Raw genomic sequence first — 72089 nt, forward strand, 5'->3', positions numbered from 1 at the left:
TACCGGAGTGATGTGAGCTCCATATGGGGTGCCTATGGGGTGCCAGTAGCCAGCCTAGCCGCTAGGTTCTGTATCTGCTGTAACCGCTGAATCATGGCAATAGGCTGTGATAGATATAGCGAATTACAGCAGTCCAAGCGGTAGAGAACTAGTGCTGCAACCACCAGGGGGCACCGCTGTAACGGTATCATCGCGCCTTGAAACACTTGAAACTCTTGTGTATAGGCGCGTTACAAATGCCATATCATATCATATCATAGGTAGAACCTTCTTCAAAACCCTGATATGATAATGGCCTGCTTGACAAACAGCCGTGACTTGGAGTGACATAGAGAGAGAGTCAGAGAGAATAACACCTAAGTTTTTAACCTTACTAACTGGAGTGGGGAGGGGGCCCAAAGAAGCAGGCCAGAAGGCAGTGGCCCATAATAGGGGATCTGGTGGACAGCCCACCACCAACACCTCGGTCTTGTCACCGTTGAGCTTGAGCGAGTTCTGATCCATCCAGTCGCCCACAGCAATCAGACAGTTACGAAGGCGCAACAACATCTCAACACGATCCTGATCTAATCGGATCAGAATGTGGGTGTCGTTAGCACATGAGTAACAGTTGAGGCCGTGGGCATGGATAAGGCATACCAGAGCCCAGATATAGATATTAAACAGGATTGGGGACAGTGAGGAACCTTACGGGACACCACACGTGAGCAAACAGGGTGCAGAGAGAAAAGGGGGCATAGCTAGGGTCTGGGTGCGGTCTGATAGAAAAGAGGTGAACCAAGCAAGGACCTGGCCAGATAAACCTATCTGAGCCTGGCGTGATAGCAGGATGGGGTGGTCGACCGTATCAAACGCGGCCGAGAGTTCCAGCAGAATCAGCGCCCTGACCCCACCTGAGTCAACCAATCTAGACATGTCGTCCTGCACAGACACAAGCACACTCTCAGTGCCTCTGCCTGGTCTAAACCCAGCTTGTGCCGGGTTGAGAACATTAGAGGATTCCAAAAAGGAGGATAGCAGAGGGGTGATAAGTGATTCCAGCAATTTAGAGAGAAAGAGGAGTAAGGAGATTGGACGAAAATTAGCATAGACCATGGGGTCAAGCGAGGGCTTCTTCAGAAGAGGAACAACTCTAGCCGATTTCAACTCTGGGGGGACAAATCCTGATTGACAGGAGTTATTTATTGCCTATGTGAGTTATACCAGGAGATCAGGAGCGATCTTTTCATAAGTACAATAGGGATGGGATCCGTCGGGGAGGAACATTTAATTCTCTGAATGGCATCTAAGGCTTGCACCTCAGTAAAAAGAGGAAAGGTTGACCAGTTGTTGGGAGATTCAGTAGGAAGAGCAGGTAGCAAATTGGTGGCATTGGAGGTTGATATAGCCAGCGATTTGGAAATATTGGTGCGAAGGACTTCTATCTTGTTAATGAAGAAAAGAGTAAGATCATCGCACAATTCTTGTGATGGTTTGACCCTAGAAGTAAGGGTTTCAGAGGAAGCTAGTGAATTTACAATAGAGAAAAGGGTTTTTGGTTGGCACAATGCTATTTCAATCTTGCGGGAAAAGAAAGTGGCTTTGGCGGTTTTAATATCAGCCAGGTAGGTTGAGAGACAGAACTTATATAAGTCTCCAAGATCGGGGTCGTAATTTCTGTGCCATTTACGTTCTGTCTGCCTTAGCTTCAGATGGGCAGCTTTAAGTTGCTCCGAGAACCAAGGTTGGGGAGGTAATCTGTGAGGCAAAGAAGTGCAGATTGCCTACTAAACAGTCCATGATTTTGCCAGAATGAGCTGGGAGTGATCAGGTGTTCAATAGGAGCAGGGTAGGTACACAAATGAAGGGATTTTTTTGTGCCAATAGAGACATGTGCGATAGATGGTAGGCTGCTATTCCAGCCAACAGGCCAAATGGTGTCTACTGGGGCTAGGGAGAGCATGAATCTCCTACAGCAAAGCTCCCCCGTCCCATCCTGGCACGGACAGGCAGAGACGGGCACAGATGGGCTTGCCTTAAGCACGCCTTTGGCGCGTTGACGGCATGCCCGTTGCGCCCATCCGCTGCGCGGGCAGCCGGTAATCCACATTTAGTGCCGGTGCTGAAGTGCGAGAGGGGAAAGCCCTGCTTCCTCAAGAAGTAAAAAGAGGACTGACCCTCTGATAAGGCAGTAATAGAACTGCTAAACAGCCGCAATGCGGCGCGTAAAATGCACAGCTACAATTACAGTCACAATAAAATCAAGCTAACATTCTAGCATCAAATTGGCTTTAAATTGGCGTTCCCTTTCAGGGGCAGCCTCACCATCTCATAAAGATGATTATGTTCAAGACACAAAGACAAGAGCAAGAGCACACACCAGAAATCGTGCGATAAGATATGAACAACCTGGAGTGAAAGGGGTGGAATTAGATGGGAAGTAAACAAAAAGTCCAGGAAAATCTCCAGAAGAAATTTGAAGATGGAAGAACAGAGGCCAAATGGGGATCAGTACTTTCTCCAGACGGATGGGAGGAAGGAGTGGTCATTTGCAGAGTGCGGGTAGTAATTGTTTGCTATAAACCAACTATTCACATTGTGGAGAATGGATGCAAACCTTTATGGCCAAGTCTTGCTAAACTACTGACATGGGTCGAACACAAAGGAGGGCCAAAAGTTGGAGAGAATCAAAATTGTGGTTGATTCTTCGATGTACCAGGAATGAAGGACGGGACAGTAGTGATCATGGATCACTACTGGACCTGGGGATCCAGAGCTTGTATAAAACTGCCCAGAAATTGGGGAGGACAAAGTTCTATAGTAAACGTTCATGTTCCAGCATTGGTAATTCATAAAAGTGACTTAAACATTGGTGACTTAACAAAGGCAGATGCTTACCTGAGGAAAAAAGAAATCTGCTGAGCTTAAAAATTGGATGAAGAGAGAGAACTATTTCTAAGCCAAGTCAATAGAAGCTTTTGATTCCATTCCATATGAACAGAGATTATTCAACCAGATTTCATCGATGTTCACAATAATCTTCATGCCAAGGATCCAGACAGCAGCAAATACCAAGTGATTACAGACAACCAGATTGGAATTGTTACAAATGAATAACGCCACCATAAAGGGCTTCAATGCTATCAAGGAAGAGCTGAGAGCCATACGACTCATGACTCTTCAGAATAGATAGTTCCTGGATATGATTACAGCTATGGGTGGAAGTGTGTGTGCCAACATGTGAGAATCATGTTGCACGTTCATACCTTCTCATAATGACGAGAATGGTACAGATGCCATAATGTTGCTGACAAAGTTACACATCCAAATGATAGATGAAGTGGAAGATATTGCTGATGACAGTTGGTTTGGATCAGTCTTCTCATGGGTTCCACAATGAATGGCGGGCTTGTTCAACTTCCTTGGAGCCCTGACTGTGATGGTTTTGCTTGGATTTTGTATGATCAGGATAATAATCACACAATGCAAGAATGCTGCAAAGAAGGCAGTAGGAATGAAGATCATGATTGATGTCAAATCAGGATGGAAGACTAAGGAACTGACAGAGGAAGAAATTAGAGACTACGTGAAGGCCACATTCATTCACCTGAAGGAACGAAGTTCCTATACCCAAAGAACCACAAAACGCATGTGGGGAGATGGATCTACTGCACTCCAAATGGACAATGGATGCTTATGCCCTGAAGTAAAGATGAGCATGTGAAATCAGCAGGATGTCTGAAAGGATTCATAAAGATATGGGTCCCAAAGAAGCATTTCTTCAGACGAGGATGTCTAGATGTGAAGGATGATGAGAGAGTGGTCGATGAATCACCCAGAGGGGGGAGTCTAGGGGTGGAGCCAAGTACTCCCAAAAAAAGCTCCACCACCATGATGCTTATATGTTGGGAGCCAGAGTGTGAGACACGTGAAGTGCCAGTGAGACTATCTGTAACAAAGAGAATACTGGAAGTAAGATAGCCATTGAGAAAGCCATATATGGACTCACGACAATATGATGGCCATTTAAATGAAATCCCAGAAGAAGTGTGAAAAATGAGCAAAAGAGAAGATTGATGATATCATGCGAAGCAAAGGTGACGTGTCCAAAGAAGAGAAGGTGGAAGAATGTAAGCATTCTATAAAGATCTGAGGAGAAGGTGTTAAAGATGAGCAACATTTCAGGCTTGATATGAAGATGCTCATAAAGAGGACACACCGCCATCCGTGTAATGAGGCCCAGTGTCTACCGCTCTGCTTCTTCTTTTGCTGATAGTTCAACATGTGGGAGTACAGAGACATCAATTCAAAAACATGTCAAGGGTCGTGGAACTGACATCACGATGTGGCATCACATGCCTTTGACCTCAGGGACCTCTCAGGAAGTAATGTCACATATATGTGAACCGACTGGTATTACAAGACGTGACACCACTGATTTAAGAAAAGAACACTAAAGGCCTGATTCATGGAATATTTGCCCGGTTCAAAGTGAATTTGCACTGCTGAATAGTGACTTTGCACTGCCGACACAAGCCCTCATTCATGGAACGGTGCAAAGTGTATTTGTTGCAGTGGAAAGTCCGGGCAAAATCAGCGCATAGACATTCTTGCATTGCAAAGTGACTTTGCCCGGCAAAAATACACTTTGCACGGTTCCAAGAATCAGGGTTTGTGTCGGCAGAGCCAAGTCACTATTCAGCAGTGCAAAGTCACTTTGAACTGGGCACATATTCCATGAATCAGGCCCTAAGTTTCTACAAATAAAATTACAATGTCTAAAGCAGCGAACTGTTCTTTTAGTTAGCAACCATATTAGTATTTAATAGGGTGCTTTCTTCATATGTCTTGGTTGCAATCATGATATGCCACAAGAACTCCAAAAGAACGAACATCGGATGGGGCAACTGAAATGTATTTTGTATAACTAGTTAATATGGGCCTCATCACTAGTTGGGCGGTAACGCCGGCCCTATTAGCGCTGGCGCTAATAGCCCTACCGCCTAACCCCTCGGTGCTATTAGCGCCGGATCACAGGTTTGGTGGAACGGTTATTGCCCATTCCCCATTGGGCCCATTCGGGAATTCCTCATTCCCCATTGGGACCAATGGGGAAAATTTGCGCTATTACCGGCGGCAGATTTCCCGCCGACGGTAATCGCGCCAAAAATCGGCAATTTTCTGCCTCATCACGAGTTGGGCGATAACGCCGGAGGTATTACTGCCGTCGGTATTAGTCCTACCGCCAACCCCCCCGGCACTATTAGCACCAGATCACAGGTTTGGCGGTAATGGAATTCCCCATTCCCCACTGAGCCCATTCGGGAATGCCCCATTCCCCATTGGGCTCAATGGGTAATTTTCGCGCTCTTACTCAGAGCTGGGGAGAAATCCGCCGAAGCCCTGATTTGGCGGACCTTTAAATCCGGCGGTAATAGCGCGACCGCCAGATTTAAGGGTTACTACCAAACTCGTGATGAGGCCCTTTGCCGCGTATTTCCCCCAGCTCAGCTGGGGGAAATCCACCAAAGCCATGATCTGGCGGACCCTTAAATGCTGCGGTAATAGCGCTACCACGGCATTTAGTTACCGCCAGACTCGTGATGAGGCCCTATGTCTGGTATAGTCACGGACCGTAAGGTACATCCTCACATGTATGCTTGGTTGAATCTCTCGAACACCCATCCATGGCTCCCCATATTCAGGCATCTGCTGGAGCATAGTGGAGGCATAGGGCTCACATAATGATTCAGATGGGATTGTGCAATCCACCCAGGATTGTGCACGAAAGCAGGTTTGGATCTGTATATAACAAGCTTCAAATGTCCCATCTCCTTTGTGGGTTGCATTTGGCTACATAAAGGAGAGGCATTGATGATCCACACCACAGAGTGGGAGGAGCTTGAGTTTTTGGATAGTTTGGGACACCCATAAATTTTGAGAAGCCATTTTGTGATACATTTTGTTAGGAAACCCTTCTTTCAGTTTGTATTTAATTTATGAAGAAATCCGGGTGGAACTCAAAGATGCCCTGCTGCCCATCAATGAGCACGGAGATGTTGATGTTAGGGTGCAGACGGGCGTGGAACTGTTCAGGAGAGGGGAAAACACAGTTCTATATCATTTTGGTCTGAAGGGGCCCATGGGTAGACTGCAGTTGATGTTGCTACTGCTGGTGGCACTAATGTTGTTGATGGGACTGGGAGTGATGGTGGGTATGATGGTAATGAGGATGAAGGGCAGAAGAGGAGGAGGGAAAGGGGAAATTGCAGTATTGTGGGGAGGTGATAGAGCAGGAAAGTCAAGGGGGGCAAGCAGGAATGGTGGGTGAGGAAAGGGAAATGCAGCATGCAAGAGCGGTGGAGGGAAGAAAAGAGGGTTGAATCCAGTTGAGAAGATGTTGGAGCAGAGGGCAGCACAAACAGAAGCATACAGGTCAGGTGCAGCCATTTACCACACCCTCGAGGGTCTTCAATTATTTTATGGTGCCTCAGGCAGTTTTGCAGGCAGAAGCTGAAGGTTTTCAGTGCACCTTGTGACAGGCATTCGTCAGGAATGGTAAGGTCTCATCCAACAATTTACTGGTAACCGCAGCACGCCTGTACCATGTGTGGCACTGGCTCAGGGAAGTATCCAACCTATTTGTGCAAAAGCCGGAGGACTATAACCGCTCCTTTGGCACTACGATGTCACTGTCAAAAGCACATGTTTAACTCTACCTTGAGTAAGTCTGTGCCTGCTCTGACAGCATGGAACCTCTGCAGATGGTTCAGACCCACTCCAGGCAGCATTGCGGGGTGTGTGCTGTCTAGAGTTTGGGCCTGATCACGACTTTGGCGATAACGCCGGCGGTATTACTGCTGGCGGTAATAGCCCTACCGCCGAACTCCCCAGCACTAATAGCGCCGGATCACGAGTTCGGCGGTAATATAATTCCCCATTCCCCATTGAGCCCATTTGGGAATGCCCCAAGAGCTGGGGCGAAATCCGCCGAAGTCATGATTTGGCGGACCCTTAAATCCAGCGGTAATAGCACGACCACCGGATTTAAGGGTTACCGCCAAAGTCGTGATGAGGCCCTTTGTGTTCCAAAGGACAGGACTATGTACCACCTGTATACCACTAACAATACCTTTATCTAACAATGTTGAACTTGCCTACTTTGTCATTGATACTTGGCCACTATTAGCTAGCTGGAAACTTGCGTTTTACTAGCCCACTAGCAATTGTTGATATGGTCTATTCCGCATAGTTATCCACAACACTATTTCCTGCCTTCACTATGTACATGACTGGATTATACACAGTCCTACTAAGGACCATCCTAGACTTAATCTCCCTGACTCCTATGTCTAGCTTATACAGCCAACCTGTATACTACTCAACAATGATAGATTTACCACCAATATACATGGCTGCCCCATTGACGACACAACTATCTGGTATCTCATGCCATGCACAGCACTCATCCTACTGCGCACCTCCAGATCCCCAAAACAGATAGGCCCTGCAGTCCCATCTTTAGAAACCAGAGACTCTGTTCCAGGCTTCCCAAACTATACAAAACCCTCACCAGATCTTCCACCTCCATTAATACTAGAAAAGCACATCCACACTCCAAAGCCACCCCTCACCACCACCACCCACTAAAAAGCTGCCAGCAAACCAAACCCACCAATGATCAATGATCTCCCCATGAACGTTCCTATCAACTAACCTCTTCCCAATGCCCCCTTAGGAGATAAGACTACTCACCTCAAAGGGGCCTTAATAAATGCACGATCTCTAGTGGGATCCCCACTAAAAAGCTTCCAGCAAACCAAACCCACCAATGATCTCCCCACGAACGTTCCCATCAACCAACTCCTTCCCAATGCCCCCTTAGGAGATAAGACTACTCACCTCAAAGGGGCCTTAATAAACACCCGATCCCTAGTGGCACATACCATAGAGATAGGTGATCTCCTACAAGAAGAAAACATCGATTTCTTAGCCATCACTGAGTCTTGGCTCCATCCAACAACGGGACCTGTCCTTATGCTGTCTGTCCCTGAGGATTACACCATCCTCAGAGCAGAACCGCGGCCCGCGGAGGAGGCATAGCCATAATAGCCAAAACCAAATTAGACATGAGACTAGCCCCATCACCACCTGACATTAAGTCCTGTGAATCCCTGATTGATAAATTACCGATTTCCAGCTCCAAAACTCTAACCATCAATTTGCTGTACAGACACCCCGGCCCCATGGGGTCATTTGAGGAGGACCTTACCACCATCCTCTGTGAATATTTAAAAACCACATCACAAATCCTTCTGCTAGGTGACTTTAACCTGGCATTTAAAAACCCTAAAGACCACCAAGCAGAACTAATCGCGAACACTCTTGCAGAACTAGGTTTCCATCAAAAAGTAACCTGCCCCACCCAAAACAAAGAAAGAACCCTTAGCTGGGTGGCAGACTACAACTGCAATGCCTCCATCACATCCCTCAGTCGTGGACCGACCATCACCTCTTAGCATTTTCTCTTGAAGCTATAACACCCTTCACCAAACACAACCCCTCGGCCCATCCATACCCACCAGGAACAAAAAAAAACCTTACAGCCGACAAACATATACCCTTAATATTGCCAACACTAAATGCCCTACCAGAGTCCTCGGACCCTTTCACCTTAGTCGACACCATTGCCCCATTAAAACTAAGAAAGAGTAAACCTAAATTGCATCTGAACACCTGGTTCTCCCCTCATCTCAAGTCTCTACGCCATAAACAAAGAAAAGCAAAGCTTCTTGGAGACACCAACCATTGACCGAGAATAAAACCAACCTCAACCTCATATCCTCCCATTACAAGAGAGAAATACTCCTAGCCAAAAAAGAATCTTAAAGCACAAGAATAACGCAAGCCAACTCAAGCATAAAATAATTATTCACAATCCTCAAAGAAATCGAAGCCCCCAACTAAGTGCCAGACAACTGTGTCAAGGACAAAAATTGGTTTAATAGCATACAAAAAGCCCTCTCAAACAAAGGAGCCTCCCTAAAGCATAAGATCACCAAACAAAGAAAACCTTCACGTTTCCACCCCACAATCTAGCACAACCACACCTTCACACAAACCCACCGCCCGCTTCAATTTCACCAAAGTATCCACCTTAGAGCTCGGAAAAATCATCCTCACCCTCAAACCCTCGAACTGCCAAGGTGACCCATGCCCCCCCCAAATCATTAAAGATGTTGCGAGAGATATGTCCCCGTTCATCTCCTAACTTATAAATGCCTCCTTCTCTACTGGCACCATCCCTAGCAACCTCAAGGAGTCTTGGGTACTCCCTCTCCTAAAAAAACAAACATTACACCCATCCATACCCACTAATTACAGACCCATCACGACAGTCCCCTTCCTGCTCAAAATCCTAGAAGGGTCACCTACCTCCAAATACAACAGCACCTAGAACAAAACCTTCTTTTAGGAACTCGCCAGTCAGGTTTCAGACCCCAACATGGTACTGAAATAGTCCTCATAGACCTTAAGGCCCAAATCGACACACTTAGAGACAATGGTAAAACTGCCTTGCTACTACTACTTGACCTATCAGTGGTGTGTGAGTTGGTAGACCACAAAGTCCTTTGCAACCAACTAGACTCGGCTGTGCACTTCTCGTAAGAAGCAATGGGTTGGATCCAATCCTTCCTCAACAACAAGACCATGAGTGTCTTTTCACCCATTTCCTCCGCCGACTCCACCCCCATCACATGTGGGGTGCCCCAGGGCTCGTGTGTCTCCCCAACCTTGAACAATATTTTCACTAAGCCCCTTTTTGATGATCTCAATGGTCTCAGTACCACCTACACTAATTATGCAGATTACACACAGATCCTCTTACCGCTGACGGGAGATTATGATGAGGATTTGGCCTTGGTGAATAGAGTGTACCTCATCATCCAGGCCTGGATGGCCACCCACGGTCTATGCCTGAATGATGATAAAACCGAGCTTATAATCCTCGGCACCTCATCCAACGTTAACAAACTCGGCCACAAATACACCAGTTATGACATCAATGGCAACACAATCAAAGTCTCCAACGAAGTGAAAACATTAGGTTTTTACCTAGATACTTCCCTGTCCCTAACCAAACAGGTTAACTCCATGGAATCTGCCACAGCCTATACCTGCAAGATTATTAGAGCTGCTAAGCCCTTCCTCTCCACGCACAGATGCACCACCCTGGCTAGAGCATTTAGGGCCTCATTACACGGTAGGCGATAAGGGTTTACCGGTACCGGTAAGGGCACCGGTACTGTTAAACCCTTACCGCCTTACTACAAGGTCCCTTTGCGGGACCCGACCTTAACGGCTGGTGTACACCAGTCGTTAAAGTTGGGACCCGCAAAGGGACCTTGATGCTAATTACGGTACCGCAATTTGCGGTACCGTAATTAGCTCCTTCCCCATTCCCATTGAGCCCTATGGGGCAAAAATGGGAATGGGGAAGGGCCATGGAGAAAGGGGGAATTACCACCAAGCCAACCTTGGAATGGGGTGGTAATTCCCCTTTTCTCCGTGGTGGTACCGGTATGATACCGGCGGCAACCATGGTGCTAATAGCACCATGGTTTACCGCATAATATTTAATGAGGCCCTTATACTATCAAAAGTAGATTACTGCAACGCCCTCTACCTAGGAGCCAAAAAATACATCATAAATAAAATCCAGATCCTCCAAAATAACGCCCTCAGGGCCGCACTGGGCATAGCAAAAAATGTGCACATCTCAGAGATAAGAAGACAACACAATTGGCTTACCACTAATGGTAAAATCCTGCTTAAAACAGCCTCCCTTACTCACAAGTGCCTCAACAATGCCACCCCACACTATCTCATAGAATAATTCAAGAGACCCACACCGAACCGTCCCGCCAGAATGGCCAACTCCAACTCCTTCATCGTCCCGAGATTCAAACACTCTAAAACTGGTGGTCGTAGCTTCCCAGTTCAAGCCGCCCAGCTGTGGAACTCCCTACCGTACACCCTAAGGCCAGACCAAACATACCCCCCACTTCAGACGCAATATTATCAACTGGTTTAAAGAAAACAATCACTAATACCCTGAGCACACCATTTTACCACCTCACCTCCTCACACCTTCCTCCTCTGACTGCCTATGGCCTTCCTTGACTGTGCACTATCTATTACCTATTCCTGCCTGTATATAATCCCTGACTTATCTCTGCCTGTATATAATTTCGGACATATCCATGCCTGTATATTACTCTGATTTATCTGCCTGCATGTAATCTATGACCTATCTTTGCCTGTATATTATTCTGAGACATCCATGCCCGTATATGACTCTGATTTATCTTGCCTGTATATAATCTATGACTTATATTTTGCCTGTATACAATTCTGATATATCCATGCCTGTATTTGAATCTGATATAACTATGCCTGTACTGTCTTGACTTATCTATGCCTGTATTTAATCAACCAACTGTTCGCCCCTCTACCTACCATAATTCATAATTCTTAGACAGCACTGTAACCTAAATTGAAAATATACTTTTTGCCTTCTGCGCCCTGATACCCCTGGGTCTGGCACACATTATAAATAATAAAACAAACAAACAAACAAACAAACAAACAAACAAACAGGTGCACAGAAACTCTTATTGTCAGATGTTATCATGAGATGACAGCATGTTGGCTAGCGTGTGGTCGCAATATTTACAGACGAGAATGGGTGATGGTGGGGAGAATGGATTGTGGGCAGCAGCATTATTTGAAACATCTGGCACCCACATTTAAAAAATGTTCATGGAGGTTTTGTGGTGCCACTGGCAGAAGGGGGAACTGCTAATATGTTTAATTGTGTTTGTGTCGAGGCACTGTTTATGTTATTTTCATGTTCATCTTGTCTTCTAAAAAAATAATAAAATAAGAAAAGCCCGAGACTCACAGAATAAAAGTTTTACAAAAAGGCCTGTTGAACTTTATTCAATGGATTTCAATATAATTTAGAGTAATGCATTTAAATGTGTGTAAATATGTGAGGAGCATGTGCCCTATTCGAGTAATCAGGACTACTTTTATTTTGGATACAAGTGAGTCACTTGCTGAGGCATGTTATAGTCTTTCACTCCTCTTTTCCATTAGTGTCACACCCGTTGCATGTCTAGGGAGAGAACCTATGAGTCACACCCGTTGCATGTCTAGGGAGAGAACCTATGAGTCACACCCGTTGCATGTCTCAGGAGAGAACCTATGAGTCACACCCGTTGCATGTCTCAGGAGAGAACATATGAGTCACACCCGTTGCATGTCTCAGGAGAGAACCTTAGAGTCACACCCGTTGCATTTCTCAGGAGAGAAACTATGAGTCACACCCGTTGCATGTCTCAGGAGAGAACCTATGAGTCACACCCGTTGCAGGTCTAGGGAGAGAACCTTAGAGTCACACCCGTTGCATTTCTCAGGAGAGAACCTATGAGTCACACCCGTTGCAGGTCTAGGGAGAGAACCTATGAGTCACAGCCGTTGCATTTCTACGGAGAGAACCTATGAGTCACAGCCGTTGCATGTCTAGGGAGAGAACCTATGAGTCACACCCAATGCATGTCCAGGGAGAGAACCTATGAATTGGGACAGTTATGTTTTGAAGCACAACACAGACTAATACGTTGAAGTGGAGTGGAATGCAGACAATTGCAGAAGTCAGTGAAGAGGTGCCAACTATCTATCACTCATCTACTGGGAATCATCATCAAAGCCTCTAATATACACCTGTCTGTCTGGTGCGCAAGAGTCCTCTCCATCTCCCCATTTTGATGGGCCAAGCAATATATGAGGGTGCCTCGTGGGGTGCTGAGTCTGAAGCAGAGGTTTATCTGCATGGCGTGATGGGAAACTATGAGGGGAGATATCTGTCCTCTAGTCCTGAACCATTCATTAGGATAGGCATAGCTCTTAAGCCCAACCACCACTGACAGGGAAGATGAAGAGGATGATGTTAGAGGAACCTTAAAGGATAATGAGGAAACAGCATCACTATCATAAACTGGGTCCCACTGTATGCACTGGCTGAAGGCATTATGTAGCAGAGTTACTTCTCCTCCATCCCATTCCAGTCCCGGGGATGTTGATCACACTTTCAGGCCCAGAGAGAGAATAGACAGTGGCAGCCCTAACCATCACCAGCCTAGGAGAGATTGCCTAGTGGCAGTGTTGATAAACTACTGTTGCTATGACTGTCACTGTAGTCTATGGCAACATTGTAGTATACCTTGCTGACATAAAAATGATGTGTTGCAATGAGTCATACGCAGCTCACACTTGAGAGGGAGATTTTCAAGAAACCCATCGCTCCGTGCTGGCTCTTGTCTCCTGGGAAAGCCATACAAATTGAATGTGTGTGCACTGTGCATCCCTTTCCCTGTGAAGGTGCCTCCCAATGTAGGTGTATGTGTGTGTGTGGCCCTTTCTGTGTGGTACTTCCAAAAAAATTGATAGTGTGCATCATTCCCTCTGGGCGTGCTGGAAATATATGTTCCCCTTTCCTGAAGGAGTGCAGCACACATTAATTGTGTATGCCACCTTCCCTGCAGGATTGCGTCAAACATGAGGTAAGTGCACATATGCATAAGGTGAGCGTGTGCCCCTTGCATGTGGCAGTGCTTCAAACATTGTGTGCGTGCCCTCTTCCCTACGTGAGTGCATCAAAATCTTGTCGGGGTAATTTCCCGGGAGCCGGCAGAGCCATCCGCAGACCTCTGGGGCTGGGGAGGCACCAACTCCTCCCGCGTCCCAAAAGGAGTATGAGGCACACACAAGAGAAAGGTAGTTACTGCTGTTTATTATAGTAACGGCAGGGATAACTCTCAGCCCGTATGCATCCGGAGAGACTCTCAGCGTTAGTGGGGCTCGCAGGCCCTTTTTACTGTAGTATGACGTGGTACTTACGTCACCTGGGAAAACTGTCCCAAAACCTACCGCCACTTCGGGTTGGCTCCCTGAGTGGTAGGGTCAGTATGGTTACCTACAGAAGAAAGGGCTATTGGATCAGAACGGGTCAGGTGGTGCACTTGGGCTGTCCCTAACAGTTGCTACACTAAATTAGTTACAAGGGGACACTTGGTGATTGGCTAGCTAGAATGGTGTCAGTGATGAGCCCCTCGGATTCTGATTGGTTCACCTGCGAGCCCCCAAGCCTGGGACCATCGCTGTTTCCAGATCGCAGAGTACCTGGTGCTGGCAACAATGTGCAACTATGTGTTAATGGCGGAAAATGGACAGGTCTGACTAGTGGCTGTTGTGCATATCTTTCCCATCGCTGTAGGTGTCCAACTTGTCACTTCGTTGTTGCAGATCATGTCCCAAGATGTGGGACCCCGGAGACTTTCTGTCTCGTAAGCTTGGCATCTTGTCAGCTCGGCTTGGTCACGTGTGGAGAGACCGTGGCTGGAGCAGAATTATGAGCATTTGATTTGTATTTCAGCTCTGAAGAGCGTTCAGCATTGGCAGGTGGAACGTTGGCGTGGGGAGCGCGGCATGTAAATGGCAACATTGCGGCCTTGGCTGTGAGCTCTCGTTGGGGCTCGTTCTGAGTGATCAGAGCTTTGCATTTTCGTCTCGGAGGATTTTCATCTGAGAGGCTTCTGCCTGGGGGCTCTTGCTTTGCGGACTACCTTGGTCTAGTTTCTGGGTGGCGGTACATGATCCATAGTATGGGGGCATGAGGGGCGACACAGTATCACAAGCAGCAGTAGATATATAGGGTGGCGTCTTCATAGGGATATGTAGCGAGAAAGCATCTGTAAGCATATGTACACAAGCTCCTCATGCGTTTTGCGTTTCTGCGGTGCTGTAGGAGGCCTATGTGGAAAATAACAACGATGCATGTCTGTGGGTGTATCAGTCCTCTGTGTCATAGCACAGAGTATGTTCTTCGTGTGGGTTGGTGTGTGAGTGACCAGTGTTCATGGTGGCACGTGTGTTCTTTGTCTGTTGGCTATGTTGTCATGGCATCTCTAACGATGATGGTGTTTGTGGCTGTTGTCTAATCGAGTTGGTCCATTACGCTGACGTCGGCGGTTCCCGGACATCGTAGTGGGCAGGCTCCCCGGGCATGTGGGCAGCGGACACAGGGGACCTTTCCGTCTGGTGAGGAAGTGAATGGGTCAAACTCCTCTCACGGGGGGTGCTTGGGTCTTGATGTCGTGGGCCATGGTTTGGATGAGAATTGGGAAGGGTATTTCCCCATTTTCCCACTTCATTCTCCCCTCTGGTCGACTTGTCGACCACAAAATTATCCACTCTCTTGTCTCTGCGTACTCTCCATACTTTTGTTATTCCCGCCAGGTGTACATACTGGTTCACATGATCTTCAAATGACCAGTACATGTATACGCATCCACCGCCAGGCTTACAATAGACCCACTTTCCAGCATAATTCTTCGGGTTCCTTTGGTTTTCTACCTTCACTGATGGTGGATATAAGTCTGCTTCCAGTATCTGCTGGCGTAACCGCTCTCGTTCCTTTATTATGATGTCTCTGTGTTTGTCGTCTTCAGCTGGCATTAGGGCGTGCATGCTGATCATTTCCATCATTTCATCAGTAGTACGCGCTGACCTTGCTTTCCATAACTTCATTCCCAACAGGGCGGCCATTCCCAATACTATGCATCCTGCTATAATTTTGAGACCATCTGACAGCCACGATGGCATCCATGACCACAAGTAGGAAAACCAGCTACCATCTTTCTTCACTCCCTTTGCTTCTTCTTCCATCTTGGCGTGCATCTTGGCAAGTTGTGATACTGCCTCAGAAAGCGTGCTATTGTCTGTGTCGTTGGCAGGAGAATGTGCAACACGAGCTCCCAATTTTTGCACACAGTCCTCCTTCCATTGCTGTTAGGAGATCCAGTACATATCTGTTCTGGAGTACCACCATTCGTACTGCCCTCAGTTCTTCTTTTATTGTGTTGAATCCATTGACGGTGGAGTTAATTGTCATCATTAGTTCCCATCTGGTAATCTGGAGCCACTTCGCATTTGCCTATGCCTGCATCCCAGGATGTATTATGGAGGATAAAAACATTGCCGCTCTGCTGAACAGTCTGTGTTCTGGTGGGATGTCACTAAGAGCTGGTTCTGATCTCCCCCACAGGTAGTTTCCCATCAGTGGCTCTCCTTGTCTCTTTACTCTCGACAGGCTAGCCGTGTTGTTCTTTTCCCTTCCTCCTTCTAACTTCACTGACCTTTTCTTCCTTTTGTTCCCTTCGTCCATCTTAGGGAAGTTCCCCATGTTGACATGTTTCTGCGGTACTACCAGGGATTGTACATTGATGTGTACCATAGTGCATATTCCATTCCATGATGGTGGCAAGCTGTGGTATGCTTTTGCTCTGCAGGCCCAATAGGGGTCCATCAGAACTGCTGTCCCAGCACCCCCCCAGCGATCATTATTGTTCTTTTGCAGTTGCTGTTTCTTCCAACATCTACATTCCCATCGTGTTGATAACATAGTGTTGGTGAAGTTAGTGGAAGTATTCTTATTGGTTCCTCGTCCTTCTCTAGCCAAGTTACTAGGGCTGTGCTCCTTGTCCATCCATTGTAAAATGTATTGTTCTCTTCAGTTACTGTTACCACTGTTGCCTTTGCCAATGTCACCATGTTGCTTCCAACAACCCCATCCACCCATCCTTCTTTTGTGTATACCTTTCCATATATTAATATCAGTGGTGTTTCCCAGCACCCTTGTATCCCAGGAACATCGCTTGCGCGCCATTCGCATGGTAGGTAGTTTGAGGTTACTTCCTTTGTTTCTCCTTTGTCAGGTCCATCCGTCACATATTGGAGCCCTTGTGTATGCTGCCAGAAATTGTCATACATGGGTAGTGTTTTGATGAAGTTATTTTCATACAGGTATGTATCCCTCGATTTCCATTTCAGCGTTGCTAGTTTCCGTTGCTAGTTTCCCTTGAAATCGTTTGGAACAAGGCCAGGTATAGCAGGCACTCCACTGATGTTGCAGGTACCTCAGTTGCCACAAATGTTCTGGATGCGCTCATGGCGTATGGGATCAATGAGCACACATAGCAGTTGTCCTTAGTTGTCCCCTTACCAATTTTAGACATGTGCTGGTACCACACATTATTTGAGACATGTGCGGACTCTGTAAGATATGTGTCTACCCCGTGTTATAAATAGGAGCACTACGTTTATCCCTTGTCCTGTTCCCTCTTGGGGTACTTGTACCACTTGACACCGTACCTGTTGCAGCCGTAGTGGGGGGTGTGTCAGTAGAAGGTGATGCCATAACATAGGAAGCATTGTGTGCCAGCCAGACAGTGGCAGCAAGTAGACCAGTGATGAAAAATATGGCTATCATCTTTATTGCAATTGCTAATATCACTGGCATAGTTCTCTTACCTTTGCTGCGGTCCTGCAGCTTCTTTACTTTTGATGATATAGATGCCCGCCTGAAAATTGCTCAAAATATGCGTTACTTGGTTAGTGTTTTTTTTAAGCTCTCCCTATCATGGAATCGTTCAAAGCCCACGCGAAAAGCTGTTCCCACGCTTTCCTTAGCGTCCTATCTCTTAAGGCTGGTAAGTGCTCGTGGAGATGTGGGAAGGATTGCTCTATGATCAAAAGGAACCTCTTATAATACATGTGTATTCTTCTTTTCTTTCAGTGTTTTGGTCTTTTTATAACGTACACAAATTGGTGTAACAATGCTTCTGGGGTGTTGTCATCCGCTGGCAGCATTTACCTCTGGGCAATGACGTATGCGTTAGTAACTTAAATTCAACTCTTTCTATATATAACAGTACTGTGCGGTACCTGCATGTGCGGGACAAAAAGGAGAAGATGACATGCACGTGTCTACAAAGTGTGTTGTACATTTGCAAATTATTGGACAATGTTCTTTATTAGACATTGGCTGGGGTGGTGTTAGCTTTAGTCTGGGATCTCGTGACCATGGGGTGGAATATGGGTGATTGTTCACTTATGTCTTTAGGGGGGGTTTGGTATCTGGGCTGTGTTGCTGTTGTCGTTGGTTGTCGTTGCTGGTGCGTTGGCCCTTCTGTCGACGCAAGGGGGGTCTGTGCTTGGTAGGGCTTGATGTCATGCAGGTGGGACCAAACATTTTTGTCCCTCAGTTTTACAGCTCTAGGAGCTGTTTTTTCCACCTGGAGGGGCCCAGTGAACCGGGGGCTGTTCCACCGGCGGTTAAAGTTCCTTAAATGAATGTGGTTCCCCTCTTTTACTGTCAAATGTGCGGCTTGTTCCTGTTCTTTGTTTGCTTTTTCTTATTGTTGGGTGTTCTTCGACCCTCCCCATGTCTGTTTGATCTGTTGAGAGATAAAGGCGACACTAGTAACCAAGTAAGAGACATATTCGTACATTTCTTCACGAAAAACATTTTGCGAGGCATGGCAATCTGTTATAGCTCTTGATGGTGGTGTGAGTGGAAGGTGCATTTGACTTCCGGTCACCACCTCATGGGGTGTGAGGTGGTGGTCTGACCCTGACCTATTCCTTAATTCAAACAGAGCCAAGGGGAGGCAGTAAAGCCAACTCTTTTTGGTTCCTTGCTGAATCTTGGCTATCTCTTCTTTTAGAAGGCCGTTGAGGTGTTCACAGATTCCGTTTGCTTGTGGGTGGTACGCTTTCAAACCTATGCTGTATACCAAGGAGGGCAGTTACATGTTAGAACACTTCATTGGCAAAGTGTGGGCCATTGTCAGATCGCAACACTTCGCATACCACCCACCTCGGGAACACCTCCCTTAGCAGGAACTTAGCTGCTCTGAAGGTGCCTGCATGGGAGCATGGACAGCCCTCGAGCCACCTTGAAAATGGGCATACTACTACAATCATGTATTTGTATCCTTGACATACATTGATCATGTCAACGTAGTCAATATGTAGGTGCAGAAAGGGTCCTTCTGGACGGGGTATAGTACCTTTTAGCACTTGCAGTGTGTGACCGGCCATAAATTGTTGACAAGTGAGACAATTGCTAATAAAGTTTGCATCGTGTGAATTTAGCTCGGGACAGAACCACGCCTCTTTTATTCGTGCTGCAATCACTTATTTTCCTGTGTGTGTGGTGGTGTAGTTGTGCCAAAGCTGTTTTCAACAAGGCTAGGGTCATCACTATTTTGCCTGTATTATTCTGTCGTCATAATGCGTGTGTGGGAGACATGGTGCATTATCTTTTGACCCATAGTTCTTTTTCTGCCATAGGTACTGCTGCCTGTAATTACACTATTTGAGTTTCAGGGATGTGTGTGTACCCATCCTTCATCAACATTTGTCTTGCACCTGCCTCCCCCTTATCTTTTTGTCTTTCTGGGAGGGTCCAAATCTCGCCAAAAAATGCAGCATATTTAGCATGTCTGTCTGCTCTTTCGTTACCTTTTGAAATTGGATCATCACCGTTTGTATGGGCCTGACACTTTACCAGGGCTGTTTCTCTAGGGTCTTCAATTACTTCAATTAGTTCAGCAAGTAGTAGAGCATGCTATACCGGGATGCCGTCTGCTCTTCTGAACCCTCTTTGTTGCCACTTAATTAACCCTGAGTGCACTGTTGATGTGACGTATGCACTGTCAGAATATATTGCAACCCTCTTGTTATAGCTTTCCTTGAGGGCCAAAATCAGGGCCACTAGCTCTGCTGCTTGTGCTGAATAGTGTTGTGGTAACTGTATGCACTTTACTGGAATGTACGTCCAATCGTCCCTCAGTCGTACCACTGCTGCACCTGTTCTTCTTACCCCATCACTCTGATCAATTGAGTAAATTTCAATGGCCTGTGTGCAATCATGGGCGTAGTTGCCATCTTCTACTACCTCTGCTATAAATCTTGCCAGATTTACATTACTGCACCTCACAATTTTCAATTCTGGTCTGGATAAAATAATTTCATAGCCTGTTGCCCTCTGAGTGGTCAACGTGGATTTGGGTTTATTCAATATTGCAAAGAGTGCGTGTTCCACGTACAGTGTGGTGGGGCAGCCCATTGTTATTGATGATGATTTTTCTACCGCAAATGCTGCTGCTGCCAGGCTCTGTTCGCACGGTAAGTGACCCATCATTACAGGATCTAGATAGCCACTGTAATATGCTACTGGTTTGTGTCCCATGCTAGTATTTTGTGTCAGTACCACTTGCATTACTGCTGAGTCACACTGTGAAAATATGTAGAATGGTTCTTCATAGTTTGGGGTTGCTAGTACTGGTGCAGTGGAGATGGCATGTTTTAATTCACTGAAAGCCTCTGTCATTTCTCTTGTCCATCCCAACTTCTTCTCCCCCCTTTGTGCTTCTCTGCGGGCCTCAAGCAATGGTCCTATGGATGAGCCTTAGTCGAAAACCCATGCCCTGCAGTAGTTGCATAGACTCAGAAACTGCTGCAATTCTCTCACTGTCTGTGGCTGTGGTGTGTTTATGGCCTGCGCTCTTTGTGGTGCAATGTTTCTCCCTTTTTGTGAAATTAGTTGGCCTATGTACAGTACTTGTTCTTGGCAGTACTGCAATTTCTCCTTGTCTACCTTGTACCCTTTCTCGGCTAGCACTGTGAGCATCTTTACAGAGTCTTTCCTGCACTCTTCCTCTTTGGTGCTGTAGATGATGATGTCATCTACATATTGCAACACCGTGCTTTCCAGATCAATGTTACTCAAATCAATTTGTATCACTGTTAAAGATGGATGGTGATTCGCAGTACCCCTGTGGTAGCCTTCTGTGTTTCCATTTTGTGTTGCAGTATGTGAAGCTTGTCAGATCTTGTGAGTCAGGGTGTAAGGGTATGGAAAAAAATGCATTTTTGAGGTCAATCATGGTGAAGCGTGATGCCTCTGCTGCCATTCCACATAGTATAGTGGCTGGGTTAGCCACTATGTGGTATTCTGCTTCTACAATGTGGTTGAGGGGTCTTAGATCTTGGATGAAATGCCAGGACCCTCCCTTTGCCTTTGCGCACAGGGTACACAGCAGTGTTGCATTGGGACTCTAATGGTACTAGTATAGCCCTATTTATTAGTGCTTTTATGGTTTCATATATCCCCTCGTCTGCTTCCTTTGATAATGGGTATTGCTTTAGTCTTGGCAGCATTGCTCCTTTTTTCAATCTTATTTTTACTCCTCCAATGCTTTTTATGCAGCCCATGTCATATGGACTGGTTGTCCATAGAGATGTTGGTACTGCTGCCAGGTCATCCTCATAAAATGGCACTGCTGTAGTGGCAGGTGCCTCTAGTGCCATTGCCATCTTTTGGGCTACTTCTTTGTATGTCATTCTCAACCTAATCTTAACGCTCATCTCAAACACCATCTCCCCCTCTCCATTATCGTCAGAGAACAGCTCCTCATCTGATACCTGTGTTAGTCGGCATCCTTCAGCTCATGCTATTACTGCTCTCCATGCTCTCCCTTCCCTGTTCTGGGCATGCACTGCAATGTAGTCTGTTGTTGCCATAATCCTCTCTATGCTCACTGACATCATGGCCCCTACCATTTCACTGGCTGGTGTTTTGGGTCTGAAAAGGTAAGCTGCTGGTCTTCTCCATATTTTCCCTTCAATTCCTGGTAGCCATGCTATTGCCATGTCTGTTCCATATGGGAAGATGTCGCCATCTACTGGTTCTGCCCTGGCCACTGTTTTTCCACAATAAGCCTGCAGTATTTGTTGTGCTGTGAGCATGTTAATGCCTGGTGTGGAGCAAATGTTCCTCTTTTAAGTAAAGGAGATGGTCATATTCAATCTGCTCATGATGTCTCTCCCTAGTATGTTTACCTGTGACTGCATTGAATACAGCAGCGGAAGGGACATGTCGTGATCTCCTATAGATAAGGAGATGTTATCAGTGAAGATAAGGAGATGTTATCAGTGAAGGGAACCAACCCTCTAGCCCCAGTGAATCCTTGAGTGTTCATAGCTTCACCTGACAAATTAAACATTCCCTCCCTTATGCATGACCTAGTGGCCTCTGTGTCAACTAGGAAGGAACATTTTTGTCACCTATTGCCACCTGTATGCATGGTTCCTCCACAGGGTTAGGTGTTACTGATAGGATTGGACACATCAAGGACACCTGTGGGCTGTCCTATTGTGGGTATAGTAACTGTCCACTCCCTGTGTAAGGGTTGTGACCCAATATTGTCACCCTCCCCAACTGTATGTGTTTTACAGGTGTGTCAATCGATGTTATTGCATTGTCCTGTATTTGTGTGAGCTGCTGCACTTTTTGGATCTGTTGTTGTTGTGTTGCAATCGCCTGCTGTTGTGGTTGGTGTTGTGTCTGTTGCTGTGGTGGTGTGTATGTTTGTATTTGTAGCTGTGGTTGCTGTTGTATTTGCTGTGCCTGTTGTTGTGGTTGTTGTTGTATTCGTTGTTGTTGTATGTACCCTTGAAGTTGTAGCTGGGGTTGTTGCAGTGGTTTCTGTGGTTCTTGCTGTTGTTGGTAAAATTGCTGTTCCCCAATAGGTCCCTGCTTTCCTTGTTCTCCCCAAATTGCTTTTCCCGGTCTCATTCAGCAAGTGCGTGACATGTGTCCCACCATTCCACATATCCAGCATATTGGAGGTTCCCATGCTTGCCATGGATATCTTCCTGTGTTATCTGATTAATCCTGCTGTCCAGGTCGGTTGAAACCCCGGAAAACTCCCCCTTGTCTTTGTGCATTTGTGCCAAATCCTCTCCCTCTCATTTGTCCTCCCCTCCCTCTGTAGTTGTTTGAGTATCCATTCTCCATTTGCATATAACGCCCTCCCGCGTGTGCTGTGTATGGTGGGTTTGGTGGCATCTGTTGTGTCATAATTTGTGTGTGCTGTAACGGCGCTATCTGTTGTTGTGTTGTGTTTTGTTTTACAGTGGCTTGTGTGGGCGTGGGTGCTGTTATCAGTGCCCCTTCCATAGCATATTTCGATAGTTTCTTTTGGACCAGTTTCGCTTCCTCTGTCTTTCTATCTTCCTCCTTTTGTTTCATCTTTTCTTGCCACCTCCTGCAGTAGTGTACTATTGTCAGTTGTATTTCTGGACATGCCTTTGCATCCATTCCGACTAATTTCTTCAACTGCCTATGTACTTCTTCCGGGAGCCCTTGTATTAGTATGTGCTAAAATATTGCTAGTGTCTTGCCCCATGGTTCCTGTGTTTCCAGGCTCTCCTGGATGTAATCAACAGGGTCCTCATTCTCACGCATCTTGCGGGACATTACTGCTCCTATGTCTGAGGTGTCTGGGTATTGGACCCTCAAGACCTGCCATAGAGCGTGCCTACAGTTAGCAAATGGCGCTCCATCATGTGACGTGTCATTTATTGTTACCCCTGGGAATCCCGCCCTCCTCCAGATGTCGTCTGCAGCATCCCCCAGTATTGAAATTAGTAACCCCTTTACATCACCCACCGCTAACTTTTGACCCGCTGTGTGTTTTTCCATTTCATATATCCATTTCCCTGCTCCTCCACTCAGAGATGGAAGTCTGCATTTAATATTTTCTTTATCTGCATGTTTCCATGGGACATATTGTGACCTTGTAACCCCCTCTCCAGTAGTGGCATTAAATTGTACTCCCTTACTTCCCATAGCATTCTCCCGTGTGGGGATATGATGGGGTATTCATCATCTTCTATGCTAATCAACTCTTCTATACTGTCAATGTTACAGTATTTCATGCTATCACTTTCCATGCTCTTCCCCTCCTGTTACCCTCCTGTCCCATCATGAGTGTGTCTGCTCGCTCTTCCTGCCTGCGACCTGGGAGGTCCCTAAGTCTGTTGACATATGGGGTGTGTACAGGTGTTGGTGTTAATGGTCGTGGTGTTTTTCTGTTAATTTCTCTCCTTCTCATCATTTCCTCTGTGTGTTGTTCTCCCCGTGTCTCGCATGCCCATGGTGACTCGCAGTTAGTGCGCGTTATGTATAGTTTATGTAAACTTTCTCTATTTCCATATCTTCTATTTTTGCACGACTCTTCCTCGCTGCAAAATCCATCTTGAAATGTCGATCCCCACTCTGCGCATTTTCCTCCCACTGTCACTGTCCTTAAATCTATTAGGTCTACGTCTGTGTACTCACCTCCTTTGACCGCAGCCCCCTGTGTTGATGTTGTCACAACCTCCTTATCCTGGCGTGTATACTTTCTCGCTCCATGCTCCACTCTCCTCTCTCCCCATTCCTCATTCTTCTTCTGTACTACCTCGCCACCTATTTCCGCTCATTTCCTGCAAAGTTCTTCCATTATTTCTTCGCTCACCTTTACCAGTATCCTCTCCTCTTCTTCCTTTCTTCCCCATATTCCCCCTTCGCTTTTTAATATGCTCTCTATTACCTTTCCTTCTTCATATTTCCGTGCACTTTCTGATATAATCTTCTTTTTCCACAGTCCCATTTCCCTGTCATTTTCTTCCCGCTCCTCCTCTTTCCTTCTCATCTCCCGTTGCACCACGCGTGCCACTCTTTCAGCTATTGCCCGTATGCACACTTCTTCCTTCTTCCTTTATTCTGTTTGTTCCTTCATCCTCGCCTTCTCTTCCTTATTTGCTTTCTTCTCATCCTTTCTTTCCCGTGTTTCCTGCTCGAACTGTCTAATCAGTGCGCTTTGTACTTCCCTCAATTCTGCCAACCTTTCCTCCAGCATCTCTTCCTCTTCTTGTGAAAGTCGCCCTTTTCGCTCTGTACTTACCTCGTGCCTTGTCTGTATGTGGTCATCTCTTCCTTTCTTGCCTTCCTCACTGTGTCCTCCTCTTCCCCTGTTAATGTCCCCGGAGTGTCAGAAGCACCTGTGCTGCTATCCATTCATCTGGCCCTATGTTTTCGAAGTCCCCCATGACCCTCTTCCCGGCCCCCATGCCTGCCTGCGTTTTGCTTATATCTGCCGTGCCCATCGTTACCACCCCCTTTTGGCAGCTATCTGTTGGTGCGTATGGTGGAGGGCTTTATGCAGGGTATGAGTACCCCTCAGCGGCCATTAGTTGCTGTTGGGCAGCTTCTCTTAGTTCTGTTATTGGATACAATCCCCCCCCTCCTTTTTTACTACCTTAGCCATTGACACGTCCCTTGCCCCTTCCCTTTTCACCCTTGCCTCTGCTACCGCAAATGATCCTTCTGCCTCCTCCTCACTTTCTTCAGGGCTGGGTGAGTTTTTGTGTGTCGTACCCCCACCCCCTCCTGTCACCTTCCCCTCTTTTACCTCCTTCTCCCCCCTTATCCCCTTCTCCTCCTTTACCCCCTGTACTGCAAACATTCCCGGGGCTCCTGGTGTACCTCCCTGGAACATCTTCCAGAGATCAAAAACCTCTAAATGGTTTGCTAACTTTTTCCCTTTGTAGGTATTATGTAGATATGTCAGTATTCTCCGTGCACGGCCTCCTCTCCCCCTTCGCCCCTACTCTTTCGTACTTCCTGTCTTCGACCACCCCTGGATGAACACGTGATGGTCGTTGTATCCTATGTAAGCACTATGGGTGACGTCACCAACCTCTACAACCTATTACCAGTACGTACAATTTCAGAAGCAATGAACGCGCGCTATCCTTGACACTTTTACTCCCCGTTAACTCCAAAGCTGTCTTCCCACTACTTCTGGAGTGGAGTAATCAACAATCAATTACTTATTATAATCGGACTGCGCACGCTGCGTCACCTCGCATGTGATACGCCCCCTCTCTGGGGGAGCTTAACCAGCCAATTATCTTCTGCACTCGATAAACAATCTAGCTACCTCCTGCAGGAAAACATCATCTACCCAACGAGCTAAAATGCTCAACTAGTAGGGATCCTCACCTACTCATTGATCTACAACATCAATTCATAAGAAAGCCACACCTCCCTCGTACAGGTGTCCGCAATCTAGTCCAATCCATGCGATCTGCCGGTCCTACGTGGGTGCTTGAAGCCTCACCCAATCCACTTCATGACGCTGGAGCGGATGGCCCTAATGCCTCTCCCGCTACACCTCACACATGTATCGCCGTTTATTAGCCAAAATTAGTTTCCACACACTGTAACGACCACCCGCCACCCTCCTTACAATTCCTCCGCCTCCCGCATAACATTACATTGCTGGTGGGGTGCCATACTCACATCAAGTCCTCTTGAGCCGGGGCCGCTCGACCGCGGGCACCCCTTCAAAGCGGCTCGCCACCTCCCCACGTCTGGACCACATCTGAACACTCGCCAACCGCAGGCAGGATACTTCTCAAGTCGGCTTCCGATGGCCAATGTCCAGATTGCGCTGTCCGTTCGTCTCACAGTTCTGAGATGGTCCTGTAGTCCTCAAAAGGGGGCGATGGCAAAGGGGGCCGCGCTGCCGGGTTACCTCGCCGCAAGAGTCTTCGTAGTGGTTGCCCTTAGGTTAGGTAGACCTTAAACAGATCTCAGCAGTGCCTCCAACTTGTTGGGCTGATTTCCCGGGGACTGGCAGAGCCGTCCGCAGACCTCCGGGACTGTGGAGGCCCCAACTCCTCCCACGTCCCAAAAGGAGTATGAGGCACACACAAGAGCAAGGTTGTTACTGCAGTTTATTATAATAACGGCAGGGATAACTCTCAGCCCGTATGCATCTGGAGAGACTCTCAGCGTTAGTGGGGCTCGCAGGCCCTTTTTACTGTAGTATGACGCGCTACTTGCGTCACCTGGGAAAACTGTCCCAAAACCTACCACCACTTCGGGTTGGCTCCCCGAGTGGTAGGGTCAGTATGGTTACCTATAGAAGAAAGGGGTATTGGATAAGAACGGGTCAGGTGGTACACTTGAACTGTCCCTAACAGTTGCTACACCAAATTGGTTACAAGGGGACACTTGGTGATTGGCTAACTAGAATGGCATCGTTGATGAGCCCCTCGTATTGTGATTGGTTCACCTGCGAGCCCCCAAGTCTGGGACCATCGCTGTTCCCAGCTCGCGGTGTACCTGGTGCTGGCAACAATGTGCAACTATGTGTTAATGGCGGACAATGGACAGGTCTGACTAATGACTGTTGTACATGTCTTTCCCATCGCTGTAGGTGTCCAACTTGTCACTTTGTTGTTGCTGATTGTGTCCCAAGATGTGGGACCCTGGCAACTTTCTGTCTCGTAAGCTTGGCATCCTGTCAGCTCGGCTTGCTCACGTGTGGAGAGACCATGGCTGGAGCAGAATTATGAGCATTTGATTTGTATGTCGGCTCTGAGGAGCGTTCGGCATTGGCAGGTGTAACCTTGGCGCAGGGAGCGCGGCATGTAAATGGCAACATTGCGGACTTGGCTGTGAGCTCTCTTTGGGGCTCGTTCTGCGTGATCAGCTCTTTGCATTTTCGTCTGGGAGGATTTTCGTCTGAGAGGCTTCTGCCTGGGGACTCTTGCTTTCCGGCCTACCTTGGCCTAGTTTTTGGGTGGCGATACATGATCCATAGTATGGGGGTCGTGAGGGGTGACAGAGTGTCACAAGCAGCAGTAGGTGTATAGGGTGGCGTCTTCATAGGGATAGGTAGCGAGAAAGCATCGGCAAGCATATGTACACAAGTTCTTCAGGCGTCTTGCATTTCTGCGGTGCTGTCGGAGGCCTATGTGGAAAATAACAATGATACATGTCTTTGGGTGTATCAGTCCTCTGCGTCATAGCACTAAGTATTTGCTTCGTGTGGGTTGGTGTGTGAGTGACCAGTGTGCATGGTGGCACGTGTGTTCTTTGTCTGTTGGCTATGTCGTCATGGCATCTCTAACGATGATGGTGTTTGTGGCTGTTGTCTAATCGAGTTGGTCCAATACGCTGACGTCGGCGGTTCCTGGAATTGATAGTTGGCAGGCTCCTCAGGCGTGTTGCCCGTGGACACAGGGGACCTTTCCATCTGGTGAGGAAGTGAATGGGTCAAAATCCTCTCACGGGGGGTGATTTGGTCTTGATTTCCAGGGCCATGGTTTGGATGAGAATGGGGAAAGGGTATTTTCCCTTTTTTCCATTTCAATCTGTGCACCTGTTCCTCTGCGATAGTGTCGTAGAAAGTCTGCGTGTACACCCTTTGCTATGAAAATCTTCATCAGAGATTAGATGTGCATGCCCCCTACCCAACATGAGTTCAATAACCATTGTGTGTGTTGCTTTGCCTGCAGAAGTGTGGCAAACATAAGATATGTGTGCCCATGTCCTGTGAGAGTGCAGCAAAAATGATGTATGCGTGTATTGTATGCTCTGGAAGTACAACACAAATTCGGTGCATTCCCTTTGCATGTGGGTGTGCAGCAAAAATTAAGTGTGTGTGTTCCAACTTTCCCCCAGGGATTGAGGCCAAAAAAACAAAAACATACATGTGTCTTGGCCCTTTCCCAGAAGGAGTTCAGCAAATAACTGTGTGTGTGGAAACACTGCCCTCTCGGAGTGCAACAAATATTAGGCATGTGTGCCCGCTTCCCTGCCGAATTGTGGCAAAATGTGGTGAATGTGTGAGTGAGCTGCCTTCTCTACAGGAGAACAGCAAGAATTAGATGTGTGACCCCCTTTCCTTCTAAATATGTTTGAAAAATAAAATTGTATTATGCAAAGCACTGCCTAATTCCCTCTAAACACATTGGCCCTCATTACGACCCTGGCGGAAAGTAACTGACATGACCGCCATAGCGTAAATAGCGTTTCCGCCATTGCACGATGGAGCAAAGTGCGGCTAATTCTGACCCATCGGGCACGAGCATTACGCCATGGCGGAAGTGCAAAGTCCGCGATGGCGGAAATGACCCCAAAACGACCCTTACCGCCGTCGTACGCCGCCCTAGGTGCAATTCCGCCACCCATCTTAGCCGTCACCGTAATGAGCGGTCAGCGCAAATTACGGTCACCGTAAATATACGGAAATGGAAGTAAAAACATGGGGCCGGAACGGAAAACAGCACGCCGTACACCTATAAAATCAGAATCCCAACACAACCATTAAAAATCCGACCCTGAGACACATCCCAACCCGTTAGCCACCCCAGTTAAAAAAAACAATATGGGAAAAGTTGCTAAAAAAGCGTGCGATCGCAAGCGGCAGGTCCACTTCTCCCATGAGGAACTCACCGTGCTCACAGAGACCCTCCAGGAGAATGCTGCCGTCGTCTTCTCGACGCAAATGACCAGGATGGCACTTGCGAACAAGAAGGCCATATGGGCCCTGGTGGCACAGCGGGTAAGTGCGGTGGGGACCGCACCCCGCAACCCACAGCAATGCAGAAAGCGATGGGACGACTTGCGGATACGCGTCCGGAGCATACTTTCTGCCAACCGAAACATTGCCACAGCTACCGGGGGAGGATCGGAATCACCCATCAAGTTGACCCCCTGGGAAGAAATCTGTGCCTCCACCATTGGAATGGAGAGCATAGAGGGAGTCGGAGGGATGGAGAAAGGAGTGCAGACATCCGAAGAATCAGGTAGGTGGCCCAAATAAAACAATGCTAAATCCACAATGTCCAATCATGTGAAGTACCATGTGTCCCCATAGTGCAATAGAAACACATGTCCAGGAGAACGTCCACATACATTGCCATGATAGCGCCCTTTAAAAGTCAGATTAAATACATAAATAAGTAAAAATCCTAAAAACAACCTCTACATGTGCAGCATGCACACCCTAACTGCAGGCTGCAAAATAACTGCATCCTCAATCCACACAAAAATGAGACCACCTCCAAGGCCCTGACCCAAATCACCCTCAGGTACCACCCCAATGCATGTGATACATTGCCATTCCAATTTCCACAGACCCATAAATAACGCTCGCCCTCCTTTACTCCACCACAGGGTCCGATTCAAACGACGAGCTTCAGGACACCCCTACCAGCACACCTGCAAAGAGGGCCAAGACCAACGGCCAAAGACCCTCCACCTCAGCTGCACGGATCAAGACACGGCAGCAGCACAAATCAAGTGGCAGCACACTGGAGGGGACTTCAACAGGCACCCCAGCAGCCAGCATGTCCACAACAGCAGCACCACAGGTCCCCCCAATGGATGCCACAGAAGGCACTGCTTCTGGTGGCAGCAGCACCATAGGTGACACTGCTTTCATGCCAACATGCTCCGACACAGAAAACGGTGCTGTCGATGTAGGACCCATCCATGACCTGTCTCAATCCCCCTGTTTGTTTCATCCCGTACACCATGAGGAAACCACGCAGGGGCACCCACAAGACGACAACTGGCCAACCCCCACAAGGCCTGTGGCAAGGCAACATGAGGTGATCAGCCCCTCTGTGACACCACCGCAAATGGGCATGGCCCAGCAGAGGCAACAGTCCCTCGAGCAGATGATTGTGCAACAGCAGCAACTGGCCACGCTCCTCAAGGAGCATGCTGCTGAATGTGGGGGTTCTAAGGCAGCCATTGAAACATCTACTGAGACACTTAGGGCAGAAATGGAGCGAAGTAAAGAGACACTAAGGGCACAAATGGAGGGAAGCACCGAGAGCCTGAGGGGACAAATGGAGAGAAGCACCGAGAGCCTGAGGGGGGAACTGCATGCGACGTCCAAAGACGTATGTGGTGAACTTGCCACTGTGCGCCGTGTGCTCACCGAGCTCTCACAAACCCTTAGGGACATGCATGGACGTGAGCAGGCAGAGACATCATCCGTTGCAAGTTCCGTCCAGGGCAGCCCCCAACGTAGATCTGGGAGGAACCTGCGCTCCACAGGCAGGGGTGCCCCTGATACCCGGAGAGGGGGCTTGCAATAGCGTCTGCCCACTGACAATGAGCATCTTTGGACACTGGTGTTCGGGGGGGAGGTAGGAGGGTGGAGTGGGTGTGTTGGGCTTTTTTGGGTGGCGGGTCGATTGGGTGTGTAATATCATTTCACATTTGCTATACATTTCTTCATATTCATCCAATGAGATGTGTGGACATTGATCTTTGTGTACGAGGCCTTTCTTGGCGTACAGTCCACATTGTGCATGTTCCAGACACACACAGTGGCACAAGTCCCGTGTCCATGTAACAGCCACCAGGCGTGAGTGCTAGAAGCATGCATCTATGAGATTCTGACGAATTTCACGGGCCTCCTGTGCCTCGCGGACTCCTTGAGGTGCTGCCACATCCCCACCCTCATCATGACCATCTTCAGGTGCTTGCAGTTCTGCGTCAGGGGGCATGGCCACATTTCTACATACACACATGTTGTGTAGCATGACACATGCCATGACCATCTTTGCAACCTTCTCATGGCAGTACAGGAGTGCCCCGCCAGACCTGCTGAGGCAGCGGAAACGAGCCTTCAGTAGGCCGAATGCCTGTTCTATGACTACACGGGTACGTGAGTGGGCATGGTTGTAGGCCTCCTCATGCTGGTTCTGTGGGTTCCGGATTGGTGTAAGGAGCCATCTCTTCAGTGGCTACACGGCATCACCTGTATGTGGACAATGAAGGATGTTTGTGGAATGACATTGCTACGTACGCATCCCCCCCCTTCCTGCCAGGTCATTGACGCATCACCTACCCCACATTCTCATGCATTAAATGAGACTCACCGAGTAGCCAGGATCGGTGCCCTGCGTGTCGCTCCATGTAGCGTGGTATTGTAGAGTTCCTCAAGACCATAGAATCATGGGTTGATCCTGGAAATCGGGCACAACAATGTGTAAAGATCCTGTTGGAGTCACACACCATTTGTACATTGATAGAATGATATTGTTTCCGGTTGCGGTACTGGACCTCCATGGCATGTGGGACAACCAATTCCACATGGGTGCAGTCGATGGCACCAATGCAACCCGGTATGCCGCCAAGTGCATGGAATCCCACTTTTGTGTTTGTAAGCTCCTGCTCCGAGCGTGGTAAAGAGATGTAGTCGTCTGTGTGCTTCAGGAGGGCATCAAGCACTTGGAATAGTGTCCGTGACAATAGTGGCTGTGAAATGCCATGCAACTGTCCGACTGTGTGCTGGTAGGTGCCTGTGGCCAGGAAGTGGAGTACAGACACCACCTTCAGTAGGGGTGGGATGGCGGTTGGGCTATCTATCATGCTGACAAGGTCAGCGTGTGTCATGTTGACAATGGCGGTTATGGTGTCCCGGTCCAAACGGTAGAGGGTGTGGATCTGCTCAGCAGTGAGGTTGAACGGATTAGCTCGGAGGCGTGGGATTGCGGGCTGCCTGCGTGGTGGTAGTGGCTGTGCTGGTGGGCCTTGCTGTCCCAGCCTTGCCCTCCTCCTCCTCCTCCTGCGTCTCCTCTGTGCGGCCGGTTGTTGTAGTAGTTGGTGTTCGTCTTCTTCTTGAAGTTGGAGTACTTGCAGTGCTATCAGGTCCCCCAGGCCCAACATCGCTAGTCTTGTCGGTAGCATTTTGGAGTGGGTGTGGTTGTGGGAGGGGGTTGGGTGTGCAATTTATGTGTTTTCAGGCTGTGTAGCCTCCACCTGTGGTGATTCATTCCACCTGTGCCAGCTGCAATAACTTTTGGGCGAGCACGTCCCGCACACAACGCTGCAATTTGACGCATGACATCTTGCAATTACAATCATGTATTTAATCCCGATGGCAGTGAAATATTGGTTTATATGTTAATTCTGCTATGGTCCCATTGTTTCACATACTATATTTGCAGTCGCGAACAAACTTGTGAAGGGTCAGTGGAATGTAGTACTCGATCAACGGTGGACCCTCATGCAGCACTGTACCGACGTTCACCGACGGGCGGGGAGTCCCATTAGTGATTGAAGCCAGTTACCATTTTCACACACAGCCGCACTACATAGATGTATTTGTGAATTCAAGCGTTCACAGATGCCTTTTCGACGTGATGTTGCAAATGAGGAATTCGAAGGACAGCGCTTTTGGTTTTCAACTAGCGGCGAGGAGACGCCCACAGGTCTGACTGGAAATATAACGTTCTATTGTTGAATGTCCTTGGGACAGGGCCCATGATGAGAATGCAATGATTGACATGAATTGAATGGGATGCGCAATAGCGTAGTGGACGATAAGGCAGGACGTTCCCAAATACATGTTACTTCACTACACTAGAAATCCGGGCAGGAGCACAGTGGATTTTGCAGACTGCATTACGCACAGACTCAATGGAAATTTCAAATGTTATGTGAGTAAATATTCAGGCGTTTTTATACCGGGATGATGGAATGATGAATGGATGCATGGACAGATGATTTAATTGAGAGTTTGCCATGTACATGGCTTTTTGGAATCTATCCCCTTCCCCTGCGCTATGTGATGCAAAGCTGCCATAGTGGGACCATCGTCTATCTGCCCTTGTTGAACCCTCCCTGTCTCGACGCGCCTTCAAACACTTGTGTCTATGCACGTTACTAATCCCATCTAATGGATTCTGTTTTAACAGACGCATGCACACAAACACTCGTTTGTAATAGTGTATTCACCTCGACTTATATCGTTATGATTCGCAAGTGATTTTTGGGTGAAATTAATCCTTTTGAGTGGGCTAGCATGCATATGGTTGTAGATTTAGTGTGTTGAATGAAGTGAGTAATACATATGAAGTTCGGATGCCCATACTATTATTTATTTTTTCATTTGGGTGACAGGTATCTCCTCCCCTTTTGCCGCTGCCATCTGTACGCCACTCCTGCAGATGGCTTTTACAGTCGACACCTGCAGCTTCGAGTTAATCAGTGGAGCACCATTACGATCTTATGGGACGATCGCCAATGGGCCACATGCCCTTACGCAGTACTAGTGGCTAGGAGCAACATATCAACCTTTCAGCTGGACTAGTGCCTACTTCATGGGACGGCCCTGCGGTTCTAGGCGCTTCCATGTTGCCTTTTTGAACGTAAATGTAGCCCCTGTGTACCATGAAGGAACAGGGCGTCACACAAGAAGAAGCTGGTCATTTATTGCAGATGCAGCCCACAGTAATGAAAATTATTTGGGAGTTTATGAGCAAATAGCTGTATGGGCTTGGTGATTTTGATGTGCATTAAATTTATATTCAGATATTAACCGTGTAGCGTTATTCTTTGCTAGTAATGTAGCATATTCCGATTTGTGTCGCGATGTATTGTGAGATGATCTGCATTGGGTTCCGGCTTCTGAGTAGAGTTGTGTGGTACTGTACTGGCCGCGTTTGCCTACGAAGCCCAGTAAGGTCAGGCATAGGGGCTGCCATTATGACTGTTTTTATGATGTCATGCTCAGGGGCGGGGGATTAGCTTTTGTGCAACAGATGCCGGTCAGCCAGGTGGATTGGTGGAATGATGGGATTATCAGAAAATGGCTGGTCACAGGTGCCTGTGTTTGCGTGCGTTTCTTGGAGGGAGACTGAGGTCAGGTCCATTGGAATTGCTTCTGTATTCGTGCCATCTGTGCCCTACAGCTCCCATTGGCCCCTCTTGAGATGAGCCTGGCTGCTCAGTCACTCTGCCAACTTGTGTGGTACATGCTTATGCTGATGGTTGGTTTGTCTACTGGCAAGAGTACAGGGCTGGTGCAGTCTCCCTCAGGATACTGCTTTGAATGTTGATTTACACTGGTGGCAAGCGATGGGGGACTATTGTTGTTTTGTCTCATGGAATATTTCAGTTCATTTTGGTGTACATGAACCTTCACATGCCTGTGCTGCATCAGTACGGCAATGGTGACATGCCAAATATGGATGGCCACTCACAAGGCACTTGTAGCCCCTGCATGCATTTGTTCGTTGGCATGCATGGGTGACTTGTACATTTCACTGGTTGCATAGTGTGACTACATTGCGCCTACGAAGAGTTGTGCAATGTGGGCAGGGAGTGGAGTACAGGCACTCAGTAGGGCCATTTGCGGTTGGTTCGCGATGCCGTAATTCTCACCATGGCGGAATGGTACTTTCCGCCATGCTTGATGGCGTTAAGTAAATGTCCGCTAGGGTCAGAATTCGCGTACCGTTGCGCCATGGCGGAAATTACGGTTTTGCAAGGCGCGCGTGCGCGTACTTGGTGCAGTTAGCGTTGGCGTTCACTATGGTGTCGCTAATGGCATCGTACTTTACGGTGACGGGTCATAATCGCAACGAGCGGTATTCGATGGCGGTATTACATTTCCGCCATCGTTTTTCGAATTCCGCCAGGGTCGTAATGAGGGCCATTGGCTAAAACACTTACCTAGAGTCAAAAAGTTCCAGTTTTCTAAACAGCAACATACATCGCACTCCTCCATCTCTCAGAGCTTCCAGAGACTACTGAAGAACTACTGAAACTAGTTTGGTAAATAGACTGGCAAATCTTGCTGCCAGAAATGTATTACCCAAATGTGATAAGAACTCAGTAAATTCAGTTTTGGTCTGTCCTTTATTTCTAAAGAGTGCAGCACATGCAAGGGTGTCATTTGGAGCTATGGTGATTTCAGGAAGGAGGCAGAGGTAGGAACTGGGACTGATTATTGAGGGAAGCCAGTGCAGGGGGAAAAGACAAGGGTAATGACTGGCTTTAAAAATAATGAATGAAACTATGAAACATGTCACAAGGAGTGGGGCCACAAAGGGAAACAATGCAGGGATTCTAATTCAACCACAGTGTATCACAGGGACACGACTGTTAGGTAGCAATTGGTGCAGTCACACTGTGTGGGCCTACACAACACTTATCTGCTTGGTATTAGGTAACCCAACTTTTGGTATAGGTCTGTACTACACAAGTTGGTAGTGTGACTAAGCAGCCAGGACTATCTCAAGAGGGGTACATATAAGCTGTAGAGCTGTGAAAATGAAATCCGTAAATACAAGTAACCATGTAACACCTATAGTCAAGGTTTCAGTTATAAATAGTTATTTATTTAATTAGTATCAATGTTTGAATAAGCATTTTTTTAAAAGGCAAATCATTACAATGTAAATAGGCTTTACAATTACTTTTCAGAATCAAAACAAGTTAGTTGCTAATCTTTGGCTATGCTTCTTACACAATTACTACACCATGAGGTGACTTCAATCACAAGGACAGACATGGCATTTATATATCACACTAGTAAACTTTTCAGATTCTGAGGTTTGTAGGAAGGAAAGGATTAGGGAAGTGAAAATGTTAGAACAGTTCCTCAGTAAATGTGAGGAGCACTAAAATCCTCCAATGAAGTCTAGATAAGCCTTTCCCAGCAGTACCAGTACACAACAGACTAGCACCTATGATGGACAAAGAATATCAGAATCAATGGATGGAGTTAGAAGAGTCTTCAGGGAGCCAGGACAGCCAAAGTCATTTGGGACACAGTCTATGGATATGATACACTTGTTAGATCAAAGTATTGCACAAAGATAGAGTGGTTCAATAAAAATCACTGTAGGGTCACAAGCTGTAAACTTGTGAGGAGGGGGTTGTGATCAACTCGAAAAGAAGGTAAGTCAATGCAACTGCCAAGTGAGAAAAGCACAACTACAGGCAGTGAGATAAGTACCCCAAGCCTAAACATTACCTTGGGTTAGAAGAAGAGTGGTCCAGCTGGATTCTGTCTTGCTACAGCAGTGCAGACCATTGTCAGTCATGGGGACACGAGGATGGACATCTGGAGGGCTGCTGCGGCGGTACATGGGAGTTTGTCAGCAGGCACAGGCTCTTTTCGGTTCAGTGACACTTTACGGTTTCATCGCTTAGCAAACAGCACTGATGAGGATCACGGATACCAGTTGGACTTCATACACTCCTTCGGTCCTGTACTATGGTGAGGGGACTTTGGATCTGGAGGTCCTGCTCTGGAGGCTCCTAGGAGGCTCCTGGAGCTTATAGCTGGATTTCAGCGGGCAATTCAAAGGTCCATGAGGTTGCAACAAGCTTTGTTCATGGTTTCTTCGTAGGGTGTTTCTCCCAGTGTTCGACTCTGCCTGTAGTGCCAAATACACCACCATTTTTTTTTTAAACTTTTTTTTTATTCAGCATGGTAACACAGGTACAGGTGAGTTACAATCCGAGCATGTACAATCAAAGCAAAATATAGACAGTACATATAAGTAGAGCGAATGAAAAGATCAGTCATTACACATGGGGAACACGCACAGAGCGGTCACAGGGCTGAAGTGTAGGCAATTCAGGAGATAGTAGGGGAGTGGTAAGGGGAGAGGGCTGGGGACGTAGGGTTTTAGTCTGTGTCAGCAGGGGACATGAATGAGCAAGATTTTGACCAGATATCTCTAGGTCTGGAGTGGGCGGGCTGTTGTACGGCCCAGGATTCCTTGGTGTTTCAAGCCCACGTGACCGCCCTGAGCCACTGTGCATGAGTAGGTGTAGTAGGGCGGAGCCAGCAGAGTAGGATAAAGCATACTGCAAGCAGCATACAGAGGCCAGCCAGTCTCCTAGAGTTACGGGTTAGTTCTGGGAAGTCGTGAAAGAGACACCTCGTTGGGGAAGGGGTAATAGGGTGGGCGAGGATAGATGAAACGGTGTTGCATACTGCGTGCCAGAATTGAGTGAGTCGAGGTCAGGACCAGATCATATGAATATAGCCAGCGTCGTCACATCCGCACATGGGGAACCTCGGGGAGAGCACATTGGATGCAGTGGAGTCTGATCGGGGTGTAATGGTACCTGTGGAGCAATTTGAATTGGATCATTTTAAAGCGGGAATTAAAGGAGACCCCATGGGTGCGTGCGCACATATGGGCCCATCGTTCATCGGTCATTTCCAGTCCGAGGTCAATCGCCCAAGTGTCTTTTAATTAGGAAAATAGGGGGGGTGATCTGGTCTGCACCAATGTTTAGAGTCTGGAGATTTTTCCCCTCATAGGAGAGGGTGAGGACAGTTCTGTGATCGCGGGCTCATCTGGTGGTAACGCAGGGAAGTTTGGGTATTTGTGCTTAAGGATTTTCTGGAGGGCCGAGTATTGGAGCCAAACGGAAGGTTTCCGCCTCAGAGACGGCGGAAGGTCCGGCCACTCTATAAAAATGCCCTGTTAGAAAATGTCCTGGAGCAATTCGTAGCCAGCTTCTGCCCACTGGCGAACGACGGAGGGAGAAACTTGTGGGACCTCTGGTAGGAAATTCCAGAGTGGTAAGTTACCATGGAAGGGATGGGTGACACCCAGTAATTGCCACGTTTTTGATAAAGCCAGTGATGTACAGGTCGCTGGGTCAAGTGTGTTTAGCATCTTTGGCATGGGCGCGATCAGGGAACAGATGTCGCGGTCGCTCACTGATAACTTTTTGAACCTGACGTAGGGCGGAGGATCTGAGGTGTTAAACCAGTATGTGGTATGTTGAAGTTGAGTCACCAGCCAGTACACAAGGAAATCAGGAGCCCTGAAGCCACCAGCCTCCATCGGGGTAGTTAGGGTTTTAAGTTTTAGTCGGACCATGCCCGAATGCCAGAAGAAAGTGTTAAGGGTGCGTTTCAAGCCCTGAAAGAACTTGCTACCCGGCCACTGTGGGATGTTGGCAAATCTGTACAGGAGCTGGGGTAGTACTACCATCTTCAATATTCCTATTCTGTCGGCCAGTGGGAGCGGGAGTTTGCTCCAACCCTGTGCCCTTACTATAAGATTGGTGAGTTATTTTTGGTAATTCTCATTGAAGATCCATTCAGTTTGGCGTGAGACTGCAATACCTAAGTAGGTGAAAGCAGATGGGGCCCACATGAATCCCAGGGTGTCTGAAGGGTTGGAGTGTGCTGGCCGTGAGCGGAAACAGGGTAGATTTTGAACAAGTCACTTTGAGACCAGAGATACGGCCAAAAAGGACGACATCTTCCAGAATCGGGGCCAGATTAGTTTCAGGGGAATGGATGAAAAGAAGGGCGTCATCCTCATATAAGGAAACTATGTCCGAGGAACCTGAGGTACGCAGACCCCTATGCGCGTGACATTGGCGTAGCATGTCCGCAAATGGCTCAATTGCCAGAGCAAAGATTAGAGGGGAAAAGGGGCAGGCCTGTCTCGTGCCCCTGGCTACTTGAAAAAGGGGGGAGTAACGGTCTTCAGTGAGAACTCTGGCTACAGGGTTGGAGTAGAGTAACCTGATCCAGGAGAGAAAGGTGGGGCCGAATTTACATTTATCAAGCACACGCCAAAGATACTTCCACAAGACGGAGTCAAAAGCCTTTTGCATATCAAGTGTCGTGACTACCGCATGAACATCTGGGCTCACCCTGCTTATGATGTTGAAGAGGCGCTTCAGATTCAAGGTGGTTGAGCGTCCCGGGATAAATCGCGCTTGATCAGGGTGAACAATGTGTGTCATATAGGACGCTAGGCCTAAGGCCAGTAGTTTGGCAAAGATCTTGACATCACAATTGATAAGTGATTGTGGGCCGTAGGAGCCACATTGAGTGGGGGGTTTGCCAGGTTTTAGCAAGACTGTTATTATTGCTTTGCAGAGCGAGGTGGGAGCTGACCTATTTCCACTGACTCTTCCCAAAGGGCCATCAAGCGAGGAAGTAGGAACGATTTAAAGTGCTTGTAAAATTCGACGGGCATTCCATCTGATCCCGGGGATTTTCCTGAAGAGAGCGAGTCTATAGCTTCTGATAGCTCCTCAGGGGTGAAAGGATTCTCAAGGGAGCCAATGGTTTCGGGGGAAAGGAATGAGAGGGGGAGACTATCCAAATAGGCATCAATTTCCGATGTTGTGGCGCTGTCTGTTTGAGCATATAGAGATTCATAAAAGGAGACGAATTCGGAATTAATATCTTGGGGTGAGGTGGCTAGGGTACCATCAGGCCTCTCTATCCCAGGGATGGGCGGGGCTCCAAACTCACGGCATAGAAGCCTAGCTAGGAGGCGGCTTGGGCACTCGTCCTTGCCATATTTCCTCGCGAGGCCTGGGTTATCTAAAAACCTTAGTTCATGATCCGCCAGATAGCGGAAGGTGTCCAGTTCTGTACCGATTATCGCGAGGGTTTCGGGGGTTTGGTGAAGCGTGTATTGGGCCTCATGAGCAGACAGCGTCGCCTCGCTCTCGGCCATTCCCCTTCGGATGGTTTTAAGGATGCCGTTTTCCTTGGAAAGGGCAATACCCCTAATATAGGCCTTGAAGGACTCCCAAAGGGTGGCCTGTGAGGATACCATGTTAATGTTGATCTCGAAGAACTCCTCGATTGCCGACTCCAGCTCAGAGTTGAAAACCGGGTCGAGGAGGGACTGCGGCTTCATTCTCCAGTATCTCGTTCGACCGTGGTCGGGGCCCCAACCTAGGGTAATAGTGACTGGCGAATGGTCAGAGAGGGTTCTGGGTAGGATCGTTAGGGAAGATATATTCCTTATATGTATATCAGACACTAGCCACCTGTCGATTCAGGAATAGGAGTCATGAACTGAGGAGTAGAAGGAGTAAGAGTGTGAATCGGGATAGAGAGGTCTCCATGCGTCAACAAGGGCCATGCGGGGGAGAGACAAAAGTGTAGTATAAGCAGCCTTAGTGAGTTCATGGGGTCTAGAGCCAGATCTGTCAAGGTCTACATCGAATATAGTGTTGAAGTCTCCTCCCCAGAGGATTGGTTACAGTGGGAAGCTATTGAGGAGGGCAGTGAGGTCTGTATAGAATTCGGGATCGTCAATGTTGGGACCGTAAATGTTTAGCAGGACCACCTCTTTGTTCTGCAGGATACCATGGACTAGCACATATCTGCCCTGGGGGTCAATCGATGTAGTTATGGGGTTAAACTTAAGGCTTCTGTAAATCAGGGTCATGACCCCCCGGCTCTGGGTAGAGTAGGTAGTGTAATACCTCTGAGGATCACATGCTTTAGCAAACCTTTCACAGTACTCGGTGCAGACATGTGTTTCCTGCAGGAACAGGATCTTAACCCCATGATGTTCGGCCTGGAGCTGTAGTAGCCTCATATTCTTATGGTTTCCCAGACCCCAAACATTCCAGCTCATGAATGTCAGGGTGTCCTCACCCAACAGCCCAGGGATAGTCATCAGGGATTGAAGGTGAATGGTGTAGTGCCCCCATGATCTGTAAATAGTGCAGATGGATCTGCAGTACCATTGGCTCCACAGCGCCCTGCACTCTACCTCCTCTGTTGATACCAAGCCTTTTTCAACATAGAGCCCAATTCCCCCCGCCCCCTCCCACATTCCTCCCCCAAACAGAGGAATGATAACCCCATAACTAAACAACCAAATCCAAACCAATGGCATCAGCGCCTGGAGGGCCTGTGAACCGGCCTGGCGGTAACGCTCCAAATCGGGAGGCAATATTAGGATAAACTTGGTGCCCAGGACTCTTGTCAAGTGGCACCCGGGGAGAGTCCCCCCGGGGTAACCCAGGCACTGTCGCGCGATCAAGAAGCAGATCGCTCAAGACCAGGTTCATAGTTTCATAGACAGTCGGATCTTGACAGTATGTGAGTTCAGCTACACACATGGAGAAGGTGTCATAATAGTAGATGTAGAGAACGGTCTCCACCTACATCTTCACAGCCGGAAGTCTATACTGTATTAGCTCAGTGTCTCAACACAAGGACAACATAATCAAGGAGCTAAACATTAACTATATTTGTTACGAATGTGACGTTGCTGTGATAAGCCAACAACCCAATCATGAGCAACCAGTTAGGAACATAGTGAGAACATCATACATTGCAAAGAGGCTTCAGCCAGGGAAGCGTTCATCGAGGAATTTGGAGGCCTCCTCCGGGATCGTAAAGAAGTACACCCGTTAGAGTGTTCGATCCTCAGTTTAGCAGGGTATAGCATGGCATTTTTGACCTGTAGATCTCGAAGCCTCCTCTTCACCACCACAAAGGTTTTGCATTCTCGCTGGACTGTCACCGAGAAGTCCGGGTAGATGTGGACCCTTGCTGCGCCTAAAAGAAGTTCACCCATGATTTTAGCCGCCCTGAGAAGGGTGTCACGATCACGGAAATTTAGAACACGAGCTATGATGGGGCGTGGCGGTGCGCCTGGTCTAGGTTTTGCTGTGAGGGCTCGCTGTGCACACTGGATTGCAAACTGAGGAGAGAGCTTTGGGGAGTCCAGTAGTTGCAATAGCATGTGTTCGACGTAGTCCTCCATTGGCTCCTGTATGCCGTCCTCAGGTACTCCGATAATTCGGAGGTTGTTGCGCCACAAGCAGGATTTAAGGTCCTTATTTTTCTTCTCAACCTCGGTGACCCGGCCAGAGAGAGCCGAGACCTCAGCCCTGAGGGAGCTCGGGCCATCCTCGGCAGTTCTCACTTGTGTCTCAACCTCAGTGACCCGGCTGTCAGTCTTTTCTATATGGGCCTTAATGGAGGATATAGTGCCGTTCATGTCGTCCAGCTTGCTATGAAGTGTGGTGAAGCCATCCCGGATGTACTCCATTATCTTTTGGGACTCGGCCGGGTCTGATGCTGACGTGTTGGGTGATTCCTGGTCAGGTGCCTCCACCGCAAGGCCCAGCAAGGCCTTTGTAAACATGTTGATTGAAGATTGCTTTTTTCCGGCTCCCTTGGTCATGATGCCAGGAGGACAGTAGGATCTGTGACCCAGGGGGGAAATGGGGGTATTGGGAGAGGTAGATGACGCAGGAGAGACTGACAGGCATTCAGAGTGTTCTGAGCAATGAGGGGCCCTCAAAGATAGGATAGAATGCAACCGGGTGCGGGGGCTATGCGCGCCGTCACCCGCAGGGCCGAGGCTCCGGAGGGTTGCAGGGTGTTCGGCGGGACAGACCACCGGGCCGGATCACGCTGAGGACCCTGGGCAAGAGCCGAAAGTGGAGGAGCAACAGAATGTGACAGTAGATGTGAGGGCCGCAGCCGAGGGCTCCACTGGGGTAAAACCAGATCAGGTGGCCAGGCGGACACGGCCCCCTGCGTATTGAGTATGGGCCGCCAAGGGCCGGTAGGGCGACCGGGGCCCGATCACACCAAAGAGGGCAGTGCTGAGGATCACAATTTGTCAGAGCGCACAGTTAATGTTGGCAGGACAGTAGGCCTTCGACACAGGGGAGATCCATTACGGTACAGGAGCTCAGGTGGTCATGGTGGGCAATGGGGCCAGAGGTGCAGCACCTCGCAAGAGGACCCCAGGCTGATGTACAAGTTGCAGGTGGCAGCGACTGATGGGGCCCACACCGAGGGCCAAAGTTGGGCATTGTGTGTCAGTGTCGAGGATCGGAGGGGCCCAGTATCTGCCGTGGGTCTCCAGCAATCAGAGTGATCCCCCGTGCGTGCGACTCCACCTGACGCCACGGGTGCCGAAGATATGAGGGGCAGAATCTATTCACACCCCGAGGGCGGCACCGGAGCCTCCACCAGGAGGGGAGCAGGATGCCCCGTGGGTCTATGTGACTCACCAATGTCCAGTGTGAGGAGGTGCCCCGCGAGTCTGCCTCCTGCCGATGGGTCTCCAGAGAACAAGTAGAAAGCAGCACGCCACCCGAGGAGGGGCAGCGGAGCAGCTCGCTCTAGATGTGGAAGCGGTCCTCGGGTCCAAACAGGGTGCTGGTGCCCCAGGCCGGGCCATCACAGGGACATGGAAGGCAGGAGAGCGGTCGCATCGGAGCGCGATGCGCCCCTCCCCCACGGCAGGCCTCAAAAAAGCCACGGCCGTCTCACCGCTCCGGAGCTGGGAGGCGGAAAGGAGCAGCGCCGGCTCCTGGCCCGGACTGCGGGCGCCGTATCTCAGCTGTCAGGCTGTCCCAGAGGGCAGTGTTCAGGGAGCACACTCCCAAGGCTTGGGTGCAGTGGATCCGGCAACAGATTCTGGGTTGAGTTGAGCACCTCTGCGATATTTTGTATAAGGAGGGTGCCTTGCGACACGGAGCGCGCGATCAGGCGGCCATCTTGTTCGAGCTCAACAGCGCCCCCATCCATCACCTTTTAAGCAGGTTTCTTCCATTCATGCACAGCCTAGGCTGTCAATCACACAGCCAGTCAGGACTAGTTCCATTCCGGCATTCCTAGGGACAAAGGACAGGGGAGTTTTGGGAGCCTCCCTCAGATCCTATCCATCCAGACACACTGGATCCAGGGGTGGGCTTTAGGGCTGAAGCCTGCCAAAGTCAAGACAAACAAAGGGTTCAAACCTGCCTCACTGCACAGAGTAAAACCCAAGAAAGACCTCACTATCAGAAAATGGCAAATAAAGAAGAGACAGGCCATTTTGACAAAATGGCCACCCATGGGTGAGGTACTGCACTGAGGGTTAAGTCTGCGGTGGTAGGAAAGCACAATGGTAGGAAAGAGTAAACCATTGCCACCATCCATTTAATCTAGTGAGGGTAGCATACACATTTTACATGAAAATGTAGGATAAGGGGCTATTAGGTAACCCCCATCACTCCACATAATATGTTGTGTGCTGGACCTACAAAGAGAAAAGGTAAGTACAGTCAATTTCACTTTACCGAACCTGGTAACTGTAGTTCAACCAAGAAAAGGCAGATGCCTGTGGAGTTTGTCAGAGTCCAATAACAGTGAAAACACACAATCCAAATCAGGTAAAAACACATGAGAATGTGAGAAAAAGGTCTCACTTACTCCAGAGGTAAAATTACAAAGTCTGAAGTCCAGCAAAAGAGCTCGGGATCTCTAAGGTTGATGGGAATTAGCACAGACATGAGAATTCTCCCTAACAGAGACACAATCGGTTAGATGGATTGGGGAAGTTAGGTCCACTAAGAATGAACCTCAAAGCACATGAATTGGCAAATACACATAGAATTGGACAACTATATGATTCACTAATGGACTTAAGAATCAGCAAATCCAGGTCCTCAAATGACTCAAATTAAGCGTTTCTTCACAGTAACTCTATCACGCTTTGATAGAAGGTTTCCTCCATTACTGACTTGTGGTAATCTCCACTCAATGACTTGATGTTCACCCTGCATATATCACATTAGCGACTTACAACTGACATACAAAAATAAAAACCTGTCCATACGTACTTCTGTGGGATGTAGTTCAGCAGTAATGTATCTGCAGGGTTGGTCGGAGAACGGACCAGGAGCACTGGAGGCACTGGATAGTACATTTCCCTCATTTCCAATTCATGGAAACAGATCACCAAGCGACAGAACACTGGTGAGGACAGGCATTGCAGCAGAGGTCAGCATTTAGATTCAGTTGGATACGTTTTGACGGGTCATTTGGCCAAAACCCCTACTTCTTGCATTACCATATCAACACATGCAGAATGGTTGCGGCCTATGGGTATCAGACGGAAGGCACTGGAGGATGCACTGACATTTAGGGGGTAATTCATAGAATTCAGCGCAAAAGTGGCACACGCGGCTGGCGCACAGTGTGCGCGTGCGAATCCCTGCGCCAGTCGCGTGCGCCAAAACTTATTTCCGCGCACAGCGTATTCATGGATTCCAGCTATCAAAACCAACCGTGGCGCACAGTGGCGCAGCGACCCTGCAGCAGCGCCAGTTACACCCCCAAGAACGCCTCTCGCGCAGGGAAAAGCCATCAAAATCCCCAATCCAGCGCAAAGGGCTGCGCTAACCCTGTACCAGCACGGCAAGCGGGCTACATGTATCACTGGGGTGCGCGGGAAGTACCTCACATCATTTCAGCTGGGTACGCGCATTTCAGGGGTGCGCAGGAAGTTCCACACGCGAATGTCCTGGCTACGTGTATTTCTGGGTGCGCGGGAAGATTCACACGCGATATCAGCAGGGTACGTGTATTCCAGGGGTGTGCGGGAAGTTCCACACGCGAATGTCCAAGCTACGTGTATTTCGGGGTGCGCGGGAAGTTACACACGCGATATCAGCAGGGTACGTGTATTCCAGGGGTGCGCGGGAAGTTCCACACGCGATTTCAGCAGGGTACGTGTATTACAGGTGTGCGCTTGAAGTTCCACACGCGATTCCATCAGGGTATATGTACATCAGGGGTGCGCGGGAATTTTCACACGTGAATTCAGCAGGGTACGTGTATATCAGGGGTGCGCGGGAAGTTCCACACGCGAATGTCCTGGCTACGTGTATTTCGGGGTGCGCGGGAAGTTTCACACGCGATATCAGCAGGGTACGTGCTTATCAGGGGTGCGCGGGAAGTTCCACACACGAATGTCCTGGCTACGTGTATTTCGGGGTGCATGGGAAGTTTCACACGCAATATCAGCAGGGTACGTGTATTCCAGGGGTGCGTGGGAAGTCACACACGCGAAGTCAGCAGGGTACGTGTATATCAGGGGTGCGCGGGAAGTTCCACATGCAAATGTGCTGGCTACGTGTATTTCGGGGTGCGTGGGAAGTTTCACACGTGATATCAGCAGGGTACTCGTATTCCAGGGATCCGTGGGAAGTCACACACGCAAAGTCAGCAGGGTACGTGTATATCAGGGGTGCGCGGGAAGTTCCACATGCGAATGTCCTGGCTACGTGTATTTCGGGGTGCGCGGCAAGTCTCACACGCGATATCAGCAGGGTATGTGTATTCCAGGGGTGCACGGGAAGTTCCACACGCGATTTCAGCAGGGTACGTGTATAACAAAGGTGTGCGCGGGGAGCACCTCAAGTCATTTCAGCTGGGTACGCGCATTTCAGGGGTGCGCGGGAAGTTCCACACGAGAATGTCCTGGCTACGTGTATTTCGGGGTGCGCGGGAAGTTTCACACGCGATATCAGCAGGGTACGTGTATTCCAGGGGTGCGCGGGAAGTTCCACACGCGAATGTCCAAGCTATGTGTATTTCGGGGTGCGCGGGAAGTTTCACACGTGATATCAGCAGGGTACGTGTATTGCAGGTGTGCGCTTGAAGTTCCACACGCGATTCCATCAGGGTACGTGTACATCAGGGGTGCGCGGGAAATTTCACACGTGAATTCAGCAGGGTACATGTATATCAGGGGTGCGCAGGAAGTTCCACACGCGAATGTCCTGGCTATGTGTATTTCGGGGTACGCAGGAAGTTTCACACGCGATATCAGCAGGGTATGTGTATTCCAGGGGTGCGCGGGATGTTCCACACGCAAATGTCCAAGCTATGTGTATTTCGGGGTGCGTGTGAAGTTCCACACGCAATTTCAGCAGGGTAGGTGTATTACAGGTGTGCGCTTGAAGTTCCACACGCAATTCCATCAGGGTACGCGTACATCAACGGTGCGCGGGAAATTTCACACGTGAATTCAGCAGGGTACGTGTATATCAGGGGTGCGCGGGAAGTTCCACACGCGAATGTCCTGGCTACGTGTATTTCGGGGTGCGCGGGAAGTTTCACACGCGATATCAGCAGGGTACATGCTTATCAGGGGTGCGCGGGAAGTTCCACACGCGAATGTCCTGGCTACGTGTATTTCGGGGTGCGCGGGAAGTTTCACACGCGATATCAGCATGGTACGTGTATTCCAGGGGTGCTTGGGAAGTCACACACGTGAAGTCAGCAGAGTACGTGTATATCAGGGGTGCGCGGGAAGTTCCACACACGAATGTCCTGGCTACGTGTATTTCGGGGTGCGCGGGAAGTTTCACACGCGATATCAGCAGGGTACGTGTATTCCAGGGGTGCGCGGGAAGTTCCACACGCGAATTCAGCAGGGTACGTGTATCACAGGGGTGCGCGGGGAGCACCACACGTGAATTGCACGTGTGGGTCCTCCCAGGTGTTCCCTCTACACCTTCCACGGCCCTCTGCAGGTGGATCACACCACAGGGGCCTACCCTGCACATGTCCTGCAGGCACCCCATCCACCATGGCCATGCTCCCCAGCAAACCCACATGTTAACTTGCACTACTGCCCACCAACTCATGTTCCCCACCACCCCCCAGCACTGTGAGACACCTGCCAGCAGGCCCCCACCCATGTCCAACTCATGTCCCCACCACCCCCACCCCCCAGCACTGTGGGGCACTGCCAGCAGGCACCCACCCATGTCCAACTCATGTTCCCCACCACCCCCACACCCCAGCAGTGCAGGGGCACCCTCCACCAGGCCCCCACTTATGTCTCCCACCACCCCCTCCCCCCAGCACTGTGGGGCACCTGCCAGCAGGCCCCCACCCATGTCCAACTCATGTCCCCACCACCCCCACCCCCCAGCACTGTGGGGCACCTGCTAGCAGGCCCCCACCCATGTCCAACTCATGTTCCCCACCACCCCCACCCCCAGCACTGTGGGGCACCTGCCAGCAGGCCCCCACCCATGTCCAACTCATGTTCCCCACCACACCCACCCCCCAGCACTGTGGGGCACCCACCACCAGGCCCCCACCCATGACTCCCACCACCCCCACCCCCCAGCACTGTGGGGCACCTCCCAGCAGGCCCCCACCCATGTCCAACTCATGTTCCCCACCACCCCCACCCCGAGCACTGTGGGGCACCTGCCAGCAGGCCCCCACCCATGCCCGACTCATGTCCCCACCACCCCCACCCCCCAGCACTGTGGGGCACCTGCCAGCAGGCCCCCACCCATGTCCAACATATGTTCCCCACCACCCCACCCCCGAGCAGTGCAGGGGCACCCTCCACCAGGCCCCCACCCATGTCTCCCACCACCCCCACCCCCAAGCAGTGCAGGGGCACCCTCCACCAGGCCCCCACCCATGTCCAACTCATGTTCCCCACCACCCCCACCCCCCAGCACTGTGGGGCACCTGTCAGCAGGCCCCCACCATTTTCCAACTCATGTCCCCACCACCCCCACCCCCCAGCACTGTGGGGCACCTGCCAGCAGGCCCCCACCCATGTCCAACTCATGCTCCCCAACACCCCCACCCCCCAGCAGTGCAGGGGCACCCTCCACCAGGCCCCCACCCATGTCTCCCACCACCCCCACCCCCCAGCACTGTGGGGCACCTGCCAGCAGGCCCCCACCCATGTCTCCCACCACCCCCATCCCCCAGCAGTGCAGGGGCACCCTCCACCAGGCCCCCACCCATGTCTCCCACCCCCCAGCAGTGCAGGGGCACCCTCCACCAGGCCCCCACCCATGTCTCCCACGACCCCCACCCCCCAGCACTGTGGGGCACCTGCCAGCAGGCCCCCACCCATGTCCAACTCATGTCCCCACCACCCCCACCCCCCCAGCACTGTGGGGCACGTGCCAGCAGACCCCCACCCATGTACAACTCATGTTCCCCACCACCCCCACCCCCCAGTACTGTGGGGCATCTGCCAGCAGGCCCCCACCCATGTCCAACTCATGTTCCCCACCACAACCCACCCCCCCAGCACTGTGGGGCACCCTCCACCAGGCCCCCACCCATGTCTCCCACAACCCCCACCCCCCAGCAGTGCAGGGACACCCTCCACCAGGCCCCCACCCATGTCACCCACCCCCCAGCAGTGCAGGGGCACCCTCCACCAGGCCCCCACCCATGTCCAACTCATGTTCCCCACCACCCCCACCCCCCAGCACTGTGGGGCACCTGCCAGCAAGCCCCCACCCATGTCCAACTCATGTTCCCCACCACCCCCACCCCCCAGCACTGTGGGGCACCTGTCAGCAGGCCCCCACCATTTTCCAACTCATGTCCCCACCACCCCCACCCCCCAGCACTGTGGGGCACCTGCCAGCAGGCCCCCACCCATGTCCAACTCATGTTCCCCACCACCCCCACCCCCCAGCACTGTGGGGCACCTGCCAGCAAGCCCCCACCCATGTCTCCCACCACCCCCACCCCCCAGCAGTGCAGGGGCACCCTCCACCAGGTCCCCACCCATGTCTCCCACCACCCCACCCGCCAGCAGTGCAGGGGCACCCTCCACCAGGCCCCCACCCATGTCTCCCACCACCCCCCCCCCACAGCAGTGCAGGGGCACCCTCCACCAGGCCCCCACCCATGTCCAACTCATGTTCCCCACCACCCCCACCCCCCAGCACTGTGGGGCACCTGCCAGCAGGCCCCCACCCATGTCTCCCACCACCCCCACCCCCCAGCAGTGCAGGGGCACCCTCCACCAGGCCCCCACCCATGTCTCCCACCAGCCCCACCCCCCAGCAGTGCAGGGGCACCCTCCACCAGGCCCCCACCCATGTCTCCCACCACCCCCACCCCCCAGCACTGTGGGGCACTTGCCAGCAGGCCCCCACCCATGTCTAACTCATGTCCCCACCACCCCCACCCCCAGCACTGTGGGGCACCTGCCAGCAGGCCCCCACCCATGTCCAACTCATGTTCCCCACCACCCCCAACCCCCAGCACTGTGAGGCACCTGCCAGCAGGCCCCCACCCATGTCCAACACATGTCCCCACCACCCCCACCACCCAGCACTGTGGGCCACCTGCCAGCAGGCCCCCACCCATGTCTCCCACCACCCCCACCCCCCAGCAGTGCAGGGGCACCCTCCACCAGGCCCCCACCCATGTCTCCCACCACCCCCACCCCCCAGCAGTGCAGGGGCACCCTCCACCAGGCCCCCACCCATGTCTCCCACCACCCCCACCCTCCAGCAGTGCAGGGGCACACTCCACCAGGCCCCCACCCATGTCTCCCAGCACTGTGGGGCACCTGCCAGCAGGCCCCCACCCATGTCCAACTCATGTTCCCCACCACCCCCACCCCCCAGCACTGTGGGGCACCTGCCAGCAGGCCCCCACCATGTCCAACTCATGTCCCCACCACCCCCACCCCCCAGCAGTGCAGGGGCACCCTCCACCAGGCCCCCACCCATGTCTCCCACCACCCCCACCCCCCAGCACTGTGGGGCACCTCCCAGCAGGCCCCCACCCATGTCTCCCACCACCCCCACCCCCCAGCAGTGCAGGGGCACCCTCCACCAGGCCCCACCCATGTCTCCCACCCCCCCTAGCCCCCAGCAGTGCAGGGGCACCTGCCAGCAGGCCCCACCCATGTCCAACTCATGTCCCCACCACCTCCACCCCCCAGCACTGTGGGGCACCTGCCAGCAGGCCCCCACCCATGTCCAACTCATGTTCCCCACCACCCCACCCCCAGCAGTGCAGGGGCACCCTCCACTAGGCCCCCACCCATTTCTCCCACCACCCCCACCCCCAGCAGTGCAGGGGCACCCTCCACCAGGCCCCCACCCATGTCTCCCACCGGCCCACCCCCCAGCAGTACAGGGGCACCCTCCACCAGGCCCCCACCCATGTCCAACTCATGTTCCCCACCACCCCCACCCCCCAGCACTTTGGGGCACCTGCCAGCAGGCCCCAACTCATGTTCCCAAGCCAACATGTTATCACAATCTAGATCCCTGGTCCCTATGGTCAGCCACCAAATGCAAAACACCCACCCGAGTATTGCATCCACCCACTCAGAAATGGCAATTACATAACAGAACACCAATTGCAAGTTTCGAAACAAACACATGTCCCTCACATACACCCAATGGGTGTCAGTGAATCTCAAAACCCATATCATGATATGCATGAAACCAATGAGATGATACTACACATTGAAGTTTGTTAAAAAAATATGTATTAAAGGAAACATAAATAGATTTTAAAAATAAAGAAACAGAAATGGGAATGTACAAAAATGAAAAGAAGCATGTCCGTGAAAAAAAGCAAAACCAAAATTCATAATCCAAAGCAATGGTGTCCAAAGTCACTGTCCACAAAAGCAAATCCAATGGGAAATAATAATTGAAAGCCATTGCTCCATGGGTAAATTGTGAAAGAAAAATAAAATCCAACAGTGAACTATGTACAGACGAACAAGCCAGGGTCCATTATCCCAACAAAAGAAATGAAACCTATCTAACAACACTAACTAATAAAATAAACTATATACAAAAATGTGGCCATGTCCAAAAGGTCCAAAATAAATCAAAAAACAAAGGAAACCTAACACTACCTACATAACTATGTACAAGGGCAGCGGGCTAGTCTGACGGCTCACTTTTGGATGTCCCGGGCCAGGGCATCATCGAACTCCTGCTCAATGTCCCGGAGGCGGTCCTCCTCCATGGCCCCGAGGGTCCGCAGGGCCACCGACGTGTCCACCTCCAACCCCCTGCGGATTGCCTCGAGGCACTCGGCCCGCCTCAGGGCCCTCTGCATGGAGTTCTCCGCCCTGACCATTGTGAGCCGTGCCTCTTCCACCCGCTGCCGCTCCGCATCTATGGCGTGGCCCAACCGCTGCCACACTGAAGACACTTTCTGTCCTGGGTCCTCCTGCCCTCCGGCCGATGCCTGCCCCTCCGATGTTGAAGGCCCCGAGCCTTCATGGCTCCCACCACATTGCTGCTGCTGCTGTGCCTCTGCCCGTGCACTGCCTCCTGCTGCCTGCACATCCTCCGCCGGCTGGGGTGCAGTCGTTGTTGTGGCCACCCCTGCTGGACGTCCGACTCCCGACTGTGGCAGGGATGCCTCCTCCACCAGCCTGGCCGCACCATCAGAGGCAGCTCCACAGGGCACCCAGGTGACTGATGGGTGGGAAGATGGCACGGAGGACGACTGGCGCGTAGGGGGTTCAGTTGAGGAGGGTGTCGTAGCAAGCCCCATCAAACGGAGGAATCCGGCTTGGGTGACCTGTCCCATCAGGCTGACGTGGTCAATGAGCCATTCGAAATGACGTGCAGTCTCCTCATGAAAAGACTGCAGGTCACCTCGCATGGCCCGTTGACGCAACACCACACCAGTCAGGAAAGGCTCAACCCGGACCCGGATAGCCACGTCCGCAGGCAGAGGAAGGCCAGTTGTCATTTGCTCATCCCCTGCCTGAAAACGGGTCTGGACGTAGGCATCCCTGCTGGTGCAAGATCATGCAGGGACAGGATCAGGGACAGGATTGCGCACAGGCACCTCCGCGGCAGCCTGTGCAGCCTCCTGTCCCTGGTCCTGCACTGCACCACTAGCACCAGTGGGATCCCCACCTCCAGACCCCGTCTCTGTTGCTTGCACGGCCTCCTCCTCCACCAAACCCCCCACCAACCTGGATGACTCTGTGCCATCTTCCCCCGTTGGGCCCTGTGGGGACCCAGCTGCCCCTTCTGCTGCCGAGGAGTCCAACTCCAACCTCCGCCTCTTGGACCTCCCCCCGGCAGCTGCGGCCTGGGACGCGGCACCGGACTCCTCACTCCCCGACGAGATGACAACATGGGATGGGAGCCGGGCCTTGCGTCTCCGGCTGGCGGTGGGATCCCCGCCGCTGTGCTCCACAGCACCTTGTCCGCCCTCTTCATCAGTTGACGCTGCAGACAGGGAGAAATAAAACACAGGCATCAGGGCACTGTACAATGGACACATACACACATGACAGTTGCACATGAGTGGCATTGGCAAACCTCAGATATGCCATCATAATCCCCAGCACACATGTCATTTCAACTCGCACACATGAGCCATACCACAGCCATATCGCAACTGCCAGCACCATCCATGCCCATACAACAGCATGAGCAGGCAAAGCTGAGCCAGACATCACATGCAACACAGGAAGTGCACCACACATGTACACACACCACCACACTTGAATGCATGTGTACACCTCTGCCAAGTGTCGCAGTGTTCAGATGGGCATCCATGTCACATCTGCCAATCAGGCTTCCACATCCCGCTGTCACATGCATCCATGTTGCATCACTGTTGCATCCTTGTCAAATACACACAAATGCACATGTACACAGTGCTGATACATGCAGCTGAAAACAACATACACGCGTGACATCACGGACATGTCTACTTACATACACATTCATCCAAACATGTGTGCCCACACAACTGCATTTGGCATGCAAGCCTACACACACAAGCACCATCCATGTCTCACACATTACAGCCCTCGCATGTGTTAGCCTCACGGCCCTGTACACCCCCACCCATACTCGACCCCATACAAACAGATGTGCAACCTGCACACTACTGAAACATCACCACACGCACAGCTCACAATCAGGATGCATGTACACTTACCGCTCGACTCCAGACAGGTCTGCCTCTCCAGGACCTGGACGTGGAGCGCTGGGGATATGCGTTCCAGGACCCTCATCTGATCTTCCGACAAGTGGCCCCGGCGCCCCTTGGCATCCGCTGCCTTCAAGAGGCGCCGTGCCTTGTTCAGGGTCCTGGACCTGAAGTCCTCCCAGCGCTTCTTGACATGTTGGAAGTCGCGGACTGCCACCCCCTCCGCGTTGATGGCAGTCACGATATCAGTCCAGATCCGAGTCCGTCCTTCCTTGTCGGCGTGGGAACTTCTGAAGAGGGCATCATACTGCCCCAGGACTTGCTCCACCAGGACACCAACTTCGGTGGCACTGAAGCTGGTGCCCCTCTGCCTCTCTGGCCGGGGGTTGTCAGTGGTGCCAGATGTTGCAGTGCCCGACATGACAACCCCAGAGGCAGGAGTGGGTGGGCAACTGGGTCCTGGGGCTGGGTTGTGGAGCGATGGAATCCCAGTCGGGAGTCTTCGGTTCCAGCAGGGGTGGTCACAGCAACAGCACCCCTGGCTGATGTGCAGGCAGCAAATGGCAGGGCACCTGGGCAGCAGGCAGTCAGGCAGCAGCAGATGGCAGGTGGGAGCGTGCTCGGGGCTCTAGGGGGCAGTAGTTTGGCCTTCTGGGCAGGAGCGTGGTCTTCCATGTGCTTACGCGTGGCCAGCTTGATACGGAGTGATTTGGCACGTGAAAATTCGTCATGTCAGCGTGTAATTCGAGGAAAGGCCCTTAGCGCGTAAGCGCGTCTGCACGCATACGCAATTTCATTGGACAGAAGGCCCCTCAAGCGCAAGCACCCCTGTGACGTGACGCGCACAGGCATGCATGGGCATTTAAGCGCGCGTGAAAAACTGCACATCGCGTGTAATACGAGGAAAGGGCCCATGCGCGTAAGTGACGTGAGACGCGCGTGCGTTTCCCTCAGCACGGGTTAAAGGTGAGCGGGCCCAGCAGTTCGCTGTACGTGCCTTTCGTGGAGACTGACGTGTGTTGCTGCTTCCTGTTGTTTCGCGCGGCATCACAACTTCACAGCTATCAAGGACGTATCTCTTCTTTTGGCGGGGGTATTGGCTACGCGTGTTTTTCTGCATCGCGCTAGTCAGACGGTGAGTCGCACACGCTCTTTTTCCCACTGGGGGTGCCCCTGTGTATCGCACCCATTTTCAATGTCATAGTAGCCTGCGTGTCCCACGCGTACGCATTATTCGTGTTACTGGGTGCCACCGCGTACTGCAGGAGGTTGAATCCACGCACGTAGGCTGCAGGGTTGCGTGCACGGTTTTACTGCAGTTTTGGGGTGCCTGAGTGTTTTGCTTGACCGTCACCACATCACCGGGGTCACATACAGCCTTGCAGGTGCCGGGGGGCTGTTAATATCTTGCTTCCCACCCCCTTCATCCCAATTGCCCAGGTCAATTGTGGTGTACACCTCCCATTGGCACCACTCCATCTGTGCCAGCACTACTACATCTGTGCCATGGTTGGGAGGCCACCAAAGGTGAGGAGCGCCTCATCTGGGCGTCCTCCTCGTGGCGGGCGTGGTCGGGGACATGGCTGTGGTGACCAGGGAGTAGGGGGACTCCAGAGTGTCCAGGGCAGCCACAGAGGGGGAAGAGGCAGGGGTGCGCCACTTGAGCACAATGTTGTGCATGTTTCGGTGCAGTCATGCCACCACCCCCTGTGGTTCCAGGGGATGCAGCTCCTGCATTTGGCACTGGCACCCATGTGAGCCGGCAGTCCGTTCCATCGACTGCCACGGGCCAAAGGTTAGTGGTAGCTGCAGGTGCAGCTGTGGACACCTCCACCCAGGCTCGGGGTCTGCCAGCGCAGGCTGCATTGGCACTTGAAGAGCCCTTGGTAGATCTCCAACAGGCCATGGGGGAAACCATAGGAGCAGGCCGGGCTGCTCAGACCAAGACACGTGTCCCTGGGGCAGTCATGTCATCTGCTGCCCCGAACAGCCGGGTGTTGGCAAGTGCAGGGGCAGATGCACCCAACAGCACCCCGGTTGTGAGTCTGCCAACCAGGACCGTTGCGGTCAATGATCCTACCACAGCTGCGCAGGGTCCATTAGTGGGCACCCAGCTGCCACTGACACAAGTCAGGCCTTCGGTCATCCCTCCACCTGCCACTCCCTTGGCTCAATCCACCGAACCCACTGGCCATACTGGTCAGGGCGGCATTAGCCAGCCAGGGTCTGCGCCACAGTCCAAGAGGAGGAAGGTTGCACCTGCAGCACAGGCTGGGACCCCACACACAGCCACGACCTCCTGCACGTCGAGGAAGAAGCCTTTCTGTAAGCAGGAACTGGACTTCCTCGTGGACTACGTGCGGGGCCACAGCCGTGACATGCTAGTGGGTGCCAATAGTCAGACTACGGCTGCCCAACGTGACACCCACTGGAAGCATGTTGCGGAACATGTCAGTTCATTCGGCCATGAGGTGCGCACGGCGCAAGAGTGCAAAAAGCGTTGGAATGACATCAAACGCAGCACTAAGGCTAAGCGTGCATCTAATTACAACTTGACTCTGGTGACTGGCGGTGGGCCTGCACCAGAGGAGGAAGAGCTCACTCCGCATGAGGCTCTCGTTGTGGAGTTCATACCACCTGAATTGGTCGAAGGAGTGGGAGAGATGCTGGACTTTGATGCGCAGTCCAGTGAGTGTTGATGCGTGTTTGTTGAGGACGTGCGTGTTTCACTTGTGGGATGTGTTGTGCATGATTGCCGCTACATGTGACGTGTACATGGTTCTGATGTGTAAGTAATGCAATGCTTCCGTCATGCATGTCTCCTCTGCCTGCATGCGGGGGCTCCATGTAGGCATGCTCCCTTGCCCCTCCTCTGCCACTCTGCACCCCAGTTCCACCTTTGCACTGGTCTGCTTCAATCTTGCCAATGTGTACTTTCTTGTTCATGTGTCCTGTGTAGATGCTAACTTCTAGCGTAGAATCTGCCAGGCATATGCCGTGTGGTACAGCCTTAGTACTCGATGCAGGGTATCTCACTTGTACTGTGCATAGGTCAGATGTCCCGCAGGGACATGAGTGCCCATTCATGCTCCATGTGCATTGCACGCATGCGCCTATGTGTCCTTGACTGGATGATCACTGTAATACAAGTCCTTGGTTACATACATTGCCTGGCATCTCATCAGCCTTCCCATGTCAACTGTGGCTCAGTCCTGCGTTGCACACATGATTAGGGTCTGACAATCTGTGTGGCTCACAGGCCTCAGCCTGTTCAATGGCCAATGACTCTGTCCAACTGTTGTTGTGTCTTCTTCACACATGGGCGGAATCCAGAGTTTTCATCATGTGTCCTGCTTACTGTCCAAGCATCATTTGCAGTGTTGTCACTTGAATCACATTAAGCTGTTGATGCCAGTCAACACTGCCTGTCAATACACAGGTGTATGGTCAGCCTTTTGATACCATGCTAGGCATCCCTGCTTTGGTACTGGGGTCGAGGGGTGCTTGGCTTCTAGATATGGTACACATTGAATGCACAATGCACGTGATGTCTGAATTTGACATTGCACTGCCTTCACATTTCCTGGCACACACCATGGAGTCCTTGCACATGTAGGTAGTGAGTGGCGTACACATTTTCTGCACTGCATAGAACCACTTCCATGGAAACTGCCACCTTTCAACAGGTCTGATCACAGAAGCTATTCAAAGTTGACCCAGCATGCATGCCAGGTTATATGTTGTGTGTCACATGTCTGCCGGATGCGTTTGCTGTCGGTGTGTGTGTGTGTTGTGTGCTTCTGACATGTGTAGTGACCTTTTTTCTCTCTATTTTTCAGGTGATGACGCAATGGAGGCGGAGGATGGTGTTGTCATGCCAGACACAGGGTTGTTACCACTACATCAACCCGGCACTAGTGGGGGTCGTGGGGTGGTAGGCCACGAAAACCCCCAAGTGCTACAGTCCATCTTGTCTCTGGCTGCCTATGAGTCCAGCCTTGATGACGTCCATGTTGAGTTGGATGAGCATCAAGTCCATGTGTCAGGGGTGAGTGATTCTGATGTGGACACTCCTCTGTATGTGACCCCTGCACTGAGGGATCAGACAGTCTTGGTTCCTCCGCCCGTGGTGAATCGGGACGCAGGGTCACCCTCCACACCAGTCACTGATGTGCCTGGGACATCACGTCGATGGGGGAATGTAGTCGTGCAGCCGCGGGCGGTGCCAACACAGCGAGGTCCCCCGGTCCTTGGGTCCCGCAGGGGTCAAGCCCGGCAACGCGGTCACCGCGTGCAACCGCAGTATACTGAGTGGGAGCAAGACATGACTGCCAATTCAGAACGGCAGGGGGCAGCAATGGAGAACATCGCTGAGAGCATGGAGCGTGTGGCCCGATCTGTGCTCCCCCCTGCTCGGCAGGTGCTTCTCCAGCAGCAGGCGGCACGGTCCACAGCCCGCTCGCTCAGGCTGGGCATGGTGGCCTCAGACAGGGCACGCCAGGCTGAAATGTAGTCTCTGCGTCAAGCAATTGCTGCTCACGCAGAGGCGCACATGGATGCCCTGAGGGAGGAGTATGCTTCCCTCAGATCCACTCTGGGTGTCCTTATGATGTCCCAGAGGCAGCAGGCAGAGGAGAGGTTTGCACAGCTTGAGCGTACCATCTCAGCTGAGCTACAGGCTTGCCGGGAGGTGCAGCGGTTGTCCAGCCAGGCCTTGCAGGAGGAACTCTGTGTTACACGTGCTACCTTGCAAGAGGAAGCACGTGTATCACGTGAGGTTCTGCATGCAGACCTACGTCACATCGCCACAGAGAACCAGGGTCACCCGTCCGACAGACTTGCTGCCGATGAGGGGAAAGCTGCGGCTAGGCGTTGCCAGGCTACTGTGCCACGTCCTCCTTTCCAGGATGAGCCAGACTCGGACGACCATTTATCTCCCACATAGGTCGGGCTGTGCAGGCGTTGAGCCCATGGAGGTTTTTTTTTTTGGCTCAGCATCATCACATGTGGATGTTGAGCAGCATCCTGTACCTCCCCCCTCCTGGGTGCCTCCCCTCCCCCCTGGTCGTATGTGGCCAGTTTTGATTTTTCTTTTGGTTTAGTTAGTTAAGTTTCTGTTTGATAGTTAGTTTAATTAGGTAATGTAGGTTTTCCATTGTTAGTGTAATTAGCTAATAGTTGATTTAGTTTAAAATTGCTTGTCTATTGTGCTTTCATGTGACGGTGCAGTGCTTTGTGGCTTTTGAAGGCATCCACTGTCTGTTCCAGCTGGGCCCTTCAGGCTTGTCTTGTGTATGTATTTGCTGCTTGGGGTCTTTGACTCACATATGCCACTCCTGCCTCCTTTATCCATGGGCTCGCAAGGATGGTTCGGTGTCACAGACTTTTACACAAGGGCTTTGGACTGTCATATCTGTGGCATGTCTGGTGCTGTGTGACTTGTGTTTACACCCCTAGTGGGGATGAATTTGGTGTTATTGTCCACTGTTCAGCTTTTGCTAGATGGGGTGTGTCATGATTAATGTGTACATTAATTGCTATGCATTGTGTAGTATGTTTCTTATCTTTACTGTGCATGTGCTTGTTGCAATTCATGCTGTAGATAGTGTTCCACACTTTGGATGTGAAAGATGGACTGATGGTGTGATTTATGATGTGACTCTCTGACATGGTCAAGTAATGAGATGCCTGAAGAGACACACACAGATGACTTTGAGGCATTAATCATGTGTTTCATGCGCTTTCTGCAGGGGGATGAGCCTCCAGAGCACCTTTGCCAGCAGACATAGCCCATTGGACGACGGAATTCTGGACACGTTTGTTGGTGCCCACATGCACATGTGTGCACAAGCAGAGGCACGGGGATTGCAGACCTACATCCTAGAACTGCTGACGTGTTCCAAGGAACTCCAGGCAAGCTGAGCAGCACAGGGGGGCCACAACACAGCAAAGCTTGCACCAGGCGAGTTGCACATGCAGGCTTAGTCACAGCACTGAGGGTGAGCGTAGACGAATATTGGTGTTGAAGCACACAAGGCAGCTTACATGTGTTGGTGGACTGATGGCTGTTGATTGTAAGGTTGTCTGTGACACGTGCAGGGGCAGTGGCACATACCCTCCGGTACACCAAGGTCCATTGAGGCACTTGTATCAACCATATAGCCTTCCGAGACATGGAAAGGGGCAGCTCACAGGGACATACAGCAAGGGACATACTCGGGTGCAGTGCACATCATTTCCATGTATTTTATGATAAATGCACTGCCAAATTTGTTTTGGTCATGGTGGTATGCAACTTGCTCAGAAGTCATGGCTTGCTATATGGGTCTGTCTGCTTACCCAGGGAACATTGCATGTTGTGTGAATTGTGACACATTGGTGTTCCATTTGCCACGCACCCACCGGCGGCTGACTTACTGCATTGACTGTGTATGACCCGTCACAGGGGTAATGTTATATATGGGTACGAAGCATCTAAACCAGATTGTCTGTTTGGAGAGTAGTTTGTTGCTATGGGGCATGTTTGGTGTTGTGTTTTTGTGTAATTGGCACGTACAGGTTGTTGACTGTGGCTCTCTTTGCAGCATTGCAGTGCTCCTGTAACCGGACCTGAGAGTGCGCAGGCAGGAGGCCAGCACTCAAAACCAGAGCTAAGTGTCTTGTTGTTTTTCTTTCAAACTGCTCTGCATAGGCTTGCTGGGGGATGTACTAATGCATGGATGTATGTGTGATTCAATTTGGTATGTTTTTTTCCCCCTAATCACCCGGAAACCTATGCAATTTTGAACCCGGTACCATCTACCCGGTGTTCCTGCTTCCAGTACCTATCCAAGCAACGTTCCCTAACCCTCTTTCCCCACTGGGGTTGCGGATGCCTGTGTAAGCCCCGAACTTGCAGGCGCCAAAACCCTAGAGGGGGTGGTTGGTTCGTACCACTCCTAAGCCTGGACTACAGAAGGCCATGACAATGATGTCCAAGTTTGTTTGGATTGTGCATGTGTTCATGCAGGTAGTACATTTTCGTGCATTCCCTAGTTTCATGTGTCATTCCTCCTCCCCTCTCCTGCCACTCATTCCAGTCATCCAGTGTGTCAACACCTGTCCCGACTGCATATCCCTGAACCTCCTTCCCCACCAGGGTCCCAGGGGCCTGTGTGAGTTTGACCTTGCAGGCACCCGGGACACGGTGGGGGTGGTTGTTTCGTGACACTCCCGCGGCTGTACACGGGACCTGTGACAGTACACATCCGTTCATGGTGCATCATCCTATGTCATGTACCACACATGGTTCACATCCTGTTGTGACATTGTTTTACTGTGCTACCTTGGTTGTTGCATCATTGTGGTAGTACTTGGCCTTTGTGAGGTACTGCTACGTCAAGTCATCTACTGGAGGGTGTTCTGGTTCTTTTTTCTGGCTTGGATTTTGTGATTTTGGAAATGAGTGTGGATTCTGAGGGTGCAGGCACCTTTTTACACACAAGGTGGGAGATGGTGACAAAGGGTAAAGGTGATCCTATGGCCAGGTGGAATTGAAGTTTGAAGGCTCCATGACCCAGGTGCAGTTGTTCAGTGGGTCATGGTAATTTGTGAGGGAGGGGGGGTTGTTGTTGATAGTTGCCTTGCCCTGCAGTGTGATGGGAACTCTGACATTGTAATGGTGGTATCCTATGTACATGTTGTGTTCTGCTGATCAATGCCTGTTCATGTGTTGTGTTTACCTTTCAGGTGCAAGGGGATAGTTGTGGTTTGACATGCTGGGGTGTACACATGGTGAATTTTCACATGTGATGTGTAGTGAACACCGATGGTCACTTGAGCGCACATGCATATGTGGAGTGCATGTCCTTGCAGAACACACACTTGCACTCTGATGCACTACATGTACTCCCACCCTTGCATATCCACGTGTACACTGTTTGCCTTCTGGTGGCCACTGTGTCCCTGCAGCACATGTTCTGTGACCAATTATGGATCCTGTACATGCCTAATTTGCTTTTTGATGTGGTCTGTCGCTTAGATGTGATGCTCAGGGTGTGCAGCACGCACAATGGCTGTTCACTGTGCTGTGCGCTGAGCAGTGTGTTGCAGGAGTAGGACACAGCACACAGAAGCTGCAGTGTTGATTTTGCAATGCACAATGTGCATGTAGACAAGCATTCATTGTTATGTTACGTCTACAACTCTTGTAATGCATTTGGAAATTACTTATTTTGGGTGGGAGTTTGTTGGTTTGTCATTTCATCTGATTCCAGGTCAGGCATCATTGTCTGATGCCACTGTACATTTTGGACATGGCAATGTGTACCTTATCGTTACTGTGTTGGTGTATGGGTATTGCTTGCCATTTCATGTTGTGGTTTGGGAGGGTTTGAGTGACATAACAGTGATGGCCATGGCCTGTTTTGCAGGTGTGTGTGATGCACACCTTTCATGTCAGGGTCATCCACTTCTCAGAGCAACTAGCTGGGGGTAGATCTCTCTCCGCGGCAGGGCCCTCTCTCTGGAACAGCCTTCCTGCCTCACTTTAACTTGAGGGGAACCATCTCCGGTTTGGGAAGCACCTCAAGACCTTCCTCTTTGCTTCTGCTTTCTCTCTGCCTCTCCCTTGCGGAATTCTTCACTGGAACTGCACTGGAGCTGCAACTGGGCCACTCTCACTGACCTCGGTCCCTGGCCCAGCACTCTCCACTTGCACTGCCTCCCTGGCAACCCCTGCACTGCAGGACTGTCTCTCTATCCCTACAGCCCCCCCTTCCCAGCACTTGTCTGCACTTACCTTTGCAGTTGCCACCAGCCGACCTATGTATTTGTTTTTTGGTCTACTTCCCCTGTACTGCAACCCCCCCCTCCCCTTCCCCTTGCACTTTTCCCTTCCTCCTACCCCTGCACTTGCACAATCTAAATGACACCTGGCCTAGTAGTACCGTTGTCTCTCTTCCCTTGTTCCCCCCTCCCTGCCTCATCGCACCTTGAAATACTTGTGTATAGGCCATATCATGTCATATGTCATATGTGTGCCTTTTCGTCACACAGGATAGCTTGTGTTTAAGTATCTAGGGATGCAGACGATGTGGCACTTCCATGGCAACTATCTCAGGGTGGTAGGGTTGTGACAGTTGACTGTCTCTTTGTCATCATCGATTGTCACCTGGTATGTGCCAGGCCTGTGTGCACTCCGCAGGGGTGAGAGTTTAGGTGAAAAATGTGGCCACAAGCTGGGTCCGGGCTTCCTCGCCACGTGCCCTGTCCCCTCCCATGGGCAGTGCCTGTGCCTGTGGTTGGGGATGTGGGGGCACCACCATGTCCACCGGGACGCCCTGCAGTTTTGCAACATTGTGCAGGACACATGCTGCCACAATGATCCTGCACACTACTGGTGGTGCATAGAGTAGTTGCCCGCCAGAGCGGTCAAGGGAGCGGAAACGTGACTTGAGCACTCTGAATGTGCGCTCCACTATGGCCCTGGTTGCAATATGGGCGGCGTTGTATCTTACCTGGGCTGGTGTGGTGGGGTTCCAGATTGGCGTCATCATGTGGTTGCTCAGAGGGTAGGCACTGTCCCCTGGGGAGGTGATAATAGTTGAGATTATTAGGGTTTGGGTATTTGTCTGTGTGTGACTTGCATGCATGTGCAAGGGCATTTGTACTCACCTAGGAGCCAGGTGTCGCCATGCTGCCCAGCTTCCAGGGCCCGGCTCAGGGCAGACATTCTGTATATGAAACCGTCATGGGTGGAGCCAGGGTAGTTTGCATAGACAGAGGTGATGATTCCCTTTGCATCGCATACCACCTGTACATTGATGGAATGCCAGTGCTTGCGGTTTCGGTAGATGTGCTCAGTGGCCCTAGGTGGACGTAGGGCACATGGATGCAATCTATGGCACCGAGCACTTTGGGGAAGTGTGCCACCCTGAAAAAATCCAGGACAACGGCCTGCCTTTCTGCGGGTGTTCTGGGCATGTATATGTGCCTGCGGACTGAGGGGCGCGCTGTCATGATTGCCAGTACCTGGTGTAGGCAGCGTGACTGCGTGGCCTGTGAGACCCCCCCCACTATGGCAGTAGTCCGCTGAAATGACCCAGTGGCCAAAAATGCAGGACACTGAGCAGCTTCTCCAAGGGGCTCAATGCTTGGGAGCAAAGGGTGGGGGATGTAAGGTCATCTTCCCACTCCCTGACCAGGTGTAGGATGATATGGGGTGGAAACCTATACCTGCCATAGACCTGGCCGTCAGGCATCCCAAAAAGGCTTGTCTGTGGTGCGAAAATGCATGCCCTGGCTATTCTCCTCCTCCTGCGGTGTCCCACGATCAGTGCTGCGACAAATGGGGCATTCATCGTAGCTGTATATACGTGTTTGTTGTTTGCGCGCACTTTTGTACTGTGCGCAGGACGCTTCCGCCTGCCTTCGTGTGGCGGACGCGTTGATGCCTGTGCGCGTCTTTTGCCGTGCGCGGGTTTCCCTTATTCGAATCCATGAATACGGGTTGTTCGCGTGCGTGTGGGCGTTCCGTGTAGTTCCCTACAGTACTTCCCCAGTTACGCCTTCTTTTTCACGCGTTGTTCCCCATTCCGCGTGTTACGCCCACTGTTCCGCCCACTTTGGTTGTGTGCGCCGCGCTATGTGCGCTTTTGCTGTGCACGTAGCGCACGCCGTGTATGCCTGCGTGCGCCATGGCTGGATTGGGCGCACGGACAGCGGAAAACACGCGCAGCGTCTTCCTTGAATCGCACGCGTGCGCTGCGTTTCTCACGCTTGCGCTCCCTTGCGCCTGCTTGCGCATGGATTTTCAGCACACGTTTGTTCCATGAATCGGCCCCTTAATTTCTTCTATTGGGCTACTCGGCTTCACAGCCTATAATGGCAGGTTCTAGTTCCCACTCATTGGTTTCCTGATATCCAACCTGAACGTTTTCCTCCTGATATGCATTCTGAGCCTGCTCCTATTGCCCATGCTATGTTGGGCATGACAAAGGAACCCTCACCCATTCTTCCACTGGAAGGTAGGGACCCTGACACTGTGCAGTGTGCGCAGCTGGGTCAGCGGGACACCTGGATGAGGCCCTGGCTGCTTTATTTAGCTCCACCAGGGAGAGCAGGCCTGATAAAAAAATGTAGACATGATTCACCAGGGGTCCAGTATGAGGTTCCCATTGCATGTTCCTCACAGTTTTCCATTCCTCCTTTTTAAATGGGATCGTGGGAGTTCACAGATACTGTGCACTGGTGTAACAGGGGCCACTGCAGCCCCGAGGTGCGGGGGCCCCGCAAAAACATGTTATGGATTTTTTTTAAACATTTTTTTTTACATTTTCTTTTTGAATTCACTCTGCATTTGTAAAGAAATGATTTCTGTGACAGAAATAATCTCTTTATGAAGGCAGAGTGAATACAAAAATAAATTTTCTTTTTGAAGTTCGTGGACTACCCCCAAACCATGACATGAAGACCCTAGGCTGGAGGCCTCCAAGTTATGGGGTGGGGAAGCACTATGACTTCAAAAATAAATAGTTTATTTTTGAAGTCACTCTGCCTTCATAAAGAAGTTATTTCCGCTATGGTTCAGTCCTTAACGGAAATAATGTCTTTATGAAGTCAGAGTGACTACAAAAGGAAACTATTTATTTTTGAAGTATTATGGCTCCCCTCAACCCCATGACGTGTGCGTGTGTGATTGTATGGTGAAATAGTGCACACAAATGTATGGGTGGCTGGGTATGTGTTTGTGCGTGTACGGTGAAAGGATGCACACTTAAATGAATGGGTGGCTGCCTGGGTGTGCGTGTATGGTGAAAGTGTCCACACTTAAATGTGTAGGTGACTGTCTCTTTGAGGGTATGGTGAAAGGGTGCACAATTAAATGTATAGGTGGCTGCCTGTGTGAGTGTATGGTGAAAGGGTACAGAAAAATGTATGGGTGGCTGGGTGTGCGTCTACGGTGAAAGGATGCACACTTAAATGTATGGGTGGCTGCCTGGGTGTGCATATATGGTGAAAAGGTGCACACTTAAATGTATGGGTAGGTTCCTGGGTGTGTGTGCCTGTATGGTGAAATGTTGCACACTTAAATGTACGGGTGGCTGCCTGGGTGCACCTGTATGTTGAAAGGGTGCACACTAAATGTATGGGTGGCAGCATGGGGCTGCCCTATGTTGAAAGAGTGCACCCTTAAATATATGGCTGGCTGGGTGTGTGTGTGTGTATATAAGGTGAATTGTGTGTGTGTGCTTGTGTTCAAGGGCGCAACAAAACCTACATTTCAGGAGGCTAACCCTTCAAATGTTGGGAGAGGCGTTAACTTCACGTGTGGTGCGGAGGAGCGAACATATTTGTGTGGGGGCATCTAACTTCTTTATTCATTTTATATGCCATGAGCAGGGAGGTGCATGGGTAGGGACACTTCCCAACAGCGTACACGAATATTGGCAACTGGCTCCTATAGGAATGTCCAATGCTCTCCCCTCTCACCCCGAGCCTCGGGTCACCTGGGGACTGGTATTGTCCTGATGTTGGATCTCTTTCTATCCTTTTCATCTTTTACGCCTGATATTCATTCTACTTTCTTAACTTGTCTGCCCGCTATTAAATCCTGGTTGGCCTCCCATTTCCTTACTTTAAATGCCGGAAAGACTGAAGTCTTCTTCTTTCCCGCTAACACTCTCTTCCACAGTCTCCTCCCTCTTTTATTTCCTTTCCTCCCTCCAGTCTATCTATCTCTCCTACTGCCCGCAACCTTGGTCTTTACTTCGATCCTAATCTCTCCTTTTCCCATCATATTTCCCTTGCATCTCACTCTGCCTTCTCACTTACCATAACTCGATCGCTTCCTCCCTCAACTCACTTGGCTGGCTGTCTTTCCATTCCCAGCTTAAATTTTACTTTCTTTGCCTAGTGTTCAAATCTCTGTAGGGACTTGCCCCTGACTATCTTGCATCGCTCCTATCATTCTATTTTCCTTCTCGCTCTCTCCGTTCTTCAGCTCTTTTTAAACTGAATGTTCCCCTTCCTTCCTGTGCTCCATCCTGCTTTCGTTCTTTTCAACTCCTTGCTCATCTTCATTGGAACAAGCTCCCACTGTCTCCTCATTCCATCACTTCTTATTCTGTGTTCCATTCTTCTCTAAAAACCCACTTGCTTCAGTCCTCTGATTGATTGTCACTGGCAGTATTTGAACATAGATTTTCATTACTGATTTTATGTACCGTTGACCTTTGCTTATGTAAAGCGCTTTGGACAAAGACGCTGTATAAAGCAAAATAATAAAAAATAAAAATCATTGCTGGGATCCAGAAACAACCATCTTCATTGGCAGCTGCTGCAGTCACCGCTGGCCTGGCCCGTCTACCTTGCATGTGAATGGCATAAAATCAACATTATTAGAGCCTGTTCCTGACAGGATATGCCACGGTTGGCCTGTGGTGTGTGGCAGTGACATGAACCGGGCTTGGGCTTGAAAATGTGTGCATAAACCTTCAGGAAACTACAAGGGCCAGACTGAATCAAGAGAAACACATGCCACGGGCTAATCAAGGCAAAGTTATTAATTTGACACGTTTCACATCTGAATCTATATAAAACATATATAACAGGGCCCAAAGTACATCTTGAGAGGTCCGAAATGAAATGATTGCATCCACAAGTGCATAGTCATGTGTTAGGATGCCATGCACTGGACACAATTTTCGAATTTTGGGAGGGAGTGAAGGTGATTGCCCTACTCAATATGTGTGGGACTTCATACCTTCCTCTTAAACATGGTATGATGTTGTTACATAACCAGGCTTTTTTTTCGTTTTGTTTTTTGTCGAAAAATGTTCAGCCGAAAAAAATGTGGGAGGTATTTAAAGGGTAGAGGGTGTGCTGAATAGGGAGTAGATAATAGAGAAGTGGGGTTGGGGCAAACCCCCCTAATAACATTTTCAAAAATATTCAGCAAAAAAACCTTGCGAGATAAGAGCATAGAACCCTTAAATGTTTGCATGATCCAAATTGAAAGGTGCAGAGGCAATCATGACTCTGACCTTTCACCCGTACTCTACCCTGGGCCCCATGGCACCCTGCAACTTTGTCTCTACAGGACAAGAAACAGGTGCAGTTGAACACAGAGAATCACCATTAAGCCCTCTCATCTGCGGCAGGGAAAACTGATGCATTGTTTTTCAGATTAATGAATGCTCATGAAAAGCTTGAATGAGGTGATTTCCAAGATTAAACAATGCTGGGGAGACAGTTAATAGATGTAACTCACAGCCACCACTTACCAGAGAACATGCTAAGAATGAGAATAGTCCATTCTCCGGCTCTTAGACCTGGGCAATGCAGACAGCCCGTTTGGCATTAAAAAGTACTAGCTGTGCTGTTTTCATAAATATGTTCATAATATACTCAAACATCCTTGTTTAATTATACATACTTTGTATAAGAATAAACATTTCACCCTTCGTGTCCCATGTCAAATGGGACCAATAAACACATTAGAGTGTTTGTGTTTTGCAAAGCAATGTTCACAGGGCAACTAATAGAAGGTTCATATGTATAGCTGTAAACATTTGTAATGTGTGCTGTAAAATAATATATGCAAGTGTGGTGAAGTTAATGTTGACGGCATTATTCAACTCAAAATGAATAAACTGACTATAACTTCATGCTGTGAAAATATGGAATTCGGCCAGTTGGAGTGCTCAATATGACCAATACCCTAGAACGGGCCTGCATGTGAACACCACTCAACAGGAAGCGCAGAAACGGATTAGTAATTTGTACTTTACACATAAAATAGTGTACAGTCATCATTTTTCATGCCTTGAGGAAGACCGTGAAGGTCGAAACATGTGTCAGTTTTGTGTTTTATGAGACTTTCTGTAGCGCAATTCAATATTTTATGGTTTTAGGGAGTTACTGGACCTCATTACGAGTTTGCTGGTCTGGATACAACGGTACGCTTACCGGTACCGTTGTATCCAGACCGGCAAACTCCGAGTTGTGCTCATGGGTGCGTTTCATTCCACCAGGTCTGACCTGGCGGAATGAAAGGCACCCGCGAGCACAGGATTTCGGATGTACAGGCACTGTTGTTAACGGTGCCTGTGCATTTGGTTTCCCCATTCCCATTGAGCCCTATTGGGCTCAATGGAAATGGGGAAGAATTTTTTCCGGCGCCCAGGAATGGGCAAATAACGGGTCCGGCAAGGCCGTAATGACCCGGTAATAGCCCATTTCCTGGTGCCAGAAAAAATGCAACTCCGGAGGCAGCCCTGCCTGTTTTACCAGCACGGCTACCGCCAAGGTTGTAATGAGGCCCAGTGAGTTTTTGTTATTAACCATCACTGAGGGGCTTGAGCGCATGCACGCATAAAAGTCTAATCCCAAACATGTGCATATGATACCTGCTTAGGTGACCACTGATGTTTCCTGTAACAAATAAGCCCTACATTAAACATTCTGTAGGAGAGTCATCACTGAGTTCATCATTGAATACAGCATTTCATGGTGACAAGGTAAACTTCAGGTGCTGTGGGGGGACAGCCGGAGCTACAGCCACCTCCTCCAGAGAAGCTAAGCAAAGATGAACATTCTTAATAGGCATTGGGCTATTCAGACTGGGCAAGTGCTATGCGTTTAATGGTACAACATAGGACAGGGGAGGAATACAAACTGTTACAACATATGAAAAAAAAAGATTGCACATGCCTGGTGGTCATTAAAATAATGCAAGAGCTATACATGAAGAAGGGAGAGAGGGGAGGGCAGGAGTAGGGTAAGACAAACAGAGCAACTAAGTACAAGAGACACATAGAAGTTGAGGAAGGGAATGAGAGGGGGGAAGGGGACGGCACACTATGGACATCCAGATGCAAAAGTGGCTGCAGATGTAACCACGCCCACATTCCATTTTTCAGCAAGACAGACTAGAACACATGAAGCAAAAGTGGCTTCAAATGAAAAAAACTGCCAAATTAGATTTTTAAGCAAGGCACACTAGAACACATGAAGCGAAAGGTGGCTGCAGATGTAGTCACAGTGAAACATAAGGTGAGCTGCTTACTCACAAGTAATTCTTCATGTGACCTGAAGTTGTGGTGGGCCAGGCGCGAGGGCTCAGCGACAGCCCCAAAGTCCAGGTGACATTAACATGATGTGATGAGGTTAAGAATGAAGAAAGGGGGGCAACCGGGCCAGCCAGGCCAGGCCCTGACAGCACCAGACAGGGGGCCTTTTTACTGGGCCCTGGTGTCAGGGGCTGGCTTTTCTGACTGCCGGCTCTCAATAGCTCATGATATGGGGCTGGAGGCCCAGTCAAGAGCGACATTTGGTGAGTTGCATGGCAACCCTCAGAGTCACTCCGGTGCCGAGGATGACGGCAGCCATTTGCAGATGGTTAAGTTGCACAGAAAGGCCCGCCCAGCAAGGGCTGCAAAAAGCACACAAACCACCAGGGGAGTGCAGTGCTGAAATGGTACTCCACAGATGGATATGTACAAGAAAGCAATGTGAAGCGCTTGATGGAGAAAGCACGCAAAGGAGCTTACAGTTGAAGCAATCCACCCCATAGCCCGCCATGCTGCTTTTTGTTGCTGGCGATTCCTAGGATCAGCAAGGATCAGCGAAGTGTGTGAGGGGAGCCGGGAGGAGGTAGTGGCTCACACGCTATCAAAGACAGAGGAAAAAGGAGGACCAGGACCAGACGAGGGGCCTTTGTGCTGGGCCTTCATGTCGTGGCTTCGGTAGGTAGAAACTGTAGATCCCTAGCAGTTGGTGCCCAATGTGTATGTCCTGGAAGTTTGGTTGGAGTTTCTACTCAATTGGCTCTGATGCTATAGTTTATATTCAATCGCTTTTTATCCCCACTCTGCTGAGTAATGTAGGTAGAGTCCACACGTTGTTCTTGGAATTTTGCTATAATTATTTATTATTTTTAAAGAATTCAACTGATCCTCACAAAGGTATGTGTTTTTGTTGTTTACATTTTTCCTCAAATGGTGCAGACACGTGGTTCGACCATAAACATGTCTTTATCAATTTATCAAGACTGGGTTGGTTGTTGACGTTGGTATGGGTTAAGTGAGATAGGGAAAGGATTCAAGGCAAGCAGACTCCGCCCACCTTTTGGTTTTCCAGGGCTTAATTTTACTTACATAGCAAGCCTCTGTTTAAGGTTTCAGGAGAGCCAGCTGCATCTCAGGACACTCTGGAAAGCTAGGGCAGGTCTGGTCACTCCACTCTCAAAGGTGACCTCCCACTCTCCACCACAGGACCCAGTCAGCTTTGAGACCTTCCTAGTAACGGACAGCTCCACCCAGATGCACTCTCAGCAATCTCCTCTAGTGCCTACTGACAGCTGCCTGATGGTAAGTTTCAGAAGACTTCCTGATGGTCTCTATTCTCTCTGTCCTCCTGTCTTTCTCATTGATCTGACAATCCATTTTTTTGGTGTCTGTCCTAGTGCAGTACCCCTTATATAGCAGAAATTACATGATTAATTACAATCTTGGGGAAGTACCCTGCAAGAATCCCTGCCACTAGGATTGGACAGTTACCCCCTCTCTCCTCCCAACCCCGCCTCCAAGTCAGGATTGGTTTAGGGGTTTGGATCACCATATGGTAATTCTCATTTGTAATGGCCCCTTGTTTGCCTTTCAATTTTTGGGCAAAAACTATTTATGTATCACAACTTCATACTTTTACTAGCAACTGCTATACTAAACATATGTTCTGTTTTAGCTGATCATGTAGAATTACATACCACCAAATCTGCACAACGTAGAATGGGCATGTGGCACATTTCTGTCGTTTCCATAAAAAACACATATGTAAGTTATTAAGCATATCCCTAACTTCATTTTCCACCTATTCACCAACGTTTGGAACAAGTTCAGATCAGCCAGATACCTAGTCTAACTGGCCATTACAATTCCCAGAGTCACAGGTAGATACATTTTAAATCCCCAAAATTGCCTGGAAATTACATAAAAAATTGTACCAAATGAAATCAATCCACAGCATGATTGCTGCGAAAAAAAGGCATAAACTATAATAGTACTTTTAAATTAATTGTGAATGTTCATGTTCAACAAATGGGAGGTCTGCTTCATTCAAGTAAGCCATCTGTCTCACTTGGCCTGCCCGTGACCAGAGGATTTTTATGAGTCTCTTTGAAGTTGGTAGTTAACTCTTTGAAGTGGGTGCCCCCATTTTCAAGAAAAAACAGAACTGTATGTTGCCATGTGGTAGCCCACATAGGCACTCCTAGGGGGACAAATAGTCCCAGGGCAAGTTAAAGGGTCAATATTCCTGATATTCGAGAGATCCGGGTATAATCAGCAGTATGGACATCAATATAAACTCAAAAAGAATCAATCAATTGAAAATTCAATGTTTAAGTTAAACAACTACCAAGTTGTGTAGAGTAAACAGTCTCTATGAACATCACTTCAAAGCAAACACTGGTTAGTG

The sequence above is a fragment of the Ambystoma mexicanum genome, chromosome 3q (assembly GCF_040938575.1).
Source record: "Ambystoma mexicanum isolate Mex_15411 chromosome 3q, UKY_AmexF1_1, whole genome shotgun sequence".
NCBI lineage: Eukaryota > Metazoa > Chordata > Amphibia > Caudata > Ambystomatidae > Ambystoma > Ambystoma mexicanum.